The 72,089-nt window shown below is 44.7% G+C and overlaps 1 long non-coding RNA gene and 1 pseudogene across 1 annotated transcript; one reads left to right on the top strand and one right to left on the bottom strand.

Annotated features, from left to right (window-relative positions):
* Nucleotides 1-1,599: 1,599 nt before the first annotated feature.
* Nucleotides 1,600-10,029, bottom strand: LOC141106425 (uncharacterized). The gene is made up of 2 exons (XR_012235714.1): nt 9,388-10,029; nt 1,600-3,760 (listed from the first exon to the last, which is right to left on the bottom strand). It is a non-coding gene; the product is annotated as an uncharacterized lncRNA (long non-coding RNA).
* A 43,393-nt stretch (nt 10,030-53,422) lies between these two features.
* LOC141106736 (glycoprotein-N-acetylgalactosamine 3-beta-galactosyltransferase 1-like) lies at nt 53,423-54,202 on the top strand (annotated as a pseudogene).
* Nucleotides 54,203-72,089: the final 17,887 nt, after the last annotated feature.

The following is a 72,089-nucleotide window of genomic DNA, read 5'->3' as shown; positions in this document are numbered from 1 at the left end:
AGAGTGAACTTTGCAAATGACATCACAGGGTTCGGAGGCAGGGCCTTTAAGGTGCAGGGCATGGTGTGCTCTATCCATTTCAAAGTGTTTGTCTGGGGGTTCTCCCAGAAGATCATTGAATAGCGTTTGCAGGGTAATTTGCATGTCTTCTGGGCCCTCCGATTCAGGCAGGCTCCTGACTCGGATATTGTTCCTGCGCCCCTGGTTGTCCAAGTCCTCAACATTGCGCGGCATGTCTCTAAGCAGTATGCAATGGTCTGCACCTTGTAGTTGAGTGCGGTGTACTGCCAACTTAGTTTCTTGTATTTTCCTCCTCTGCCATCTCCACTCTGTCTGTTAAGTGTTTGATATAAGCATGTAGTGTTTGAATCTCTGCACTAAGAAGTGAGGAAGAGGGGATGGCAATTGAGGTTGCAGGGAATCGGTGGTCTGGGCCTGCGTTTTGGGCCTCATTTGGGGGTCCCATGGGTCACTCCATGCCGTGGTCTGGGACAGAGAGGAGGGCTGCTTCGCCCAGTCCCCTGTATGAGCGGGGACCGGAGAGCTGACTGCCAGGGCGTAGGTAGCAGTGAAGTCTGAACCCCTTCCAGAAGATCCAGGGTCCCTGAAGCGGGATTGTCTCTGTGATTTGGGGAGGCAGGAGCAGGGGAGTAGGCCTGGTGTGAGTCTCCCCTGGGGCTCTGCCTGTAAGAGCTCCCTGCATGTGCATGGGGCCTGTTAGGGGTGGGAAGTCCTCCGAGTCCTCTGAAGGAGAAGGAGAGCTGGGACTCCAAGCCACAGGAAGGTTTCTGTATACTGTACACGGCTGGGGTTAGGCCCAGTGGAGCGGGCTGTGTCCCGTGTGGTGCCACCGCCTGGGAAGCCAGGTGCTGGGGGTGACTCAAAGTGTCCATCGGTGATGGTTGCAGCCAGCCATGCAGACTCGGGTGTACTCTGTAGATGGGCTGGAGCTTGGAAAGCTTGCTGTGGTGGAGACGGCATGGAGGAGGTGGAGGCAGTCGGCGCCATCTTGTCCGTCCCACCGGGTGGCATGGGAGCTGGCGAAAAGTAGCCCGGGAAGGTCGTGGAAGAACTGGGAGGAGGTTGGGATGATCCCGTGCTTTGGAGGAGCGGGTTCTCCAGGATCCACCCATGTATGGGTACAGAAAGTCCCCTAAAAGTCCGTGGAGCTGTGGGTTATGAAAAAGTTAGGAGCCCAAGCGTTCATGCAGGTCATCATCCGGTCTGTATCCCCAGTGTTGATGCTTCTTCTGAATAAGTACCACTAGCAGAAATGTTTTGCATTTCCCAGCAAAGGGAAATAATAAATTGTTGTAGTAAGCCAAAACAACCAATCAGTAATAATATATTGATAATGCAAGCAAAGACTAATCAGTTACCGAATTTACTAAATAGGAATATACCTGATCTTAGCATTGAAGGGGGAAATGGGTTGGTGAATATCTGTTCAAAATTTGGTAATATTTCATTATATATGTTAAAGGAAGTGGTTCTTTAGGGTAGAGGTATCCAGTTTAGTCCCCCATAATTGGCCACCAAATATCACCTTAGTTAAGGTTGTAAAGTTGAACCTTGAAATAAAGGACATCAACGCACAGCTGCATGTCTCATGTATGTTTACTTGAGAATGGATCGCACATCTTTGTGACAAATGCGATGAAGTTTACAAGGCAAGACAGGCTTTATAGAGAATGGTTATACAGTAATCTTATGGCGGGCACAAGCCCAAAGTTACACATCACAGTACGCATTTCATTAAATATTTCAACACAGTTCTTGGCCAGTGTTCTGAGTTTTCTGGGTTACTTTGACCTGGCTAATTTTATCTGTCAAGTTATTTTGACAGAAAGAAAGAATAATTATTTGGAAGAAATTAATTTCTTCTTTTAAACAGGGACTTTCTACGTCAACATCTTTCCTATCTCATATTCCGAGAATTGTGTCAGGTCATTGGCAGAACATTTTAATGTCAACTGGTCAACCACATGTGTTGCAATACCAAAAGAATTCAGAAACAGAAGAGAAAAACAAGTTGAATGCAAAAATACAATTTCATATTGAAGAGGAACTCTGGATAAGTAAAAGATATGGTTCCTATATTTCCTATATCTTCACAGCCCCTCCTGTGTTTAGAATTCTTTCGGACACCTTCTGTGTCTTTAAGTTGATCTCCAGGTATACGGATCACCATCTCATGAGCAGTTCTGACTAGAGACCTTAAGGGCTCAGAAGAACCAATATTAGTACCAGCATGTGCGATTATTTTCAAACAACATTTGTATAACATTTATACCTAATTCCTACAATGTATAAAATACCATGTAAAATTCCAGAAAACCATCCTGCAATACCAGAAAACCAGTTGAGAGGATTGAGCCAGGAGAGCCAGCTTTCCCAGCTACCTTCAACCCAAGTAGTTTTGGTATGTTCTTTGTGAAATTTAACCTTCATTTGTTGTACCTTTTCTACATGCGAAATGATGGCATCTTCAGTCTTCGTATCATTTCCAATGTAGTTACAACAAGTAGTTCCCACTATGGTGCATATTCCTCCTTGAGTGGCCGTGAGATAATCCAGCACCAGCCGGTGCTGCAAAACCTCTTTTGATCATCTTCAATTCTATAGCAAGGGCTATAAAGTTTCTATCATACAAGGCAGTAATGTTATCCATCAGGTCTGCCAAATCAATGATGAAACTGAAAGCCTTTTTAATACAACATCTATTTACCCAAGGAATATAAAACAATGGTTTAATCTCTCTGTCATGTGATTCAATATTTGTGAAATTATCATCTGACTTAGGATAAAATGTAGGCCTATCATTAGAATCATCATTTTTCACATTAATTTCGGAGTCTTCTTCTTCTTGTCCTCTTGGGATTTCATCTTCTCCTGGAGCTGACTGATCAGTGAGGTTCCTTTTAACAAGGTGCACAAAGTCTTTTTTAAGAAAGTGTATAGGTATTTTGTGGAGCTGTGTTTCTTGAAAGTCATTATCCTCCATATACCAAGTAGTAGGTATGACTCTACCAAAGTAAAAGTTAATGCAGACAGCCGGTTTTCTCAATGGAGCATTTGTGAATAGTAGAAGTGAAATAGCTCTGTCAATCATTGTTCTACTGACGTCACCAAAGTGTACACTGTCCTCTATTTCAGCTAAAGTGCTAGGTATTCATAACAAAAGTATAGTCTTATGAGAAATAGGTGCATGTGTGCATATCCAGCAATTAGTGATATTCAGTTTCTTGGCAGCTTGCATCTGAAACCGGTTCAAGTTGTGACATTTCTTCCATTACAGTAGCATTAAAAAGAAAAGTGTCTTGTATCTTACCCTTTTCTTTCTTGTATGTCCATTCATATGCCATGACTGTAATCCATACCACCACTCCACCGCAGAAGATAATACTCCAGAGCTTCACATTCATCTTAGGCCCTAGGAGATTCATTCTGCAGTCTTCTTGCTTGCGCACGAGTCAGTGGAGGAGACCTGGAAGGTAAAGGTACAGAACAATTCTTGCCAGCGGCAGACCGGCTTATATTTTCTTTTGGAGTCACAGCCTTTTTACAGTGTGAACCATGCACCCAATACTTATAGTCTTTCAGCTTCACTGCGGTAGGAGACATGAGAATGACCTGAAATGATCCTTTCCACTTAGGAGACAAAGTAGTTCGGGGTGTGTGATTCTTGATATACACCCAATCTCCTGACTTTAGTCCATGAGTTCCTTCACTCGTGTCCACAGGTTGTCCTGCTTTCGCTCTGGAAAAAGTATCAGAAAACACATTTGCCAATTTGCAATGTCCATTCATTAAAGTCACTGTCTCTGGCTGCACAAGAGATGAATGTAGTCTCCTGGGCGGTCGCCCAAACAATATGTCAAAAGGTGACAGTCCATGTTTCTCTTTAGGGGTAGTCCTAAAGGCTATAGGTAACGCTTCTACCCATGTGCTTTGTCCATTAGCAGTTATTTTAGCTAAATACCTCTTCAGGGCTTGATTGCTGCATTCCACCAGGCCACTAGCCTGAGGTCTGTAAGGAGTATGCAATTGCTGTTTCATACCCAAAATACTCACTACTTCTGCCATGAGTTTATTATCAAAATGTGTACTTCTATCTGAGGAAATTATTGACCCTATACCGAACCTTGAGATCAATTCCCTCGACATTTTACCACAGTTCTGGCATCATTTTTGGACATGGGCCAAGCCTCTGGCCAGTTCAAAAATTGATCAATGCAAAAATACTTAAATCGACCACAAGGGGGCATATCCGAGAAGTCAATTTGCACAATTTGAAATGGCTCCTCAGTATGTGGAATATGCTTCATGGGAGTGGGCACTGACTTTCCAATGTTATGCATTTGACATATAGAACATTCAGTAACCTTTTCAGCAGCATATGCAGAAAAACCTGGAGCCCACCAATCTCTGACTACCACCCGACACATCCCTCCTGTTGAGACATGGCAAGGCCCATGGCTCAAAGCAAACAAAGAAGGAAATAATGTCGGAGGAGCAACCAGTCTATATTTTAATTTCCATATACCATCTGCTCCACAAACAGCTCCCTTTTTTTGGCCCAAAAAGATGTATGAGGCGAGCTTGCCTGTAGAGCTGATAAAATTTCCAGATCCACTTGAAGATCTGTGAGCAGGAATGTTGGAAGCGCTGTAATTGGCTCATAAGAATGTATTACATCTTTAGCATACCTATCAGCCAAAGCATTTCCAAGTGATATACTATCATCTGCTCTAGTATGTGGTTTACATTTAATTACTGCAACTTTAAGAAGCAGCTGGACCGCTGCCAATAATTTAGCAATTAATTCTTTATGTTGTATGGGGGTTCCTGCTGCTGTCAGATAACCCCTTTCTTGCCAGAGTTGTGCAAAGCTATGCCCTATGCTTATAGCAAGGCTGAGTCACTATAAATATTTACAATAGCCCCTTCTGCTTGGGGTTAATACATTTCTGGCATAAGGAGCAAATCTAAAGTTTCCCTGTACTTCAAGTATGTTTTACTCCCATTCCTTCAGTGGTTATAACTATAGTTACTCCTATATGTATTACTATACCTCTGTCTAGTAGATAGTCAGGGGAGTATGGCGATAAAATAAAAGAACATTTATGGCACTGACCTCTCATTCTTACTTATAGAGGTTCAATGACTTTGTCAGTAATTACATCATTACTTACCCCGACCAAAATTACCTGCTGATTCGAAGTGGTAACATTGGCATCATATATATTTAACAAACTCTTTGAATCGCCTTTATCTATTAAACACAGAATAGACAAACCATTAACTGACACATCAATCATTGGTTCTGTATTTTGTCCCAAATTCAAGACAGCAAGTTCAGGGAAGGAATTAAATTTTTCATTAATCAAATCACCATACTCCACTACCTGCTGAACTTGAGCCCCCACTCTTGGGGCATTTCTAACATACATCTTCGTTCTGCAAGACTTAGCTCATCTTTACCTTCTAATTTGAACAGCTAAGACCTATAATTGTAGAATATTGAGGTAAAAACTATCTACAATATCCCACTATTTCAAGGAATGCTTTCAACTGGGCATTCGTTGCTTTGCAATTACTTTTTTTTCCTTTTATCTGTCAAATGTTTGATACCTTGGGAGACACAGTGGCCCAGGTATTGTACTTTTAATTTAACCCATTGTACTTTTGCAGCATCTACTCTTTGTCCTATACTGGCTAAAAAATTAATTAAAGAGATAGAATCCTCAGTACAAGCCTGTTCATCAGAGGATGCTAGCCAGAGATCATCCACATATTGCACTAATACTGATCCCATGAGTGGCTGCCACTCATCTAATTTATCCTTGAGCGCCTGAGAAAAGCAACTGGGGGAATCATGATATCCCATTGGCAATCTGGTTCAGGTAAGTTGTTTTTTTCTCAAACGTGAAGGCTAGCAACCATTGATCATCTAGATGAACAGGAACACTAAAGAAGGCTGAGACAAGGTCAATTGCAGTAAAGTGAGTTGCTGAAGGAGGTATAGTTGTCAGTATAATAGAGGGGTTGGGTACCACAGGTACTGATTGTATAATTACCATGTTGATTGCACGCCAATTATGCACCAATCTCCATTGACGGCTATCCTCTCCTGCTTTTATAGGTTTGGGAACTAGATAAATTGGAGTATTAGCTGAACTCCTACAAGGGGTAAGAACACCCTCCCATAATAACTCCTCTATTACTGGTTTAATACCCTCAAATGATTCAGGAGATAAGGGGTATTGAGGTAGTCTAGGTACTGGCAATGTAGGGTCTCTATTTACCCGTACAGGAGCAACTTTTATAAGACCAGGAGTGTTTGCTCCTGTTACCCAAATGGAAGGGTTAATTTTTTATTTGGCCTTTTCTGGAATTCCTCCCTCCATATCAGCTACTAATAAAGGCATGAACAACAGATCAGTTGCTTCTTCTTTTAACCTATGCGGTATGTCAATAACAGTTTCATCCGGAGATAATGCAATTGTTACCCCCATTTTAGAAAGTAGATCTCTTCCTAATAAATTACAGGGGGAATGTGCAGACAATACAATTGAGTGTTCTGTTGAATGCTCTTCCAATGTCACCGGTACAGATCGTGTAAATCTTGCAGAAATTATATTATTACTTACTCCCACCAACGAAACTCTTTCATTGGAAAGTGGTCAGTTAGGATCAAAGACATGTAAAAGAGACCGTGAAGCCCCTGTGTCTATGAGTCCACACAAATCAATACCGTTTACATTTATTTCAACCATTGGTTCATCAACAGAATCAACTTCAATTACTGCTAAAGCTTGATAAAATGTGTTATCTATATTGTCACCACATCCCAGCTTATCCTAGCGCTCCCTACAGTCCTTGGCTATATGCCCACTCAATCCACACTTGTAGCAAGTGGGGAGGGCACGAGGCTGCAGGGTTGGGAGCCTTACTCTATTTAGGATGATTTGTTGGTATCGGGACTGAATTCTAGGGTTAATGCGTTGTCCCTCATTTTGTCTCCAATTGCCACACTTTTGCCGTGGCGCCCCATAATTAGAGATATATACCACTCCCGAAGGTGGGTAAGGGGGGGCCGCTACTGGTACACCCTGAGGTGTTACCTACACTGTAGATACTGGTACCCCCTTAGGTTCAGGGACTTTTTCCTTAACCTCTGGTAGTTGTATATTCATCATTTTTGTTTTCTCCTTCTTTTCTACCTTATATTTCCCTTTTTTTTCAACACTTTGTAAGCTATTTGAGAAATCTCAACTAATTCAGGGGCAGGTTTCTTTCTCCATGCCACTGTACGAAGCTCTATTTCTTCCCTAATTTCAGACAACATTTCATCCATCAATACATTCACCAACTCTGCTCGTTTCATATCACTTTCATCATCTGGAATCCAATCACTATGCTTCTGAATAGCATCTTTGAATCTATTCCAGTAATCTAACACATCCTCACCTTTCTTTTGCACAACATTCATCAATGCTCGCATATCTTGCAAATACATTCCATACATACACATACTTTTCTGACACTGCACAATCAATCAAGATCCACATATCATATATGTAGCTTGTTGCGTTTTCTCTATCCATATCAACTTTTTATACCACTTCTTTTGACATCTCTCTAAGTTGGGTAGATCAACAATAATTGCCCTAATCCCATTAGGTTTCCAGGGGACATAAACTTTTCCTAGTCTTGCGGTGTAATTACCCTGGTCATCTTCCTCCCCCGGTAAAACTACCTCTCTCAAGGGGATTTGTCCAAATGGTTCTAATTTGGATTTAAAATACTCTTTTGTCCTTAGTCTATATTCTGGGGTATGCTGGGATAGTAATCCCAGCCGCTTCACCTGTTGCCTAGTTAATACAGGTGAGGCATGATCTCTAGAACTCCCTACTGGAGGAGTATTAGTACCCAATTTACTTAATCTATTAAATCTTGCTAAGGCATCTGCTCCTGCTGGAGTGTACTGCCACAGTTCCCCATCTTTTTCAAATGTCATTGTACCATCTACATCATAGAATGGTTCCTCTCTACGGTAATGTGGGGAATACTGTTTATTAACAATTTTACCTATGTGTCTGCAGAAGGGGAGTTTCTGTCATAATACTTGGAGTGGTCGGGGAGTTTCTGTCATAATACTTGGAGTGGTCTGCTGATAACCAGACGCCTCTCCTATATCCCCATTAGCTGACTCCCCTCCTGTAGTCTCCACTTGCTATACCATAGGTGCAGACGCTCCTAATAATTCTTTTCTTATCGTATCATAAGGGGAAGCCCAAGCATTGGGCATTTCATCCTCATCTTCTACCTGTAAAGCAGCTTTCTCTGAACACATTTTATAGGGGGGGTGGTTTTATATTTTTCCTAGATAACTCTTCCCAGGCTGCTAAACATTTTTAAACAATGCATCAATTGTAGGCGTATCTAGAGAACCTTCTGGCGGCCACCATTTAGACGGGTCCTTTTTATACTCCTTTTTTGTTCGTTTACACCATTTTACATGATGTTTCAGGGCATCTGGGTCTCCACTCACCATCATTTTGATGATAGGAGCACTTGGTTGCAATTTAACAATACTTAGCCCTGTTGCTTTTGCTATTTTCAATACCTTTTTTTTCCTCTTTTGTTAACCCAAAAGTATTCATGACAAGCAAAACATTTTTTTTCCATGCAAATTTCCCATATTTATCACAATTTCTCATTAGTCTCTTTAGAAATGACAATAATTTGGAACTCCGGGATCGAGAGCTCCACCGTTTATCTTTATGGCTGTGTACCAGCAGCCCAGTACATAAGTTGAGATATCTCGCTCGTTCTACTCTCAGGACGTCTCCTTTCTGAGTGGTAATAGGCTAGTCCCTATCTAGACTCCCTATCCTAGAGAACACACAGCAGGTCATTCACCCATTTGTGGATATCCGCTGAAGGCAATATCTATCCGCCTTAGGACCACAAACGTTCAAAAAACACCATTCACCCATTTGTGGATATCCGCTGAAGGCAATACCAATCTGCCTTAGGACCACAAACGTTTATACAAAAAAAATTCAACACACCACCAACTTCTACTCACTATTCAGAAATTGTGGTACCTGCACTTTTACATCCCTTCATAAAATATATATATATTGTCATTTCTGGAGACAAGGAGAAAAAAGCAAGCGCTTAAAATGATCATTCTTTAGCATGCTTTAAATTATAATAGGTACCTTTAACATTCTTTAGTAACCATACAGAGACAAAAATGCAGGCAAAATCAAAATAGGAAACGTGTTACCTTCTGTGGCTGCATTCCCCCAACCGACCCCTCCACACCACACAGAAAAGACAGTATTTATCATGAGAAAATAAAAGTTTTCTCACCTGAGGCCTCATTGCTGCTGTCTGTCCTGGAGAGGGTGGAGAGCCGGTGGTGGAGATGCAAACAACAAGAAACGTTCGGGGTCCACCAAATGTAAAGTTGAACCTTGAAATAAAGGACATCAACGCACAGCTGCATGTCTCATGTATGTTTACTTGAGAATGGATCGCACATCTTTGTGACAAATGCGATGAAGTTTACAAGGCAAGACAGGCTTTATAGAGAATGGTTATACAGTAATCTTATGGCGGGCACAAGCCCAAAGTTACACATCACAAGTACGCATTTCATTAAATATTTCAACACAGTTCTTGGCCAGTGTTCTGAGTTTTCTGGGTTACTTTGACCTGGCTAATTTTATCTGTCAAGTTATTTTGACAGAAAGAAAGAATAATTATTTGGAAGAAATTAATTTGGCTTTTAAACAGGGACTTTCTACGTCAACATCTTTCCTATCTCATATTCCGAGAATTGTGTCAGGTCATTGGCAGAACATTTTAATGTCAACTGGTCAACCACATGTGTTGCAATACCAAAAGAATTCAGAAACAGAAGAGAAAAACAAGTTGAATGCAAAAATACAATTTCATATTGAAGAGGAACTCTGGATAAGTAAAAGATATGGTTCCTATATTTCCTATATCTTCACAAGGTTGAGAACCCTGTAATGTAAGAGCTGCTAGAGGTCCCCAATTCTTACTGACCATAAGAATCTCACATTCTTATCTGAGGCTAAATGCCTCTCTCCCAGAAGGGTGCGATGGGCTCTTTTCTTGTCAAGTTTCAATTACATTGTCTCATTCTTACACGGTACTAAGAATGTAAGGGCTGACACCTTGTCACAACAATTTTCCTCCACTTCCAAGTTGGAGTCAGTTCTGGTTCCTGTGATTCCTCCTGATCGTTTTCTGGCTACGGTTCGCACCAGTCTTACTGCTCCTTTGGGTGACAAAATTCTTGCTGCTCAGGTCCATACTTTTCCTGAAAAACCTTGTGACCACTGCTTTGTCCCAGAGAGTCTCCGTACTGCCGTGCTTAAGACTTGCCACTCTCCCAAGGCAGCTGGCCACCCTGGGAAGAATCAACTCGTTTGGGCCATTTACCAACAATTCTGGTGGCCTAGTCTATGTGCTGATGTAACTGCCTTCGTAGCTGCCTGTTCCGTGTGTGCTCAGAGTAAGACTCCACAATACCTTCCACTGGGCCTCCTACAACCCATACCCAACAGAGAGAGGCCCTGGACCCACCTGTCTATGGATTTCATTGTGGAGTTACCCAACTCCCAGGGCAACACACCTATCCTTATGGTGGTTGACCGGTTCTCAAAAATGTGTCATTGTATTCCACTTAAGAAATTGCCCACTTCTAAGGAGCTGGCTTTCATTTTGGCTCGAGGGATCTTTCATGGGCTACCCAAGGTGATTGTCTCGAACAGGGGTAGTCAGTTTGAGTGCCTGTTCTGGTGAGCCTTTTGTGCACAGTTGGGAATTCAGCTTGCCTTTTCCTCTGCGTATCACCCACAGTTTAATGGAGCCGCAGAACGAGCCAATCAGTCCTTGGAGCAATACCTATGTTGCTATATTTCTGACCATCATAACAACTGGTCAGACCTATTACCGTGGGCAGAGTTTGCTCACAACAGTGCCTTGAATTCTGCTTCCCGATTGTTCCCGTTTATGATGAATTATGGTTTCCAACCTTCCATGTTGCCTGACTTGTGCAGAGTATTCCTGCGTTAGAGGAGCATCTCCGTGGTCTTCGTTCCACTTGGACACAAGTCCAGGAGGCTTTGCATCATGCTCATGATAGGTACAGACTCCATGCTGACCGCAGACGCCTGCCTGCGCCTTCCTACCAGGTTGGGGACAGGGCCTGGCTGTCATCTCACTATCTCCGACTTCGTGTTCCCTCACTGAAGTTCGCACCTCGGTTTATTGGGCCTTTCCGTATTTATCGCAGGATTAACCCAGTGGCTTACACATTAGACCTTCCTTCTAATATGAGTATTTCAAATGTATTTCATGTCTCCTTATTAAAACCTTTGGTCTGCAACTGCTTTACCACCTCGGTGCCACGTCCTCACCCTGTACAGGTTGAGAACCATGAGGAGTATGAAGTACAGTCCATTGTTGACTCCCGTAGGTTCCGTGGGCACATACAGTACCAGGTGCATTGGAAAGGGTAAGGTCCGGAGGAACGATCTTGGGTCTCATTCTTGGACGTACACGCCCCTGTCCTCCTCCGTGATTTCCATAGATGTTTTCCACTCAAGCCTAGTGATTCCCCGAGGGGGAGGGGTCGTTGAGGAGGGGGTACTGTCAGGGCTGGGCTAAGCCCTTCCTTCTCTGAGCTGGCCACTCAGCTGTCGGCTAATTGCCAGCTCTCATCTCTCTCCACAGTTACTCAGCTGTTGTTGATATCCTGCTCATCAGTCCTGCCTACTTAAGCCGTCCAGTCCAGAGGAGCTCTGCCTTCTCCTTGGTCAACATCACAAGAAACATCTCCTGCATTCCTGTTTAAAGACTGGCTTTGCTGACATCCCTGCTGGCTCTGGATTCTGCTGTTGTTCCACTACTTTGATCCCTGACTTCTGGCTTGTCTGACTATCTGTTCCGGTTGCTGAACCTTGGCTATGTTTTTGACTACGTTTGTTCTTTTTACTTTTATTATTAAACAAGTGTGATTTAACTGTACTTCTGTCTCGGTCTGATTTCATGGTTCCTGACAAGACCAGCCGGTCCAGAAAGAAAATCAGGAAAGGTTTGTCATACCAAAGGACCCTTTTGGACTCCTCTTTGATAGAAAGAGGAGCAGATCCTGCAGTACTGAGACCAGTCAGCGAGTCAAGAACAAGAGGAAGATCCCATTTGGGGAATCTTGGTCTTCTTTGGGGCCTGAGTCTTGTCGCCACATGGAAGAACTGCCAGTTTAAAGGGTGAACCGCCCAAGATGTTCTGGAAAAGGCTGACAGAGCTGAGATCTGAAATCTGAGAGAGCTGATGGATAGAGACAGATCTAGGCCAGATTGGAAGAAGCCGAGGATATCCTAGACTCCTGGATCCCTGAACAACCTTCCCATAGAGGATGAGGATTCAACGAACTTGGCCCATATCCTTTCATTGACTTTTTTCATGCTCGCTTTTCTCAAGCTCATGAGGGTGGAAATCACTCTTGAAGTGCAGTTGAAAGATTCCAGCCTTTCCCTCTCAAGGACCAGACCATCAGTCTTAGTGGACATGGTGTCTTAGGGACCATCAGTCTTAGGGACATGGTGCAGGACTGCCCCCTGAGAAAGAAGGTCCGGCCTGGGAGGAAGAGGCACCGGGTCCCGGAAGTTGAGCTGGGTCGGGGGGGAAACCATGGCCTGTTCGGCCAGTAAAGTGCAATCACTACCACCTTGACTGCTTCCGCTTGGAGTCTCCGTAAGAACCTGAGGATGATCCGAAACGGGGGAAAAGGCATATGCCCTGTTGAAGCTCCACTGATCTGTTAATTTGTCTACTCCAAAGGCCTGGCTGCAACAGCCCCGAGTGTAATACGTCTTGATTTTGGAAGTTGCAGGGGGATGCAAATAGGTCCATTTTCAGTAAAAAACTGACTCCCCTTTAAGGAGATTAGTGAAAAATTGAAGGGCACACCAGGTTCCCTGTAGTTCCAGGACGTTTGAGCCTGGGTTGTGAAGACGTGCATCCCACTTGCCTTGAGCAAGTTCTCACCCGCAAAGGGCTCCCCAACCAGCACAGCTGGCATCGGTCATGACTGTGACCCATGAGAAGGGGAAATGGAGTGGCAGGTGAGCAGATTTCTGTGTTGAAGCCACCAGAAGAGTTTGTTCCTTATCATTGAGGTTATGTGAATGGACTGTCCCCTGAGCTCCACTGACGGAGAAACCCTGTCTGGAAAGAGCGTAACCTCCACAGGGACCATTTGACCATGGGGGTCATAGTGTGCCGATAATTATTATTTTTCTTTCTTTTTTTTAGGCACTATGAGGCCTTTAGGCATGAGGAGCTACGAGCCCATGAGATTCTCCCTCGGATGACTGGGATCTTCTCCACTGGGAGAGAGATGGTGCTTTCCACCGTGTCGAACTGGGCCCCTAGGTATACCAGACACTGAACTGGTTCCAGGTGGCTTTTCTCTAAGTTTATGAGCCAACCAAGCTTGAGCAGTTTCGTGATAACCTGCTTTCTGTGAATCAATATCTGGTTCTTGGGACATTAGCAGGAAGTCATCGAGATAGTGGTACAAGTGTATCCCTTTTGTTCCGATGAGGGCCACTACGGCCAGAAGAACTTTTGAAAAGACTCGGGGTGAGGTTGTCAATCCAAAAGGCAGGCAAGTGAACTGTAGATGCTCTTGCCCGACCCTGAACCGGAGGCATTTACAGAATTATTCTGCCACAGGCACATGAAAAAAGGCATCTTTTAAGTCGATTGAGATTAGCCAATCACCTGGCTGCATAGCTTGTTGGATGGTAAATAAAGTCTCCATTTTGAATCTTTCATATTTTATAAACTTGTTTAGGTAAGTTAGGTCTATCACGGGGTGCCATGAACCATTTTCCTTCTGCACCAAAAAGAGAGGGGAATATACCCCCTGAAACTCTTCACCTTTCGGGACAGGCACCGGGGCTCCTTGTACTATCAGTGAATCCACTTAGGACCGTAACACCTGCTTCTTTCCTTCTGACCATGGAAGCAGGATGGAGATAAATCTGAGGGGAGGAGTACTGGTGAAGGAGCATGTGAGGCCTATGAAGACCATCTTGAAGGTCCAGTAGTCTGAGACCGAGGCAACCCAGACGTGCCGGAAGAGAAGCAGATGCACTCCCACCCAGACCGCCTGGGTGGGCCCAATCTCAAAATGACTTAGCCGGTTCTCGTCCACTAGATCCCTAGCTTTTAGCAGACTTTTGGATGGATGTCTGACCTCTGGTCCAATTCCTTCTGAAATCTCGGCTCTCGAAAGAGCGTGCTCCCCTTGAATGCTCAGTACTGCGTCTTCTGCGCTGAGGCTTCTTTTGAAGAAACAGACGCCTGTTCTGGGGCAGGAAATCCGATTTCTCACCCGTGGCTCGGGCTACCAAACAATGAGGGCCCTTCAAAGGGGATCCTACACCAAGCCTGCTTAGATGCTGGATCAGCGAGCCAAGGGCGCAACCATAAGGCCCGCTTAGCCGCGTCCGAGGATAGCATAGTCCGGGACAACGGGCAGATCAGATCGATAAAAGCATCCCCAAGGAAGGCCACTGCCAGTTTCAATTCCTGGACTGCCGAGCCCCTAGCCAGACCTTCTGAAACGCCCTTGAGTTTACATTTTCTGTCCATGCTTCCATAGCCTTGGACGTAGCCGCAAAAGCCAAGGCAGGTTTGCAAGCCATACCAACTAGCCCGTAAATTCTCTTGAGGTCTTGGTCTATTCTCCTCTCAAACCCATCCTTGAAGCATACAGTGTACTCTAAAGGAAGAGTGACATGTTTGGCCAGTCGCATCAATGCTGCATCCACAAAAGGGGCATTTTCCAAATATTTCACTTCCTCTGCCTTGAGGGGTATAATCTGGAGGTTTTGCTTGACATAGAAGTCTTCTTGTCTATCTTACTCCATGCCTCGTCAATGATATCCTTCAATTCGGAACAGAGCAGGAAGATGGAACGTAACTTAAAGAACTTTCTTTGCTTAGCCAGAGGAGTGGAAGGATCTTCCCACTTAAGGGCCTCTTTGACTGCCTTAATTAGTGGGGAAACAAGGGTGAAGCTGAAGCCACTGCCAAAATCATCTCCCTCCAATTTGCTATCTGAGGCATTATAAGGCTGGAATGGGCCCGGATCCTCCTGGGCATTGTCAGCCAGGGAGCCAGATAGAGTGGTGGACTGGCTCTGTGTGCGGGTTGTATCCCACTCCTTTAGGGATTGCTTCACCACCCACTCAACAAGACACTCCATTTGTTGGTTTTCTGTCTTTTTCCTCAACCGCCTGGGCATAACATAAATCACAGAGTGACTTGCTGTTAGAATATTATTCCAAATTCATAATTCGGCACTTATAGGTGTTATATTATATTCATGGTAAGCTTGCAAAACATATTTGGTTTTATGATTAATCATGATAAATAGAGTATGTGTGAATGACCTTGATCAATAGATTTGACATGATTCTTCTTCTAAAGCTGAGCATTGCTGGATTTTTCTGGTGTAGCCAATTTGAGTATGACATTTAAGGTATCTTGGTGTAGAATGTCATGAGGAGACAAAAATAGACACGTGTGTGTCCACGTAGCTAAAGGAATATACATTGTGGATTATATACTGTTAAGTTAAGTTAGTTTGTAGTTCTAGTCATATTAATAAGTACTAGTATATAGTTACTTAATGTAAAGTTGATAATATGTGTTCATATTATATAGATGTTTGGTTATATGACATTACATGATCAGCATATTACTTCAAGTATGGAGTGTTACATCTGGGCTTGTCAATCGTATGCCATATATGACTATGAGTGCATACTGAAGCTAGCAGAAAAGAATATGTGCCATACAAGGTTCTAAGTTGGTGTGAGGTTATGACGTTCACACGTTCACATGTAACATATAAAGCCAATGCTTCCATATTGAAGGACACACAGACACACAGACAGACACACACACAGACACACAGTCATTAGGATAGATGATACTGACATGTACACAAGATACTTTGATAAGTTGGGACAGCTGTCAATTCTGCCAGAAGACTGAGAACGTCATTTCCTGTTTCTTCTTGGAGGAACACACAAGACAACATGGAGACAGGAGGGCAGCAGCCATGAAGCACACATGCTATCATAAGCATATTACAGTTTTATAACTTTTTATTCTATTTCATATATTTTTACCCACACGGAACTGAACTATTATACTTTTTACATTGTATTTATGATGCCAACTGTGTGACAATAAACTCACACTTTGTTTTAAGTCAGTTTGGCTATCAATGCTATTTCATCCGGAAGCGCCTCTGAGATACAAGAATATTAGATATTAATAATATTCTTCATTTTGGCGAGCCAGACAACTGCCGTCATTTCTCAATTTTTACGGAAATCTCGATCCTTGCTGAGGGGGGAGAGATTAGCGCAGTTTTGCGAATATTCAAGTCTCGAGAAAAAAGACGGTTCAGAACCTATCAACCAAGAGGCGTTTGTGTTGCGTCAGATGTGGACAACAGTCCAGTAACAGACGGTTGAAGACGAGAAATTCTTCTAAATACGGTGAGTAAAAGTTATGGAATTTATTGATGAAATAGCGAGAGAAAGCAAGCTAGAGTTTAAAGATGTATCTTTATATCCAAATGACAGTCACTTGTGGAGATATATGTACAATGAATGCTTAAATGCCAATACACAGATTGATAAATCCAGGTTCACTGTACATAAATTACGTAAGAAAATAAATAATGTATTAAGCTTAGTGAGAATATTTAACAAAATGATTATTAATGTTGATTTACCTGCTAAAAATGTGTGTACATTACAGCAGACAGAATGTAACACTGTACAGAACACAGGGAAACATGAAAATTTGTCTCCAGATTCTCTTAATTGTCCAAACTGAGATTTTTTGTAATTATATAGAGAATCTTGAGGAACAAATTGACTCCAAAACAAATCTTTTGGAAAAACTTCAGAATGACAGTAGATTGACACAGATTGCTGTAATAACTACAGATGACAAAAAGACTGAATCTAAATGTAAGCAACAATCCTCTTATATTCCGGAAAGTTCGGATATGGAGAATGTTGATGCTACTGATGAAAAAGAAATGAAACATAAAAACTTATTATGTAGAACTGCAAAACTAAAGTTGCAAATACATGACCAACTTATGAAAGTTTTAAAAGATTTTCCTATTTATGACACTGAGGCAACTGTATTTTCCAATTGGGATTTATTTGAAATGTTTGCGGATCGTTTTAATCTGTCAAATGATCAACGCAATTACATATTTCAGTTGTGGGTTCCTGTTAATTTTGCTAAACGAATTAACACACCTGTTATTAATGACGAAGGTCAGGAAAAACAAAATGACGCGACAGATAGACTGCGACAATTATTACTATGTATGACCGGTGAGCAAATACCGACCATAGAAATGTTAGATCTTTTACAGACTACTGCAGAAGAAAGTCCAATTGACTTTAGAATTAAATTTTGCAAAGTTTATCAAATGATATTTGGAGTAGATGATGACAATGACCCAGGTTTAAAAATAGCTTTCATAAAAAAATTTAAATACCTTGACCCAACTTCAGTAGCTATAGCACAGGAACGTCAAAATTTAAATGATATAGTAAGTTTTATTGATAAAATTAGGAGACAATTGAATCAAAGCAATCTCACACATGAGATAGCTATAATTCAATGTGACAAAAATAGTCAGGCTGCAGACATGTCAGAAACGACAGGTCTTGGCAGGAATGACAAGGACAGCTGCAGACAAGTGAGGCAAGGAGAGCCTATCACGTGTCTTTACTGTCATAGATCTGGCCATATGAGAAAACATTGCTGTAAATTTAAGAGACTCACAAATAAAAACTAAAGATATGGAGAATGAAAAATCAGCTTTTGTACAACCTGTTTTTTCATGTCAAGATAACATTTTGACTGAATTGCCTTATGCCACAGAAGTCAAACAGATCAGTAATTTGACTGTTATCAGCAGTTCAGACAACACTGTCACTGAAAAAGAGGGTTTATTGCCATTGCCAAAAATAGAATCACATCGGGATTCAATTTCTCTGCCATTACAATATGTAGCACCAATTATTTTGGACGAGAATGGTAGGCCATATATACAATGTTTGCTGAATGGTAAAAATATTAATTGTCTCATTGACAGTGGATCTGAGATTAGCCTTACCAAAGAAAACATACCTGTGAAACCAAATTCTCCTATGTGTAATATAGTGGGTTTTAATAATACAGGTAATTCCACTGCTAGACAGGTATCTAATGTAACATTTGAAGTACCTGGAATAGTGAAAACTAACATTAACATTTGGGTATGTCACAAAGCAGAGAATATACTCGGCATTGATGTAATCAATGAACAAAAATGGGTGATCGATTTGGCTAATAAAAGTATTTGGAAAGATCCATCTAGGCCCAAATCAGTGCTTATTGATCCCTCTGTATACAGTAAAGTTGGTTCCATTACCAATATGTCTACAGAACAAAAGTGGCCTGATGTTGATGGTAATTGTGCTCTAAAGGAAGTGGTACAACGTTTTCCAAGTTTGTGGTCAAAGTTCAAAAATGACATTGGAACTTTGAAAAATACTGAATTGAATATTGAGGGAAAAGATCCAGAACCCCTTAATCAGTATGAGTTACCACTAGAATCAATTGGTCCACTTTCTGCCATTATTCAAGAGTTTATACAACTTGGAATTGTAAAGAAAGCTAAATCAGTGGTAAATAACTGTAATTGGCCTATAAAAAATACTGATAATTCATATTCTTTATCAGTTGACTTAAGGACATTGAATAAACATATCACAAATAACCCAGTTCTTCCTGATAAATCTAACTTAAAGTTAAATTTGAATGCTGAGGACAAAGTGTTCTCTGTATTAAAAATTATGAATAGTCATTTTTCCCTTCCGTTAACTACTAGCAGCCAGTACAAACTCGCATTCACATTCAGAAAAGAGACTTATACGTTCACTCGATTAATACCTGGCCTAGGTATTGGTGATGGTATAGTTCATGAAACTATAGCAAAAATACTTTCAAAATTTTCTAGGCCAGACTGCATTTGTCAGCATGTGGATACGATTCTGCTGAGTACTCAGAATATCGATGAACATATTGATCTTTTGTCTGAGTTGTTTATGATGTTACAAGCTGAAGGTTTAAAATTAAACACGACAAAAGTCCAGCTGATGAAAAGTCAAGTGAAATACCTTCACATGCAAATTAGTCAAGGAAAGAGACAACTGTTGCAAGAAACAGTTAGAGATATCACTGCAATCCCAACTCCAACAACTCATAAGGCATTGCGTCAATTTTTGCATAAAATAAATCATTGCAAAGAGTTTGTACACTGTTTCGCAGAAAAAGTTAATCCACTATATAATCTTTTGAGAAATAAAGGTAATATAGTTGACCAATGGGGTCCAAATGAGAAAAATGCTTTTGAAATGTTGAAAAAAGATTTGCAGAATGCTCCAGCATTAAGTACTATAGAAGTTTGTTCTGAAGCATCTTTTATTTTGAAAACTCATGTATCTGAAAATGCCATCTCAGTAACGTTGTCTCAATTACAAGAAGGTAAGGAGAAAATAATTGCCTATTTCTCCAGAGTTTTATCATTTTTGGAAAAAACTTTTGAGTCAGGTGTAAAGCAACTGCTAAGTGTTTACTATGCAATTAAAGCTACAGAGAGCATAGTGAAATCAAACAAAATCATTGTACAGACACCTGACTGCTCACTAAAAGGTATTTTTGAGGAAGATAGTTTTAAAGAATGTCGTAAAACATATCCTCTATGGTTCAGAGCTTTATCATCCAAACACATTCAGATAGATGTAAAAGGAAGACATCTTCAGGAATGTACACCAGCACATGTTTATACAGCTGTATCTGAGGAGTCTTTATCTCAGGTTTCCAGCATAAGAACAGAGAAGGACATGGTGCCAGTATTTGTTACTGCAGAACAGTCTAACACTAGAGTAAGAGCTTCAACACAGAATACAGTTACGCACATTTCTAATTTTTTAGAGATGAGAACAACGGCATAGTCCATTGTCATCTCTGGGTGGTACAAAACTTTAATTTTGTTTGTGAAAACAGAGATTTGTATCATGACCAAAGGAGGTGTTGCGTCCTGTCATACCTAAACTTCACAGTACATATGATTTATAGTTTAGGCCATCTTAGACAGGATAAGGACAGTACATTGTCATACAGAAGTTCTCTTTGAAGGAAAAAATAAGATAGTGTTATTTTACATATAGTTTAACAAATTCACAAAGTTATTGTCTCATAATGTTTTAACATTTGTTGGAAAAAAGTTACAAGAATTTAATGAAAATATTTTATGCCTGATTAATGATACTGCATTTCTTTTACAGAAATGGCATCTAAAATCAAATAAATATAGAGGATATCAAGCTCATATGAAGAGCAAAGAGAATATCAGGAAAATTCAAAGTTAAAGAAGGAATCCTCTAGGGAAGAATATTGGACAAAAGATTTATACTTCAGATTTATGACTGTTTTATCTTATTCAACAAGATTTTTCTAATCTAACAGAACTTGAAGAAGAAACTTTAAAGACATTTCATGAAGAAAAAATTAATCAGAAGAAACTTTATCTACTATAGATAAACAATTTGGGACTCAAACATTTGTCCACATATACATTTTTGATAATCCAATTATTCTGATATTAATGTTCATATTAAGTTAGGATTATCGTTATTATTTTTATTTTTCCTTATTCATATATTGAATATTTTTAGGTAACAACTGCACACTCATTCTAGTTTATAGAACATCTTTTGTTCATAACTTAAGAAACATATCACTCTTAATAGAACTATGAAAAGTTATGACAAGTTTTAGAGTGTAAAGTATATTTCCAAAGAGCTAAAATATTATTTGAGCACAAATATGGAAATATATTATTGCATAATTTATTTATTTTAATAATAATAATAATAATTATTATTATTGTTATAATTATTAATAATAGTAATTATAGATATGAGTCATCATCATGTTATACATTTTTAAATTCTATATCATTATTTTAAGATTTTGAATAGATAGATATAAGAGAAGTTAAAGTAAAAAGAAAAGTGATTAGAAGGAGAGTTATTTCTAGCTGCTTCAGTTCTGAGGAATATTGTGTTCAATCATTTGATACAAGGATGTATAAAAGTGACACGAATGATGTTATGAATGTATTAGAATATTTTGATATGATTAATCATAATTCAGGGGGGATTGTTAGAATATTATTCCAAATTCATAATTCGGCACTTATAGGTGTTATATTATATTCATGGTAAGCTTGCAAAACATATTTGGTTTTATGATTAATCATGATAAATAGAGTATGTGTGAATGACCTTGATCAATAGATTTGACATGATTCTTCTTCTAAAGCTGAGCATTGCTGGATTTTTCTGGTGTAGCCAATTTGAGTATGACATTTAAGGTATCTTGGTGTAGAATGTCATGAGGAGACAAAAATAGACACGTGTGTGTCCACGTAGCTAAAGGAATATACATTGTGGATTATATACTGTTAAGTTAAGTTAGTTTGTAGTTCTAGTCATATTAATAAGTACTAGTATATAGTTACTTAATGTAAAGTTGATAATATGTGTTCATATTATATAGATGTTTGGTTATATGACATTACATGATCAGCATATTACTTCAAGTATGGAGTGTTACATCTGGGCTTGTCAATCGTATGCCATATATGACTATGAGTGCATACTGAAGCTAGCAGAAATGAATATGTGCCATACAAGGTTCTAAGTTGGTGTGAGGTTATGACGTTCACACGTTCACATGTAACATATAAAGCCAATGCTTCCATATTGAAGGACACACAGACACACAGACAGACACACACACAGACACACAGTCATTAGGATAGATGATACTGACATGTACACAAGATACTTTGATAAGTTGGGACAGCTGTCAATTCTGCCAGAAGACTGAGAACGTCATTTCCTGTTTCTTCTTGGAGGAACACACAAGACAACATGGAGACAGGAGGGCAGCAGCCATGAAGCACACATGCTATCATAAGCATATTACAGTTTTATAACTTTTTATTCTATTTCATATATTTTTACCCACACGGAACTGAACTATTATACTTTTTACATTGTATTTATGATGCCAACTGTGTGACAATAAACTCACACTTTGTTTTAAGTCAGTTTGGCTATCAATGCTATTTCATCCGGAAGCGCCTCTGAGATACAAGAATATTAGATATTAATAATATTCTTCACTTGCCCTCTGGGATTCGTGTATCACATCCCCAGCAGGCTCTGTGATCAGAGCGGCTATCATGGTGTTGGGTGTGGTGTCTAGAGGAGGAATGGTAACATCTCCTCTGCTGGTGGGTCCTAGACAGAGAATTATGTCTGTACCTGGATGAGGAAGGTTGACGTTGCGGCCTGGCAAGGTTCCTGTCAATTTGGACAGTAAACTGACGGTCTGACCTGGAAGGGCTAAAATAGTAGCAAATAAAACATGACTTTAGGGGATATGTTCATACCAGTGTGGACTTGGCCCCCCTTCTCACACCTCACATACCTAGAGCGTGAGGGCTGGCCGCACAGAGGTGGTGACCTGTCCATGGCAACCCGACAGACAAATAGGTGATGAACCTGCAGCTTTGTAGGAACGCTCACCTATCCTAGGAGGAAGCACTGCAAATGCAGAGTCTCAGACCCCCCCTCCTCACCCTGTACCATAGCCCCAGGCTGGAGCTTACCTTCACCTGGAAGCCTGGTGCATGGAGGAGCTGTAGCAAGTTGCCCACAGGAAACCCCAATATGACAAAGGATGACAGGGATTTAAATTCCCCGCTGTAATGACGTCACCGCCGTGCCCCGTCCATGCCTGTGCAATGGCGACATGCTGGGACCGTTGCGCAACCGCTGGGGTCCTATAGCATTGGAGAGGAGGCGGGGTTAACCCACACATCGTCTGCCATGGAGTCTGTCAGGAAATGGTCTTTAATTAAAATGGAACTTGCAGGAGTGGGCATGGTTCGGGAGGACTTGAACCTGGCTGCTGACTTTGGGAAAAAAGTAAACCACCCCCACTTGGGACTTTAAAGGCAACAACAACACAAGTATAGAATAAAAAGTATTTATTATCGCACATAAAATTTGATCATACAAACATGTAATGATCAGTTAAAAACATACCATAAACAAAAGACAGAAGAACAAACGAAAAACATAACAAAATTACATAGCAAGCATAGAATAGTGTAGTAAATACTCTCCGGTTATTGAAAAATCTCCGGCAGATTCAGTCACAGCCATGAAAGCTTTGTGGTTGTGCAACTGGAGGGTGCATGAAGCTTCCACACAAGCCCTTTGTAACATTCTCCATAACGAGAGGTTGTTTGGTAAAGTGCTGGACGAAGCGAGTGACAAAAGAAATGCCCAGAATGTGGTCACAGTCTAATAAGTGGAAGCAGTCGTCTTTTTGCTCAAATCAGTCGATCTTCAGAAGAGTTCAGGAGGCCAGATGGGCCAGGCTGAAATTTACCAGATCACAATGAGGGGGGCTCAAACTTCCTGTTTACATGGAATCCAATCCAGAGCAGGCTGCTAGACATTTGCAAAGTCTTTTGAAGGTGGGCCCATCCAGTGTCTTCCAGTGGGAGCCAGAATAGCCTCCTTTTTTTGGAGGGTTTGAGTGACAAACATCAAAGAGAGTTAGCTGGAAGTACAATCACCAAATCCTTTCATTCAAGAGAAGCCCGGAGTGGGACGCAGGATTAATGCAGGGCTGACATGACATGGGAGTCGAGGAAAACTGGCAAGGATAGGGGTTAATAGAATGGGAGGGGATAGACTATAGGAAAGGGGGGTGGTTAGGTTTAGTGTTCCCGGAGGGGGTAGGTGGAGCTAAGGGCCTTTGCTCAGTCTCTTGCCACCGGATGAGGAAGCAGCTGCAGCGTGTCTCTCTCCCTTCAGCATGGCAAGCATGGAGGAATTTCTTCTTCAACTGAGGGCCGCAGCTGCTTCTCACGGCCCTGAATGGCTCCACAGACAGATCGCGGTGATTACCGAGGAGGAATCACTGGTGGCAGGTACATCTGGGGCATGGCACGCTCGGAGGTCCAGGCCTCCGGAACACTTTTCACCCCCCTCCTCCCCCCGAGCTTTGTGCCAATTAGGGAGCCCACCCATGGTGGACTCTCCGGGAGCATCGGCTCCGCCGTCCACTCCGGCGGCCGGTGCGAGCACCAGGAGGAATCCCCGATGCCGGCGGAGCTCATCTGGCGGTGGCCGAGGTGCGGTATCTCCGCTGGTCCCGCCAGCCCACCACGGGAGACAGGAGCACATGGCCAGCTCACCTAATGTGGCCCCTGCTAGGGAGTCGGCCCAGCGTGGGAGAGGTCGCCATGCGGGGACTGGTCAGTCTGTGCGAGCGACCGGTGTCCCCCTGTCCAACATCCAAGATGGTCGGTCCCTTAGGTCGGGGGGCGGAGCTAGTCAGGTACCCTCATCATCTGCCTTGGCAGCAGGCCCCAGCGGGAGAAGCGATGGAAGCGAGGCGCAGCGCGGGGGACGAGACCAACACTTCCAGACCCATGCCAGACCCGTGCCTGTGGCCTCAGCGGTTACGATCCGGGATACAGCGGGCCAACCGGATGTGACTTTCTCCCGGTCAGAGGGGGAGTTGTCTAGCTCCGAGGATGAAAGGCCGGTTTGGGCAGCAGCGGTGGAGACCGGACGCGCGGCTGTGGGACCACTTCCTGTGCAACCTGATGAGTCCAATCTTAACACTATCTCCCTTGCAGGTGGTCTTGGGTGGTTTATTGGGTTTGGGGGCGGGGGGCAATGGGGGGCAGGGTGCATCCCCTCCCCCGTCAGTATTGGCAAGCGCACCCCCTCCTCAGGCAGCAAGCCAAGGGGCTGCAGCGTTAGGAGCGGGGTCCGATTTACAAACTCTGTCGGGTTTGCGTTCGCTGGTTCAACATTTTGATGGGGTTTCAGTTGCCACTTCTCCTGTGCAGGGGTGGGTGCCCGGTGGCAGGGGTTCCAGTTGCGGGGACAGGCGAGAGGTTGTCTACTGTGGAGGGAGAAAAGGGTGGTGTGCAGGAGGGGTCAGTGAGTGTTGACAAGACGAGTAAGGAATCAGGTAAAGCAGTTGACATGGTACGTTTGGCGGACGCAGCCAAGTGTGAAGTGTATGTTTGCTTCGAAGGTCCTTTGGGGGCCCATCTCGAGACGGAGGTGCGGGGAAAAAATCTGGAAAGGTGAGTACGTGGAGATTTTTTCCTTACTGCCACTTGAAAAATTTAAATTTAGACAGGGTTAAGCCGGAAGAGTCCAAGAAGGATGAGGAAGAAAATCGTAGGTATCGCCTTACTCCACGAACCTTTGCCAATTGGCTCCAAGCGTTTGCTATTTTAGCAAGTGTGATTGGAGAAAAACAACCAGAGTGCTGCTCTGCACTTTTTTGTGACTTGGACGCAATTGGCGAAGCTCAAAGGGTGTATGGGGGTCAGGCTTAGCTCCGATATGATGAGCAATTTCGTCAGAGGAAGGCGGTTCGCCCCTCAATACGCTGGGACCATAAAGACATCAGCTTGTGGATGAAGCTGATGTCTGTGGCTCAGCCTGCTTCTACGTTATTTCCAGGCAGGGTCAGAGGTGCGGATGTCCCGGGACAGCCAGCCCCAAAAGTTAAAGGGGTGTGCTGGCAATTTAATGAGGGGGCCTGTAGGTATGGAAGCAGTTGTCATTTCAAGCATGAATGCTCAGGCTGTGGGAGCAGGCACATGTTATCCCGATGTTTCAAAAGAGGGAAAGGCAAGCTTGGGGATTCTTCAGGAAAGAGGGAGGACTCCAGTGAGGGTGGACAAGATGCGTCCCTTCCTAAATAGATATCCAGACCGGGCGGCTGCTTGGTTGTTGGAGTCGAGTTCTTCCGAAGGTTTTTGTATTCCATGTGCGTTGAAAAATATTCCTCCTGAAGTCAGGAATTTGCGGTCGGCTTTTGAACATCCTGGGGTAGTATCCGAGAAGCTAGCAAAAGAGGTGGCGTTGGGTCGGATGAGCGGCCCCTTTTCCATCCCTCCCTAGGGCAGACCTGGTGGTTTCTCCCTTGGGGGTGGTACCCAAGAAGAAGCCGGGTAAATTCAGGTTGATTCATCACTTGTCTTTTCCAAAGGGGCGGGGTCTGTCAATGACGCCATTGATCCTGACGCATGCTCGGTGTCATATACATCGTTCGATGCGGCGGTTAATTGGGTTCGGCACTATGGCCGGGGGGCCCTCATGGCGAAGATTGACGTTGAGGCGGCTTTTCGGTTACTTCCGGTTCACCCTGACAGTTTTTACCTTTTGGGCTGCCAATGGTAGGAGGAATATTATGTCGATCGGTGCCTGCCAATGGGTTGTTCTATCTCATGCTCACTGTTTGAGACGTTCAGTTCATTTGTGGAATGGGTTGTACGCGATGTGTCGGGAATTAATTCCATCATTCACTATCTCGACGATTTTTTGTGTGTTGGCCCTCCTTCGTCTAAGGTGTGCGGGAATTTGCTGGCTACCCTTCAGCACATTTCGGCGCATTTTGGAATACCATTGTCTCCGGATAAAACGGTGGGTCCAGTCACTGAACTCAGTTTCCTAGGTATTGTGATCGATTCAGGGCCATGGAATGACAATTACCGGAGGACAAACTGCTGGTCCTCCAGGCGGAGATTCGATGTGTGGTGGGTAAGTGCAAGATTCAGCTGCGCCAGTTGCAATCGCTGTTGGGGAAGCTGAATTTTGCTTGCAGGATTTTGCCCATGGGGCGTGTGTTTTGTCGCCGCTTGTCTGCGGAGACGGCAGGTGTCTCATCCCCGATACATTACATCACGCTGAGGTGGGAGCACAGGGAGGACCTGCGCATTTGGCATGCCTTCCTGGATTCCTATAACGGCAGGGCGTTGTGGATGGAGGGCCCGGTTAGTAATTTCGACCTGAAATTCTATACCGACACGGCTGGGTCGTCTGGCTTCGGGGCTTTCCTGGGGGGGGTGGCGTGCTGAGCTGTGGCCGGAGGAGTGATGTAAGGCAGGTTTCCTCAGAAATTTGGTCTTGTTAGAGCTATTTCCAGTTATTGTGGCAGTGAAAATTTGGGGGGAGGTTTTCCGGAATCGGAAAATAAGATTCCACTGTAATAACATGGGGGTAGTTCAGGTCATTAATCAAGTGACGGTCTCTTCAATGCCAGTGGTGTGTTTGTTGCGGCACCTGGTGTTGCGTTGTTTGCAGTTTAATGTTTTTCTGTACGCCGTGCATATTCCTGGCACTTCTAACACTGTTGCTGATGCTTTGTCTCAGTTTCAGTGGGACAGATTCCAGGCGGTGGCACCTGCAGCGGAGCAGCATGGGAATCCATGTCCTCCGGAGTTGTGGCAAATACCGTTGGAATCATCACGGATTTGATCAGGAAGTCGGTTTGTGCGAGTACATGGGCAGCATACGCTAAAGTTTGGCGGGAATGGTGTGGGTTGCTGGGATGGGTGGACAGCGGAGGTTGGAATAGGAAGAGTGACAGCCTTATTGTACTTCATTGGGTTGAATTTTAAACAAGGGGTGTCAGCCTCAGCTATGGATTGCAAAATGGCGAGGTTGGCGTTCTGGTTTAAAATGACGGGGGAAGGGGATGCTACCAGAGAGTTTATGGTCAGGCAAGCCTTGAAGGGGTACAGGAGAGGGGCAAAAATTAAAGACAGCAGGCACCCGGTCACTTTGTCTATACTGGAGCAGCTGCTGGGGGAGGTAAGTAAAGTGTGTACTTCAGATTATGAAGCTGTGTTGTTCAAAGCTGCATTTGTTCTGGCTTTTTATGGGGCGTTTAGGTTAGGAGAGCTGGTTAGTCCTTCTAGTTATGCGCATGGGGGACTTCAGTTTGGGAATGTTCACTGTGGTTCTGCATCTGCAGCTCTCTTTCTTCGCAGGTCTAAAACAGATTGGGCGGGTAAGGGTAAGTATGTGCATGTGTATCCTATCCCTAGTGGGGCGTCCTGCCTGGTTGCGGCTATACGGCAGTTCTTGGGTTGCCGCCTGGCGAGCGAAGGTTCCTTTTTGGTTCATCGGAATGGATCTTCGTTATCCCGGTATCAGTTCATTTCTGTTTTTCGTCGTTGTTTATTATCGGCATGTCATGATCCTTCCGTTTACGCTTCTCACTCCTTCCGCATTGGGGCTGCCACGGAAGCAGCCAGGTGGGGTTTGGACAGTTCAGTCATTAAGCGTATAGGGTGGTGGGAATCGGAGCGGTTTAAACTTTATATACGCCCTCGCTTGGTTTAGATGAACTGGGTTATTCATTTTTCGTTGTGTATAAGTTTAGGGGTTTGTTGTTTATTTGTTTCTACATGCTACATCATTTTTTATTTTTTATTTCAGATGCCGGTGTTGGTCTCTGTATGGATTATAGAACATTCATTTGTTTTTTGGGGGGCTCGAAGGGCAGATGTACACCCAAAGGGTCGCCAGTTGGGTGTGCCGAGAGAGGTCGCTATGGTGCGGTGGATCGGAGTTCCTGGCATGCTGTGGAGCAGCGTGATACCGGAAATCCACAAGTACGCCCATTTGGATCGTGCCACGGATGTGTTAGTACTACATGTTGGGGGCAATGATTTGGGGGTTAGATCCATGCGTCACCCTATTAGGGATATAAAATTTGATGTCCTTAGGATCCGTACTGATTTTCCCCAGACTATGGTGGTGTGGTCAGACATTGTGGGCCGTACGTCCTGGCGGTTTGCTAGATCTATAGAAAAACTCAACAAAACACGGATCAAAGTGAATAGGGAGGTGGGTTGATTTATAGTACGCAATGGAGGTTTAGTGGAACTGGAGGTGGAGACTTACAGGTACCTAAGGGGAGATGGGGTCCACCTTAATGCGGTAGGCATTAATTTGTGGAGTCTGGGCTTGGAGGATGGGGTACAACGTCTCTGCATTGTGTCCTTGGAGGCATTGGAAATTAAGAATAAAGTGATGGAAGTGGGGAACCATTATCGGCATGGTATCCTTTGTTGATGCCAGTTAACTAAGGTTTAGCTGCCATTGGGAGATGGGTATCAGCGGGTAAGTTTGAGTAATGTCGTTTGAGTCGGAGCGGACGTGACTGACGGCCGTGTTCAGATACGCTGATACAGTGATATGTGGTCGGTGCCTCCAGGGATCCCTGACAATGGTTTAAAATGTTTCTGATAGTATATGGTGTTTTTTTACCTAAGAAAAGTTATGGTTAAAAAATGTTTAATAAAGTGGCCAAGTGTGGCGAATTTACTCCAAATGGGTGGTCTGGTTATTTTAGAGGTTAAGTACGGTATTAGGTATTTATAAGTATTAAGATAGGTTTGGTATAGGCCATACCATAGTCATGACCAACAGATCTCAAGAAGAAAGAATTACTGCAAGATTGCGTATAAGAATTATACTGCAACAGCAGTGGCGTCTCTAGCTTTCATATTTAGGGGGGGCACATGGGGGGACAGGGACAAAAGTAGGGGGGCAACCATAAAAGGCAAATATATATATATATATATATATATATACATACACACATACATACATACATACATACACACATACACACACACACACACACACACACACACATACATACATACATACATACATACATACATATACATATACACACACATACATACATTTTTTTTTTTCAAGAATAGAATGCACTCCAGAGGTCTTGTTACAAATTAACCTTTGTTTTATTTGTGCAATATACAATACACTTGGGCGTCAACGTTTCAGTCCAACTACAGACTTTTATAAAGATGCAATAAAGTCCCTAGGCAACTATTAAAGTCCCACAACAAAAGAAAATAAGATAATAGCCCCAGCTTTTGCGTGTTACTGCAGCTTATAGTACACTTCCTAAATGAACACTATAGTCTTAATAGTACAGTCTTGTGGCAAGCTGCACATGCTCAGTTTGGTGTGTATTGCTAGAGAGGTTTTTTTTTTTTTTTTTTGGGGGGGGGGGGGTACATGTGATCAGCATCAGCACAGAGCCAATCAGCAATGTCCAGACAGAGGATCAGGGGTCCTGCAGCCTTGTAGGACAGACAGAGGAGAATGAAATGAACCTGTTAGCATTCCTGACCCTATAGTGTCCCTTTAACTATAAATATCTAACTTTCAAATATTACCAGATAAACAGACATTATAGTATAAAGCATTAAATAAGGAAACAAGTGCACATAAAATAAAGTGCAATGTAACAACAAATATGCAGTGTTATCCTTTTACAGTGAACCGCAATAAAAAAAAAAAAAAAAAAAAGAAGAATGGAACTTAAATTTTGTCGTTCAGGCTAATATAGGCTTAAACGTGAATTATGGATTGATGCAAACCTGCTAACTACAAGTTCCATATTTATTTGGGATGCAAGTCTGGCCTCAATTGACAATGTGGCCAGATCTGAAAGCCTTTCCTCAGTCATTGTTGTGCGTAGGAATGATTTTATTAACTTTAGTGCAGAAAAGCTTCTTTCACATGAGGCACTACTGACTGGCAAAACACAAGCTATTTTACATAGCCGATAAAGCTCAAGGAATGGAATAGAGTAAGGCTCCAGAAAGTTAGTGAACTCAAGAATTGTGTCCACCTTAATGGCATCTGATGATTTTTTTCTGTGTAGGGTTAGCATTGCCTGCTTCAGCTCAATCTCCAAGTTTTCTATGTTGCAGGAGTAGAATTTGGCCATTGGTAGCAATTTTTCAAAATCAAGAAATGAATCAGATCGAGGATTCAGAGACTGTACACCTTCCATGATTTCCAGAGAATCTTTTGAAAAGCGAGATTTTAGCTCTGAAATTATTCTGTCAAGAACAACATACATGAACATTTGAATGAAATCATCTTTTTTGAGCAGTTGTTGTCGATGCCCTACAGTTTCCAAAATGATGCTATTTCTTAATTTGAGAGGAGGCCGGCGATCTCGCTTCTTAGAAGGCGGTTGGGTAAAATCATCATCATTTGGTGCTGTTATTCCACACTTGATGCTCAGTTGGATTGCTTCTGCCCAAACACTCTATTGTTCCACAATTAGTAGAAGCTTCAAGTCACCTCTCTGGATTGCGCACTTCTTCAAGCTCTTGAATAATTGTTTGCACAAGAAGGACAGCTGATGCCAAGTCAATATCTATGTAACATGTTAGAGAGTGTCTGGGTCCTTTTTAGTATGTTCTCAAAAAACACAAGTGCCAGAATGAAGCCAAAATCAATGAACTGGTGAATGGATTTTGCCTCAACTGCTCTCTCAGTATGGGTCCCTTCTGCCAAAATATTGAGAGTTTCCAGCAGAGGGCCAAGCGTTTTAAGAACAGCATTGCAGGCTGCATGTTGGCATGTCCACCTTGTGTCACTTAATTGTTTAAGCTGGATAGCTGGTTTGCTTGACATTTCTTGTTGCACATTAGCAAACACTGAATGAACAACAGAAGTACTGCAAAACACATACAGCTTTTCGAGTTTTACAAAAAATTCATTTGCTGCCTGTACATTCTTCACAGTGTCCACGATGACCAGGTTGAGGCGGTGACTCATGCAATGAATGTAAAGTGCGCAAGGCACCTCCTTTTTAATGCGTGCTTGCACGCCATTAAGCCGGCCACTCATTACAGAGGCTCCATCATAGCCTTGTCCAACACAATAATTTTTATCAATGCCTAGAAATGCTAGGACCTGGAATATGTATCCTGTTAGAGATTCAGCATCAAGGCTATCTGCTCGGTAGAATTGTAAGAACCGTTCATGGACCATCTGATCGTGAAAAAATCTGACTACGACAGACAGTTGTTCGGATTTACTTAGATCCTTTGTTTCATCTGCAATTATGGAAATGGCACTTCCTTTAATGCTCTATGCGATGCCTTCTCTAACAAGAGTAGCCATAATTGACAGAAGTTCATTTTGGATAGATGGATGTAGATATCTTGCATTCCTAGGTCCTGTAATTTTGTTTCTTACAATGCTGTCTTTTTCTGCAATTAAATGGAGAATTTCACGTACATTCCCATGGTTGACATGATCTGAGCTGTACTGATGCTCTCGCTGGGCAATTTTAGTCTTGGCTGTTAGCAACAAAACTTGGGCAATTGTTTTTATGTAATGTCTATTTTCATTGACCTCTCGTGTGTGAGCTTTAGTTAAATCTTTCATGATCGATGTATCCTGGCTTACACTCTTTTTGAAATCCTCCCATCTGACATGGGAATCCTTGTGTGAAGCAGACTTCTCATGCTGTAGTATTCCTTTACCAGTTTCGAGTGCATTTTTCCAGTTTTTGTACCCTATGTTGACAAACGGTACTTTTTTAACATGCCCATGGAGATATTTTGATGTTGAAAAAAATTGGCATGGGAAACAGTATGCTGCATCCTGGGACACAGAATATTCCAACCATTCAAACGATCCAAACCACTGTGGGCGGAATGACCTGAAGCATGCTCCCATTTGTTTCTGCGGGTATTTTTTTAATAAAGGCTGTCTTGGCCCTTCACTAGCACACTGGCTGATATCATCTGGTCTTTGTACCTCTGTTTTTTCAATGCTAGCAGATGTTTGTGCACTCTGTGGCTGTTCAGCTTCACTGAATTGCTCTTCATAAGCACTGTGTTGAATATTGCTTTGTGAGGAGGTGCATGCGTCTTCAACCTGCAATGAAGGTTCATCATTATCTGATATTAATTCAGCAGTGTCATATTCCACGTCATCCTTCTCAAGCTATTCACACTCCTCAATGGAAGAAGACGGACCAGGCTGACTTTTTTCTTGTTGCTGCTCTTTTGAAATATCAGCCTTCTGGGCCTTAACATTTACCACTGAATAAAATGAACGGATGTCCATTTTTGAGTTGGATAAGAAAATTTAATCTGGAAAAAAATATACATGTTGTTCTTATGGAACACTTAACACATTTAACAAAACAAATGGTATTCATTTATGTTATCGATAAATGTAGTTGCACTACCAACTAGCGATCAACTAAAATAACAAAAGCGGAGTTCCACCCAAAAGTGTAACTTCTGCTTATCTAATTCCTCCTCCCCTCCGGTGCCACTTTTGGCACCTTTCAAGGGGGAGTAGGTACCTGTTTTCGGCAGGTACCCTGTCCCCACTTCTGGTGGACTCAGTTGCGGCGATGTGCGTCACCAGGCCCCCCCCCCCCGCCATTGGGCCAATACAGAAAGTGCAGTAGGGAGCCGGCCGTGAAGCTGCAAGGCTACACTGTTGGGATCCCTTACCCGCAATGGCGGCGGCAGCCCCGGGATGCCGACATCACTGGATTCCAGGACAGGTGAGTGTCCCAATATTAAAAGTCAGCAGCTGCAGTATACTGCAGCTGCTGACTTTTAATTTTTTTCTGGGGGTCGGAACTCTGCTTAAATAAGAAACCGCATTATCACACACCTTAATAAATGTGCATTATTAAAATGTCACTTTAATAAAATAATCTTTGTATACACACAAGGTCCATGACCATTAAACCATTAACAAAAAGCACAATGGTAAAATACTATCAGTATAATAGGACTAATTGTGTATGTGTGTGTTACATGCACACACACACACACACACACATCACATACCAATGAACACACATGCTAATGAGCAGCAGTTGCATTAACTTGGTATAACATGCCAATGCGCAATATATGTATACACTTGGTATATCATGCCAAATAACAGTAAACACATAAACTTGATATATTGTGCCAAAGAGCAGTAAATACATAAAGTTTGTATATCATGCCAGTAAATGCATAAACCAAGTTGTATAAAATGCAAATGAGAAATAAATGCATACACTTTATATATCCAGGTAATGGGTATCAAATGCATACAAAAATACAATATTAAGCCCTGTGCTCAAGCTCTCACTATTCTTGGGCGGCTACAATGCCCGAATACATATAACAAAAATCAAAGGGAAAAGTTACCTGCGCCCTATCCCAAATCCCTCTGCCTATTTAAATAACTGAATGTTTTTTAGTCTCGCTCCAGTAGCCAATAAAGTGTAAGCTCACCTGCTATGTCAAAACCTCTTAGGTGAGTTAGTGTTAGTGTAGTGATACTAGAAAACCTCCAGCTATTTTAATGTGCATAGAGATTTGCGATAGTGTGCAATTAACCTTTTACTTTAGTTGTTTATCATGAAATATGCTCAGTGTCTGCTACCCCTCTCTGCCAATCCCTCCATTGGCTGCCACTCGCCCAACAAATTAAATTCAAAATACTAACAATAAGTTACAAAGCCATCCACAACTCTGCCCCCAGCTACATCACTAACCTAGTCTCAAAATACCAACCTAATCGCCATCTCCGTTCCTCCCAAGACCTCCTGCTCTCTAGCTCCCTCATCACCTCCTCCCATATGCGCCTCCGGGACTTCTCCCGAGCCTCGCCCATCCTCTGGAATTCCCTACCCCAATCTGTCAGACTGTCCCCAAATTTATCCGCTTTTAGGCGATCCCTGAAAACTTTCCTCTTCAGAGAAGCCTATCCTGCCTCCATCTAACAACTGCACTATTTTCTCCATTAGCTCATCCCCCACAGCTATTACCCTTTTGTATAACTTGACCCTCCCTCCTAGATTGTAAGCTCTAACAAGCAGGGCCCTCTGATTCCTCCTGTATTGAATTGTATTGTACTTGTATTGTCTGCCCTAATGTTGTAAAGCGCTGCGTAAACTGTCGGCGCTATATAAATCCTGTATAATAATAATAATAATAATAATAATAAATATTCCTAACAATGTACACAAAATGCACAAACATGAAATATTCCTGACAATGCACACAAAACGCATAAACATGAAATATTCCTAACAATGCACACAAATCACATAAACATGAAATATTCCTAACAATGCACACGAAACGCATAAACATGAAATATTCCTAACAATGCACACAAAACGCACAAACATGAAATATTCCTAACAATGCACACGAAACGCATAAACATGAAATATTCCTAACAATGCACACGAAACGCATAAACATGAAATATTCCTAACAATGCACACGAAACGCATAAACATGAAATATTCCTAACAATGCACACAAAATGCACAAACATGAAATATTCCTAACAATGCACACAAAATGCACAAACATGAAATATTCCTAACAATGCACACAAAACGCACAAACATGAAATATTCCTAACAATGCACACAAAATATTCCTGACGATGGGCATCAAACGCATAAACATGAAAACATGACATCACGCAGCTAACACGAAAGCCAGGTCTGAATCTGTCCCTGATTGAATATGTGCCGCGAGGGTGCGTTTTGCAATTTATTGAATTTAGTGCTCTGCTCTCTTCAGCTGACAGCTAGTAGTGGTGCCAACAAACTTTTAAAAAAAAAAGCGCTTTAATTGGGGGGCAAGTCCAGTCAGTCAAGTGGCCCATTGAAGCACCGAATCAGCTCGCCACCCATGCCCACCTGGTTTTATAATGGATATTGATGTTATGCAGCAAGAGAAATATAATTCAATGTTTTAACATAATTTAACCCCTTCAATACCGGGCACTTTCATCCCTTCCTTCCCAGACCAATTTTCAGTTTTCAGCACTCTCGCACTTTCAATGACAATTGCGCAGTCATGCAACGCTGTACCCAAATGAAATTTTTATCATTTTGTTCACACAAATAGAACTTTCTTTTGATGGTATTTTTTCAAAAATGTATTTTTTGCGATATAAGCGAAAAAAGAGCGGAAATTAAAAAAAAAAACCAATATTTTCTACTTTCTGTTTTAAAAGAAATCCAATAAAATCTAATTTTGTCATAAATTTAAGCCAAAATGTATTCTGCTACATGTCTTTGGTAAAAAAAATCCTGTTAAGTGTATAATAATAGGTTTGTGTGATCACGGACAGATGTGTGCAGATGATCATTGGGACATATGATTTTACTGATACATATGTGGGACAGGTGTTTTTACTGTGTGGGACAGGGGAACGTGTGTGGGGACAGTGTTTTGGGGACATTGTGATTCTACACTGTGGGGACACTGGGCCGGTGATCAGTGTGTAAAAAGCTGTAAAAAACAGCTCATACTCACTGATCACCGGCTGGCTGCAGCGATCTGATCTCCTCTCCTCACTGACAACTTCCGTGAGAGGAGAGCCGTTCGTCTAGCAACCAGCTCTCTGTTTACATCACATGACGGATGTGATCGGACACAGTCGTCATGTGATGAGGAGGGCCATCATAGAGCCTTCCTGCCGATAAGGGATGTGCCGTGTCCAGGTGACACGAGTGCACGGTCCCCCTCCTTCTGAGGGACGTTCCTGAACGTCCTCTCAGAAGAAGGAAGCTCCCACCCAGCCATATATGTGCAGTGGCCGGGTGGGAGGTGGTTAATGTTAATAGCAACAAAGGAGGTTTAACATAAATAATGCATCAGTGCCCATCTATGCAGCCTCACAAGTGCCCATTTATGCAGCCTCACCAGTGCCCTTCAATGCAGCCTCACCAGTGCCCTTCAATGCAGCCTCACCAGTGCCCTTCAATGCAGCCTCACCAGTGCCCTTCAATGCAGCCTCACCAGTGCCCTTCAATGCAGCCTCACCAGTGCCCATCAATTCAGCCTCACCAGTGCCCATCAATTCAGCCTCACTAGTGCCCATCAATACAGCCTCACCAGTGCCCTTCAATGCAGCCTCACCAGTGCCCTTCAATGCAGCCTCACCAGTGCCCTTCAATGCAGCCTCACCAGTGCCCATCATTGCAGCCTCACCAGTGCCCAGCCCATCAATGCGGCCTCACCAGTGCCCTTCAATGCAGCCTCACCAGTGCCCATCAATGCAGCCTCACCAGTGCCCATCATTGCAGTTGGATCAGTGCCTATCATCAATGCAGCCTCACCAGTGCCCATCAATGCAGCCTGATCAGTGCTCTTAAATGCAGCCTCACTGGTGCCCATCTATGCAGCCTCACCAGTGCCCATCATTGCAGCCTCAGCAGTGCCCATCAGGGAAGCCTCACCAGTGCCCATCATTGCAGTTGGATCAGTGTCCATCAATGCAGCCTCACCAGTGCATGGTGGAAAGGGGGGGGGGGCGAGCACCGCCAGATTACACAGAGCAGGGATCTCCCACTTACCTGGCGGCCGCTGTCATACAAAGTACCGCCTCCTGGATGGGCTCCTGTGAAATGCTGCACACATTGGCCATGCCGTGTAAGCAGGGGATTTTTGTAATCCGGTGGTGCTGGGGACTTCTAGTCACCCTAGGCTAGTGGTCAGCAGGACCCACATGCCGTGGTTGCATTGGCTCCCAGCAGGACCCACAGGTCCATGGACAGCTCCCAGCAGGACCCACAGGTCCATGGACAGCTCCCAGAAGGACCCACAGGTCTGTGGCCAGCTCCCAGCAGGACCCACAGGGGCCACGGACCTGTGGGTCCTGCTGGGAGTTGTCCACGGACCTGTGGGTGCTGCTGGGTGCTGTCCACGGACCTGTGAGTCCTGGTGGGAGCTGTCCACGGACCTGTGAGTCCTGGTGGGAGCTGTCCACGGACCTGTGAGTCCTGGTGGGAGCTGTCCACGGACCTGTGAGTCCTGGTGGGAGCTGTCCACGGACCTGTGGGTGCTGCTGGGAGCTGTCCACGGACCTGTGAGTCCTGCTGGGAGCTGTCCACGGACCTGTGAGTCCTGCTGGGAGCTGACACGACCATGGCATGTGGGTCCTGCTGGCCTGTAGGCCATGGGCAGCTCCCAGCAGGATACACAGGCCATGTGGGCAAGGTAAATGAGGTGTATGGGGGGAATGATCGATGGGATGATTGTTCATGACCATGTCACGTGTGTGTGTCAGCCTGTCAGGGTCTCTCACTTACCTCAGCTTGCAGCAGTTGCCAGCTCAGAGCTCTTAGCGAGTCAGGACTCAGCAGGGGACAGGTCCTCTCTTCCTTCCTCCTTCTCCTCCTTGCACGGCTTCCTCCAGTGAATGTCCTGGCTGGGGGTGGTGCCGGCGGTGGGTGATGTTGCTCAGTTCAGTTTCTGTACTACTGCAGTGCTGCGAGTGCTGCGAGTCTGCAGCCAGAGCCAGTCGACAGCGGCGCGCCAAAAGGTCAGACCGCCGTGGCGGTGAAGGGAGTTGTAGGCTGGCTGCGCTGCTCTCAACTGACTCCACCTACCGGGAGCAGGGAGCCTGAGCAGTGCACTTCACTACAACTCCCACAAGCAGCGGCGGCCGTCACGTGATGTGACCGTCACCTCCTGGGCTACCCCCGTATGTACTCGAGGCTCACTGTCAGCTCATTGTCAGTAAAGTAAGTGAGTCATTTGGCGGACACACACACAACAAGGCGCCGATTTTAAATTCGTGTTGCACAAGTTGGGGGGGCACATGGGGGGGCACACAGAGAAATTGGGGGGACGTGGCCCCCTCAGGCCCCATATTAGTGACGCCTCTATGCAACAGGTCCATAGTGCTGGTGCCACTAAAATAACAAAACTGGGGGTTTCTCCCCATTCTTTCTAGTACCCAAGGCATCAGGAGCTTTCCTTACTGCCTGGGTTTGAAGAAATCAAATGGGTACATACACAAGGTTCAAGATAAAGTCTGTGCAAACAGTCATAGCGATAGACAAGAAAAGAAATCCTACGAGCCACAATGAACCTGGTGCTAAAAATAAGCACTACACAGCCGCATGCATGAATCACGCCTTGCACTATGTGTAAATATCAAATAAATAAAAAATATAATGATGCGCTAGAGTGTGCTAAACGTGCCCCTATCCCGGCACAAAGAGATATAGTACAATTGCAAATAAGTGCAGAGGTGTCTGCCACACTATATACTATATCGCATAAAATCAATGAACATATTGTGCACAAGTAAACGGTACAATTGGCATAAAAAGTAATAATAATAATGAAAAATAATAATAATATAATCAATAAATACTATTGCTTCAAATATAATTCATAAGTGCAAATAGATGCTAAAAAGTGACATGTGCCAACCAAAAAGTGCTAAGTGTCCCGGTACAATTAGCATAAAAAGTAATAATAATAATGATAATAATATTAATATAATCAATAAATACTATTGCTTCAAATATAATTCATAAGTGCAAACAGATGCTAAAAAGTGACATGTGCCAGTGCTAAGTGTCCCGCAATGCATATACTTAATAGTCCATCATGAACTAGATATATATTGAGCAAAAAGTCCTTCAAAAAAATACTGACAAGTGATCTTCAATGGTGATGTATTCAAACGTGCTTAAAAATCCACGTGCCACAGATCATGCGATAGTGAAACAAAGGTGGCCCCCCCCAAGGTGATACGCTCACCTTAGAGAACGCTACTAAGTCGCTAGACAAAGTCAGGAAATGCTTTTGAGCCACCCAGGGCTCTATGTGGATCTCAGGATTACAGGCTCCAGCACAGGCTCAAACAATAAACAGGTAATAGAAAGGGGACCATATAGTGTGATATCGTTTAAAATATTTATTCCAAGGTCAGATAAAAAACTCTCCCCCAAAGGGGGGTACTCACATTTTAAGGGTCCTTCAGTGCACCACTCTGAACAAACATATAATATGGATGTAACAGTGAGGATATGGAGTCCTTCCTAGCACCGACAGCTGCTGCTGCCTAACGCTCCGTCTTGGCCCCTCCCCTACGCGTCTTTGACACAGGGCATACCTGTCATCATCAGGGGGAATGTAATTGGACGGTTGTTGTGTCAATCAAATATATAGTGTGCCGGTGGCCATCTTGCCGTAGATCGCGGACACTCTAGTGCAGGATGTGAGTGAACATTTTAATAATGCTTGAAAGCAGCTGGTCAAAATAAGTCAGTCTGTAAATGTAATGAATCTCACTATCCCTCTTAAGAACGAGGAAAGGGTATGGTAAATCTAAAAGGCATAAATTCAGTATCTATTTACACAGATCAGAGGTTAGTGGATGCTGAACCATATCCCTCACTGAAACATATTACATGATAATCGTCATAGCGATAGTTCAGCATGAGGACCAGTTAGAGTCAATCGACCTTTCGAACATATACTTCCATATACCAATCGGTGTCTAACACCAGAGACATCTGAGATTTGCAGTGACTGGCTGTCACTTCCAGTTTAGGTGTTTGTCATTTTTAGAATCGGCACGGCACCAAGAAACATTTAAGGCAGTAGTGGCAGTAAATCGTGTTTTGAAGATAAGGCCTTGCCATTACTTGGACAATGTTTTGATTGTCGCAGGTGTAAGCCAGGAGCTGGCAAAGCATCACAACCTTGTCCTAGAAATCTTTTTCCAAGTTCAGTCGACTATTGAACAAACAGGTAAAGCAGTTAACCCTTTCTTAAGCTATAAAGGATCTTAGTGACCCCACCCCCCTCTGATACACGGGGAAAGCCACAGGGAAGTTCCCGTGAAGTCCCCGTGCGTCAGAGGAGGGGGGGGCACCGCGTGGCCCTGCCCTCCATTATATAAGAAGTGTCAGAAGAACCGAAGCACCACACAGCGGAAGACTTCCACTGAGGCGGATCGTGCGGACAGAGCGTAGAAGAAGCCGGAGGAAGATGCGGGACGAGAAGAGCGGAGGAAGAAGAAGATGGAGAAGAAGAAGAAGAACACCGAAGGAAGACCAGAAGAAAGAAGATGGAAGAAGAAATTAATAAAGGACTTGTCAAAAACCGTCTCTTGTGTTTTTTAACCTTTTTGACACTTTTTTTGTGAAATGGTAGGGGTACATTTGTACCCCATTACCAATTCACACAGTGGGGGGGTGGGATATGGGGGTCCCCTTGTTAAAGGGGACTTTCAGATTCCAATAAGCCCCTGCCCGCAGACCCCCACAACCACTGATGAGGCCCTTCTCCCCATCAACATGGGGACAAGGTGCTTTGGGGAGCTACCCCAAAGCACCCTCCCAATGTTGAAGGCATGTGGCCTGGTACGGTTCAGGAGGGGCACTCTCTCGTCCCCCCTCTTTTCCTGTGGCCTGCCAGGTTGCGTGCTCAGATAAGGGTCTGGTATGGATTTTGGGGGGGACCCTACGCCATTTTTTTTTTAATTTTGGTGCGGGGTTCCCCTTAAAATCCATACCAGACCTGAAGGGTCTGGTATGGATTTTGAGGGGGACCCCCACGCTATTTTCTTTTTAAATTTTGGTGCGGGGTTCCCCTTAATATCCATACCAGACCTAAAGGGCCTGGTATGGAATTTAAGGAGACCCCCACGCATTTTTTTTTTAAAATGTGGTTCGGGGTTCCCCTGTGGGGAAATTCCATGCCGTTTTTATCAATGAACCTTTATGTGTATTGCCGAAACGACAATTCATTATAGCCGGCGCTAGTTTTACATGACTTTTTTTTTCCTTTAGAAATGTCATTTTGCTGTCAGACTGTTCTAAACACAGGAAACATGCGCCCCTTTACAGGCATACTATAAACACCCCCCAGGTACAAAATTTAAAGGAATATTACACTTTTATTGTTTCACTTTAAGCATTATTAAAATCACTGCTCCCGAAAAAACGGCCATTTTTAAAACTTCTTTTTGCAATGATCCATGTCCCCTGGGGCAGGACCCAGGTCCCCAAACCCTTTTTAGGACAATAACTTGCATATAAGCCTTTAAAATGAGCACTTTTGATTATGCATGTTCGTGTCCCATAGACTTTAACGGTGTTTGCGTGTTCGAACAAATTTTTTGCCTGTTCGCATGTTCTGCATGCAAACCGAACCGGGTTAGGCCCATCCCTATCTGGTGGATTCAAGTAACTAAATTATTTACAAATATAATGCAATGGAGCTATTGTTCAAAGAACACAAACAGACAATAAAGTAACAACTGAAGGTCCTGCTTTCATGGAAAGTAACTGACCAAACTGTGTTCTGTCACTAGGTATTAAATCAGTGCTGTGGACATGGCAGATGTACTGGAGCTGTTTTGGAGCAACATCTGACCGTGTGTACGCTCCATCGGACAAACTTTTTCTGTTTCCATCGGACTTTTGTTGGCTGTGCGAACGGACAAACTTTCCGCCAACAAAAGTCAGATGGAGCAAAGTCCGATCGTGTGTACACAAAGGCATCAGACTTTTGTACAAACTACAGTACGCGGCCGCGAGATTGTTTCCAGCGCGAACCCATCGCGCTGGTTCTCGGCGACAGGGTACTGTACATCTCCCGCTGGCTGCAATAGGAAAAACACAAGGGGAATTCCCCTCTGGGAAATACCGGGCCCTTAGGTCTGGTATGGATTTCAAGGGGAACCCCCTACACCGAAAAAATGGTGTGAGGGCCCCCCCAAATCCATACCAGACCCTTATCCGAGCACGCAACCCGGCTGGTCAGGAAAGGAGGTGGGGACGAGCGAGCTGTCCCCCCCTCCTGAGCCATACCAGGCCGCATGCCCTCAACATGAGGGGTGGGTGCTTTGGGGGAGGGGGTGCCCTGTGGCCCCCTCACCCCAAAGCACCTTGTCCCCATGTTGATGACGTTGGTTGTTGGGGTCTGCGGGTGGGGGGCTTATCGGAATCCGGGAGCCCCCTTTAATAGGGGGCCCCCAGATCCCGGCCCCCCACCCTTTGTAAATTAATATGGTGTACATGGTACCCCTACCCATTCACCTAGGGAAAAAAGTGTCAAGAAAAAACACAGTACTCAGGTTTTTAAAGTAATTTATTAGGCCGCTCCAGGGGTCTTCTTCCGACTTCGGGGGGGTCTTCTTCCGACTCCGGGGGTCTCTCCGGCGTCTTCTCCCTCTCTCCAGTGTAGTCTCCACGCTCTCTGGTTCTTCTCCGGTGCCTTCTTCCTTCTGCCAGGCTCCTCTGCTATCTTCTGCTCTTTTGCTAGAGGAGGAGCCCGGACATCTGGATCGTCTTCTTCCCTCTTCTCTTCCAGAGATGTTGACACGATGCTCTCTCCGGCTGTAATGCTGTCTGTGCGCTCTGCTATGTCTTATATAGGCGGTGACCCCTCCCCCTATGACATCACAGTCCCGGGGCATGCTGGGACTGTGAGGTCATAAGGGGGCGTGGTCATAGGATGACATGACCATGCCCCCTTATGACCTCACAGTCCCAGCATGCCCCGGGACTGTGATGTCATAGGGGGGGCGGGGTCACCACCTATATAAGTTATAGCAGACACCGGAGAGAGGGAGAAGACGCCGGAGAGACCCCCGGAGTCGGAAGAAGACCCCCCCGAAGTCGGAAGAAGACCCCCGGAGCGGCCTAATAAATTACTTTAAAAACCTGAGTACTGTGTTTTTTCTTGACACTTTTTTCCCTAGGTGAATGGGTAGGGGTACCCCTACTCATTCACAAAGGGTAGGGGGCCGGGATCTGGGGGCCCCCTTATTAAAAGGGGGCTCCCGGATTCCGATAAGCCCCCCGCCCGCAGACCCCGACAACCAACGGCCAGGGTTGTCGGGAAGAGGCCCTTCTCCTCATCAACTTTGGGATAAGGTGCTTTGGGGTGGGGCACCCCCTCCCCCAAAGCACCCACCCTCCATGTTGAGGGAATGTGGCCTGGTACGGCTCAGGAGGGGGGGCGCTCGCTCGTCCCCACCCCCTTTCCTGACCAGCCGGGTTGCGTGCTCGGATCAGAATCTGGTATGGATTTGGGGGGGGCCCACGCTGCTTTTTTGGCATAGGGGGTTCCCCTTAAAATCCACACCAGATCTAAGGGCCTGGTATGCCCCTGGAGGGGAACCCATGCCAGTTTTTTATTTAAATTTTGGCGTGGAGTTCCCCCTCAAGATTTATACCAAACACAGTGCCTGGCATTGGCGGGGATCCAACTCGGATCCCCGCACCAGTGTGAACCAGGCTCACAAGGTGTCAATCTTGCCAATAAAAGTGGCGAGATTGACACAATATCAGACAACAATACAGGAGTAAAGGATGGTGGTAAAGAGCTGAAAAACCACGTGATTTGGTGAAAGTTGGCTGGAAATGTCCTGTCGTCTGTATGCAAGACAAACTTCTGGCCAACTCCCTTTGTACAAAAATCCAAAGGAAAGTTTGTACAAGTCCTATCGTGTGGGGGGCTTAAGAGTAACATTTTTTGTTTAGACAAAGTCTGGTGTCTCGTTCACAGAGTTCAATTACTTGAAGATAAAAACAACACCCACAAAGTTAGGCAGCCCAGACAGTCTTGCAGAGATTTGTGATCCCAATAACACTCAATCAGTGACTTTAGCACCAGGGGCTTAATACCTGCTGCTAATCTAGGACTGATTCATTTTTACAAATGTCAGCCAGGCACGCTCTTTTATCTGTAACAAAACCACCAAGTCTGTTTTTGCCCCCAGATAATCTTCTATTATTGATACAGATGCTGCCAATGGGATGTTAAAGCTGACAGTCCTGAGTGCCGAGGACTACATTTTTTTTTTTAAAAGAATCACTGAGGTGGCCTCTTTCTCCACTGCTCCTCCTTTGACCAACAGAAGCCTCAAAAGTAACTTTTCCATGAGACTATAAAAGTGACCACAAGTCTGGAAAAGTCTGGAAAAGTGTTACATAAACTCCTTTTTAAGGTGTCCTCAAGATATTTCATCCTCTGCTCCCTCTGTGAGGATGGGATGAGTTCCGAGACTTTCCCTTTATTACGGTGGTCAAGGAGGGTTGCCAACCAATAATGATCCTTCTCCTTGATGCCACAAATTCTCGGGTCCTTATGCCAAGGTGACCAGATTTTGAAAATGAAATCCTGGGACATACTTTTTTTTTTTATTGGCAAATGGTAAAGTATTTTATAAGCATATTTTCCTCAAATAATATATGCAGTGCATGTGGTATGTGTTTATGGAATGATTCTATGATATATACATTATTTCTCCCATTTTTAACATGAGATAAAAAAAATTAAAATAAAATACTTCTTAGAATTTTTTGGGATATGACTACCAAATGTTAAGAAGATAAAATAGAGAAAATACTTTTGAATACATTTATTGATACTATATATAATTATATAATTATATATTTCTCTATATACTGTATCTCCCTCTCTCTCTGTATATACTGTATTTCCCCCGCTCTCTGTACAGTATATACTGTACCCCCTCTCTCGCTCTGTATACTGTATCTTCCTTTCTCTCTGTATATACTGTATCCCCCTCTCTCTCTTTCTCTCTGTATATACTGTATCCCCTCTCTCTTTGTATATATTGTGCCCCCCTCTCTCTCTGTATATACTGTACCCCCCTCTCTATCCCTGTATATACTGTACCCCCTCTCTGTCTCTGTATATACTGTACCCCCCTCTCTCACTGTATATACTGTCACCCCTCTCTCTCTCTCTGTATACACTGTATCCCCCTCTATCTCTCTGTATCTACTGTACCCCCCTCTCTGTATATACTGTACCCTCTTTCTCTCTGTATATACTGTATCCCCTCTCTCTCTGGATATACTGTAACCCTCTCTCTCTTTATATACTGTACCCCCTCTCTCTCTCTGTATATGCTGTACCCCCACTCTCTCTGTGTATATGCTGTACCCCCTCTCTCTGTGTATATACGGTATCCCCCTCTCTGTATATACTGTACCCCCCTTTCTCTCTGTATACACTGTACCCCACTCTCTGTATATAATGTATTCCCCTCTCTCTCTCTCTCTCTCTCTCTCTCTCTCTGTATATACTGTATCCCCCTCTCTCTATGTATATACTGAGTTCTTGCTGGATGGAAAAAAATATTTTTGGCAACAGCATGAAAGACAGAAGTTGTCAAACAAATCTGATTTCTTTTTGTGAGGAGGTAAGTAAAACCTTGGACAGAGGGATGGCTGTGGACGCGGTATACTTGGATTTTGCAAAAGTGTTCAATAAGGTTCCCCACACACAGCTAGTAAAGTCTACAGGCTTGGAAAGATCAGTTTGTAAATGGATAGATAACTGTCTAAAAGACAGAATTCAGAGAGTAGTGGTTAATGATTCTTACTCTAAAGGTTATCAGTGGTGTACCCCAAGGTTCAGTGCTAAGACCCTTACTTTTTAATAACTCTATAAATGATATTGGGACTGGGATTAACCACTTAAGGACCGCCTCACGCCGATTTACGTCGGCAAGGCGGCACGGGCAGGCAAAATCACGTACATGTACGTGATTTGCCTCCCGCGTGTGGGGGGTCCGATCGGACCCCCCCCCGGTGCCCGAGGCGGTCCCATTTTGTCCCCCGGCGATCGGAGGTGAGGGGGAGGCCATCCGTTTGTGGCCCCCCCCTCGCGATCGCCGCCGGCCAATCAGATTACTTCCTTTGCTGCTGTATGCTAAACAGCAGCAAAGGAAATGATGTCATCTCTCCTCGGCTCGGTATTCCGTTGCAGCGCCGAGGAGAGAAGACAGGTATGTGAGTGCACCAACACTACACAACACAGTAGAACATGCCAGGCACACAAAACACCCCGATCCCCCCCCCCCCCGATCGCCCCCCGATCACCCCCCAATCACCCCCCCCCTCCCTGTCACAAACTGACACCAGCAGTTTTTTTTTCTGATTACTGCATTGGTGTCAGTTTGTGACAGTTACAGTGTTGGGACAGTTAGTATTACCCCCCTTTAGGTCTAGGATACCCCCCTAACCCCCCCTAATAAAGTTTTAACCCCTTGATCACCCCCTGTCACCAGTGTCACTAAGCGATCATTTTTCTGATCGCTGTATTAGTGTCGCTGGTGACGCTAGTTAGTGAGGTAAATATTTAGGTTCGCCGTCAGCGTTTTATAGCGACAGGGACCCCCATATACTATCTAATAAATGTTTTAACCCCTTGATTGCCCCCTAGTTAACCCTTTCACCACTGATCACCGTATAACTGTTACGGGTGACGCTGGTTAGTTTGTTTATTTTTTATAGTGTCAGGGCACCCGCCGTTTATTACCGAATAAAGGTTTAGCCCCCCGGTCACCCGGCGGTGATATGCGTCGCCCCAGGCAGCGTCAGATTAGCGCCAGTACCGCTAACACCCACGCACGCAGCATACGCCTCCCTTAGTGGTATAGTATCTGTACAGATCAATATCTGATCCGATCAGATCTATACTAGTGTCCCCAGCAGTTTAGGGTTCCCAAAAACGCAGTGTTAGCGGGATCAGCCCAGATACCTGCTAGCACCTGCGTTTTGTCCCTCCGCCCGGCCCACCCAAGTGCAGTATCGATTGATCACTGTCACTTACAAAACACTAAACGCATAACTGCAGCGTTCGCAGAGTCAGGCCTGATCCCTGCGATCGCTAACATTTTTTTTGGTAGCATTTTGGTGAGCTGGCAAGCACCAGCCCCAGGCAGCGTCAGGTTAGCGCCAGTACCACTGACACCCACGCACGTACCATACACCTCCCTTAGTGGTATAGTATCTGATCGGATCAATATCTGGTCCGATCAGATCTATACTAGCGTCCCCAGCAGTTTAGGGTTCCCAAAAACGCAGTGTTAGCGGGATCAGCCCAGATACCTGCTAGCACCTGCGTTTTGCCCCTCTGCCCGGCCCAGCCCAGCCCACCCAAGTGAAGTATCGATCGATCACTGATACTTACAAAACACTAAATGCATAACTGCAGCGTTTGCAGAGTCAGGCCTGATCCCTGCGATCGCTAACAGTTTTTTTGGAAGCTTTTTATTGAACTGGCAAGCACCAGCGGCCTAGTATACCCCGGTCGTAGTCAAACCAGCGCTGCAGTAACACTTGGTGACGTGGCGAGTCCCATAAGTGCAGTTCAAGCTGGTGAGGTGGCAAGCACAAGTAGTGTCCTGCTGCCACCAAAAAGACAAACACAGGCCGTCATGCCCATAGTGCCCTTCCTGCTGCATTCGCCAATCCTAATTGGGAACACACCGCTTCTGCAGCGCCCGTACTTCCCCCATTCACATCCCCAACCAAATGCAGTCGGCTGCATGAGAGGCATTTTTATGTCCTCCCGAGTGCCCCTACCCAACAAACCCCCCCAAAAAGATGTCGTGTCTGCAGCAAGCGCAGATATAGGCGTGACACCCGCTATTATTGTCCCTCCTGTCCTGACAATCCTGGTCTTTGCATTGGTGAATGTTTTGAACGCTACCATGCACTAGTTGAGTATTAGCGTAGGGTACAGCATTCCACAGACTAGGCACACTTTCACAGGGTCTCCCAAGATGCCATCGCATTTTGAGAGACCCGAGCCTGGAACCGGTTACCGTTATGAAAGTTAGTTACAAAAAAAGTGTAATAAAAAAAAATATATATATAAAATAAAAAAAAATAGTTGTCGTTTTATTGTTCTCTCTCTATTCTCTCTCTCTATTGTTCTGCTCTTTTTTTACTGTATTCTATTCTGCAATGTTTTATTGTTATTATGTTTTATCATGTTTGTTTTTCAGGTATGTAATTATTTATACTTTACTGTTTACTGTGCTTTATTGTTAACCATTTTTTTGTCTTCAGGTACGCCATTCACAACTTTGAGTGGTTATACCAGAATGATGCCTGCAGGTTTAGGTATCATCTTGGTATCATTCTTTTCAGCCAGCGGTTGGCTTTCATGTAAAAGCAATCCTAGCGGCTAATTAGCCTCTAGACTGCCTTTACAAGCCGTGGGAGGGAATGCCCCCCCCCCACCGTCTTCCGTGTTTTTCTCTGGCTCTCCTGTCTCAACAGGGAACCTGAGAATGCAGCCGGTGATTCAGCCAGCTGACCATAGAGCTGATCAGAGACAAGAGTGGCTCCAAACATCTCTATGGCCTAAGAAACCGGAAGCTACGAGCATTTTATGACTTAGATTTCGCCGGATGTAAATAGCGCCATTGGGAAATTGGGGAAGCATTTTATCACACCGATCTTGGTGTGGTCAGATGCTTTGAGGGCAGAGGAGAGATCTAGGGTCTAATAGACCCCAATTTTTTCAAAAAAAGAGTACCTGTCACTACCTATTGCTATCATAGGGGATATTTACATTCCCCGAGATAACAATAAAAATGATTTTAAAAAAAAAAAAAAAATGAAAGGAACAGTTTAAAAATAAGATAAAATAGCAAAAAAATAATAAAAAAAAAAAAAAGCACCCCTGTCGCCCCCTGCTCTTGCGCTAAGGCGAACGCAAGCGGCGGTCTGTCGTCAAATGTAAACAGCAATTGCACCATGCATGTGAGGTATCGCCGCGAAGGTCAGATCGAGGGCAGTAATTTTTGCAGTAGACCTCCTCTGCAAATCTAAAGTGGTAACCTGTAAAGGCTTTTAAAAATGTATTTATTTTGTTGCCACTGCACGTTTGTGCGCAATTGTAAAGCATGTCATGTTTGGTAGCCATGTACTCGGCCTAAGATCATCTTTTTTATTTCATCAAACATTTGGGCAATATAGTGTGTTTTAGTGCATTAAAATTTAAAAAAGTGTGTTTTTTCCCAAAAAAATGCGTTTGAAAAATCGCTGCGCAAATACTGTGTGAAAAAAAAAATGAAACACCCACCATTTTAATCTGTAGGGCATTTGCTTTAAAAAAATATATAATGTTTGGGGGTTCAAAGTAATTTTCTTGCAAAAAAAAAAAACTTTTTCATGTAAACAATAAGTGTCAGAAAGGGCTTTGTCTTCAAGTGGTTAGAAGAGTGGGTAATGTGTGACATAAGCTTCTAAATGTTGTGCATAAAATGCCAGGACAGTTCAAAACCCCCCCAAATGACCCCATTTTGGAAAGTAGACACCCCAAGCTATTTGCTGAGAGGCATGTCGAGTCCATGGAATATTTTATATTGCGACACAAGTTGTGGGAAAGAGACAAATTTTTTTTTTTTTTTTGCACAAAGTTGTCACTAAATGATATATTGCTCAAACATGCCATGGGAATATGTGAAATTACACCCCAAAATACATTCTGCTGCTTCTCCTGAGTACGGGGATACCACATGTGTGAGACTTTTTGGGAGCCTAGCCGCGTACGGGACCCCGAAAACCAAGCACTTGTTAAATAGATGTGTGGGACTTTGAGTGAAGCACGGGGTAGTGCCTCCATCCCGGATTCAGAGGAACAAAAAAGGGGGGAAAATGGGACTTTAAATGAAACAGTTGACAGATTGGGGTTAGAAGTAAAAGTACAGTTTATTACAATGTGCTGGTATATGCTTTCAACATGTAGAAGGTTACCTGTGCATATGCACCGAACATATCCTATATATATACACATGCATAAAAACAAACAGTACTAAATTCCAGTAATAAATGACTACCACGTATGTCATATAAAAGTTGTACATGTAGAAATCACACAACATAATGATGTAAAAAATAAATTCAAAATTTGATACATGAGTATTTCATAAAAATGGAATCCTAAAGAGCGCACAGTGGCTGCATCCATCATGCCCGACGCGTTTCTGTGAAATACACTTCTTCAGGGGCGGATGCTCTAGGATTTCTGAAATAACAAAGTAGGTAACATCAGGAAGTGGACTAGTCGGTAACCAGAAAGGAGAGTACATCAGTTTCTGGATATTTACATACGTGGCCAAGCTATGGTGAAATGCAGGTGCCGGGTCGTTGGCGGCAATCACCGTCGCAGATGGGCTGCATATCAGGTGTCTCCTCTCGTCCAGTCCTCCTTTCCACTCACTTGCAGATGCTGCATTGATGCAAACGCCGCATTCTTTTTGGACAATTCTCTTGGACAATCTCTGTTTCCAGCACACCAAGGTACTATATTCTTGATCACTTTTTCTTAAGTTTTTCACTCCCTCTCAATATCCCTCCCCCCCCCCCCTTTTTAGTTCACACACCTTTGGCATATTTTAGTGGATTTATTTATCCATTTCAGACATTTTTTACCGATTGAAGATTATGGTCACCAGATTGTGGAATTAACATGCACTGACTGGAGGACACCTGTGTGCGCTTGTCATGTGTCGGTTTCTTTGTCGCCTCAGCTCCGGAGAGGGGCAGTGTTTGTTGACCCGGCACCTGCATTTCACCATAGCTTGGCCACGTATGTAAATATCCAGAAACTGATGTACTCTCCTTTCTGGTTACCGACTAGTCCACTTCCTGATGTTACCTACTTTGTTATTTCAGAAATCCTAGAGCATCCGCCCCTGAAGAAGTGTATTTCACAGAAACGCGTCAGGCATGATGGATGCAGCCACTGTGCGCTCTTTAGGATTCCATTTTTATGAAATACTCATGTATCAAATTTTGAATTTATTTTTTACATCATTATGTTGTGTGATTTCTACATGTACAACTTTTATATGACATACGTGGTAGTCATTTATTACTGGAATTTAGTACTGTTTGTTTTTATGCATGTATATATATAGGATATGTTCGGTGCATATGCACAGGTAACCTTCTACATGTTGAAAGCATATACCAGCACATTGTAATAAACTGTACTTTTACTTCTAACCCCAATCTGTCAACTATTTCATTTAAAGTCCCATTTTCCCCCCTTTTTTGTTTCTCGAAAACCAAGCACCGCCTTCAGGCTTTCTAAGGGCGTGAATTTTTGATTTCACTCTTCACTGCCTATCACAGTTTCGGAGGCCATGGAATGCCCAGGTGGCACAAAACCCCCCCAAATGACCCCATTTTGGAAAGTAGACACCCCAAGCTATTTGCTGAGAGGTATAGTGAGTATTTTGCAGACCTCACTTTTTGTCACAAAGTTTTGAAATTTGAAAAAAGAAAAAAAAAAGTTTTTTCCAGTCTTTCTTCATTTTCAAAAACAAATGAGAGCTGCAAAATACTCACCATGCCTCTCAGCAAATAGCTTGGGGTGTCTACTTTCCAAAATGGGGTCATTTGGGGGGGTTTTGTGCCACCTGGGCATTCCATGGCCTCCGAAACGGTGATAGGCAGTGAAGAGTAAAATCAAAAATTCTCGCCCTTAAAAACGCTGAAGGCGGTGATTGGTTTTCGGGGCCCCGTACGCGGCTAGGCTCCCAAAAAGTCCCACACATGTGGTATCCCCATACTCAGGAGAAGCAGCTAAATGTATTTTGGGGTGCAATTCCACATAGGCCCATGGCCCGTGTGAGCAATATATCATTTAGTGACAACTTTGTGCAAAAAAAAAAAAAAAAGTGTCACTTTCCCGCAACTTGTGTCAAAATATAAATTATTCCATGGACTCAATATGCCTCTCAGCAAATAGCTTGGGGTGTCTACTTTCCAAAATGGGGTCATTTGGGGGGGGGGGGTTGTGCCACCTGGGCATTCCATGGCCTCCGAAACTGTGATAGGCAGTGAAGAGTGAAATCAAAAAGTTACACCCTTAGAAATCCTGAAGGCGGTGATTGGTTTTCGGGGTCCCATACGCGGCTAGGCTCCCAAAAAGTCCCACACATGTGGTATCCCCGTACTCAGGAGAAGTAGCTGAATGTATTTTGGGGTGCAATTCCACATAGGCCCATGGCCTGTGTGAGCAATATATCATTTAGTGACAACTTTTTGTAAATATTTTTTTTTTTTGTCATTATTCAATCACTTGGGACAAAAAAAATAAATATTCAATGGGTTCAACATGCCTATCAGCAATTTCCTTGGGGTGTCTACTTTCCAAAATGGGGTCATTTGGGGGGGGTTTTGTACTGCCCTGCCATTTTAGCACCTCAAGAAATGACATAGGCAGTCCTAAACTAAAAGCTGTGTAAATTCCAGAAAATGTACCCTAGTTTGTAGACGCTATAACTTTTGCGCAAACCAATAAATATACGCTTATTGACATTTTTTTTACCAAAGACATGTGGCCGAATACATTTTGGCCTAAATGTATGACTAAAATTGAGTTTATTGGATTTTTTTAATAACAAAAAGTAGAAAATATCATTTTTTTTCAAAATTTTCGGTCTTTTTCCGTTTATAGCGCAAAAAATAAAAACTGCAGAGGTGATCAAATACCATCAAAAGAAAGCTCTATTTGTGGGAAGAAAAGGACGCAAATTTTGTTTGGGTACAGCATTGCATAACCGCGCAATTAGCAGTTAAAGCGACGCAGTGCCAAATTGGAAAAAGACCTCTGGTCCTTAGGCAGCATAATGGTCCGGGGCTCAAGTGGTTAAAAGTACTATTTCCACACTTGCTCCTCATCCCAGCGCCTGCTGAACCGCTACACCATGCTGGTTAAGATACATTTCATAACTATGTGCCATGCTCTTCGGTTTCTTCATTGGATTCCTAACAACATTCTACATTGTCAGCATTTTCCTGAAGATTTACTGCACACTGGAGTCATCTAAAAAAATCGTGGAACCCGAAGCCAATGCTTAAACCAGATAACAGCAGTGTAAGTTAAGAACTTGGACACAAAGTTCGAGTGCTTTGCTGGATTATGTCTTCACCTAAAAACTTAAAGACCAGAACCATCCATGTCAAGCATTCTTGGATTCATCACTGTAATATTTCTTTGTTCACTACCTCCACTGATAGCTTTCCAACTATTGGCCTGGGCACCAAGGAAGGGCAAAGTGAACTCTACTTGAAGACCATCAGAGCTTTTCAATACATACATAAACATTACGTTAATCAGGCTGACTGGTTTTTGAAAGCTGATGATGACCTATATAGCAATGGAGAACCTCAATCTAATGCTCTCCAATTACATGCCTGACCAGCCTATCTACTTTGGGAAACTGTTCAAACCTTTTGTCAAGCAAGGCTACATGAGTGGTGGAGCTGGTTATATACTGGGTAAGGAGGCACTAAAGCGTTTTGTGGAAGGGTTTCACTCGTAACTGTAGTCATAGATCAGGAGGACTTGGAACTTGGACATTGAATGGCGATCATGGGAGTTGCACCTGTTGACACTAGGGACTCTAAAAGCAGAGAAACCTTCCATCCATTTACGCCAGAATTTCACTTAAAGGTCATCTTTTTTCAAAATGGCTAGTTATCTTGATTATTCTGATTATCCTGTTGTTGAGGGTCCCAAATGCTGCTCAGACCTGGCCATATCATTCCACTATGTGGATGCAGAACTCATGAACTCATGCACACCTTAGAATACTTCACCTACAACTTGAGACCAGTACCATTATCAGTCCTAATGGCCATTTCTCACTGACAGACTGCAAATTAACACCAAGAATCCGATAAATATAAAAAAAAATTAAGTGAGTCTTCTGATGTGAAGAGTATTGGAACAGGTACTTAAAGCACAGAACAAGCTGCTGCTAATTTATTTAGGGTTCCAAAATTTCCTCTTTACTGTATACTCTGCTTGATGTTTCACACCGGTGCTCTATATAATAGATATGTACCCTGTTAACCTGCAGGCGGGATTTAATCTACCCAGATGTAATCCATGTGGATTATATGTGTATTTTTGTATACAATACACTTTGTTCAAAGTAAAAAAAAAAAAGTACCATTTCAGTCTTTGTAGATGACACCAAGCTATGCAGTGGAATAACGTCCTTACAGGATGTCTCCAATTTTACAAGCCGACCTCAATGTACTGTCTCATTGGGCGTCTATGTGGAAGATGAGGTCTAATGTTGATAAATGTAAAGTTATGAACTTGGGGACTAAGAATATGCATGCATCATACATTCTAGGGGGAGTTTAACTGGGGGATCGGTAGATGAGAGAGAGAGAGAGAGAGAGAGAGAGAGAGAGAGAGAGAGAGAGAGAGAGAGAGAGAGAGAGGAGAGAGAGAGAGAGAGGAGAGAGAGAGAGAGAGAGAGAGAGAGAGAGAGAGAGAGAGAGGAGAGAGAGAGAGAGAGAGAGAGAGAGAGAGAGAGAGAGAGAGAGAGAGAGAGAGAGAGAGAGAGAGAGAGAGAGAGAGAGAGAGAGAGAGAATTTTGCCCCTGTTCAAATCATTAGTAAGACCTCATCTGGAATATGAAGTTCAATTTTGGGCACCAGTCCTCAAAAAGGATATCGGGGAATAGGAGAAAGCGCAGAGAAGGGCAACCAAACTGATAAGAGGTAGGGATGAGCTTCGAGTTCGAGTCGAACTCATGTTCGACTCGAACATTGGCTGTTCGCAATTTCACCGAACAGCGAACAATTTGGGGTGTTCGCGGCAAATTCGAATGCCGCGGAACACCCTTTAAAAGTCTATGGGAGAAATCAAAAGTGCTAATTTTAAAGGCTAATATGCAAGTTATTGTCATAAAAAGTGTTTGGGGACCTGGGTCCTGCCCCAGGGGACATGGATCAATGCAAAAAAAAGTTTTAAAAACGGCCGTTTTTTCAGGAGCAGTGATTTTAATAATACTTAAAGTCAATCAATAAAAGTGTAATATCCCTTTAAATTTCGTACCTGGGGGGTGTCTATAGTGTGCCTGTAAAGGGGCGCATGTTTCCTGTGTTTAGAACAGTCTGACAGCAAAATGACATTTTGAAGGAAAAAACTCATTTAAAACTACCCGCGGCTATTGCATTGCCGACAATACACATAGAAGTTCATTGATAAAAACGGCATGGGAATTCCCAAAGGGGAACCCCGAACCAAAATTTAAAAAAAAAAAATGACGTGGGGGTCCCCCTAAATTCCATACCAGGCCCTTCAGGTCTGGTATGGATTTTAAGGGGAACCCCGCGCCAAAAAAAAAAAAAAACGGCGTGGGGTCCCCCCAAAAATCCATACCAGACCCTTATCCGAGCACGCAACCTGGCAGGCCGCAGGGAAAAGAGGGGGGACAAGAGTGCGGCCCCCCCTCCCTCCTGAACCGTACCAGGCCACATGCCTCAACATTGGGAGGGTGCTTTGGGGTAGCCCCCAAAACACCTTGTCCCCATGTTGATGAGGACAAGGGCCTCATCCCCACAACCCTGGCCGGGGGTTGTGGGGGTCTGCGGGCGGGGGGCTTATCGGAATCTGGAAGCCCCCTTTAACAAGGTGACCCCCAGATCCCGGGCCCCCCCCCCTGTGTGAAATGGTAAGGGGGTACATAAGTACCCCTACCATTTCACGAAAAAAGTGTCAAAAATGTTAAAAATGACAAGAGAGTTTTTGACAATTCCTTTATTTAAATTCTTCTTCTTTCTTCTATCTTCCTTCATCTTCTGGTTCTTCTGGCTCTTCTGGTTCTTCCTCCGGCGTTCTCGTCCAGCATCTCCTCCGCGGCGTCTTCTGTCTTCTTCTCCTCGGGCCGCTCCGCACCCATGGCATGGGGGGGAGGCTCCCGCTCTTCTCTTCTCTTCTTCTTTTCTTCTTTTCTTCTCTTCTTCTCCTTCTTCTCTTCTTCTTCATTTCTTCTCCGGGCCGCTCCGCAATCCATGCTGGCATGGAGGAGGCTCCCGCTGTGTGACGGCGCTCCTCGTCTGACAGTTCTTAAATAACGGGGGGCGGGGCCACCCGGTGACCCCGCCCCCCTCTGACGCACGGTGACTTGACGGGACTTCCCTGTGGCATTCCCCGTGACGTCACAGGGAAGTCCCGTCAAGTCACCGTGCGTCAGAGGGGGGCGGGGTCACCGGGTGGCCCCGCCCCCCCCGTTATTTAAGAACTGTCAGACGAGGAGCGCCGTCACACAGCGGGAGCCTCCCTCCATGCCAGCATGGATTGCGGAGCGGCCCGGAGAAGAAAATGAAGAGAAGAGAAGAAGAGAAGAAAGAAGAAAAGAAGGAGAAGAGCGGGAGCCTCCCCCCCATGCCATGGGTGCGGAGCGGCCGAGGAGAAGAAGACAGAAGACGCCGCGGAGGAGATGCTGGACGAGAACGCCGGAGGAAGAACCAGAAGAACCAGAAGAGCCAGAGAACCAGAAGATGAAGGAAGATAGAAGAAAGAAGAAGCATTTAAATAAAGGAATTGTCAAAAACTGTCTCTTGTCATTTTTAACATTTTTGACACTTTTTTCGTGAAATGGTAGGGGTACTTATGTACCCCCTTACCATTTCACACAGGGGGGGGGCCGGGATCTGGGGGTCACCTTGTTAACACCTTGTTAAAGGGGGCTTCCAGATTCCGATAAGCCCCCCGCCCGCAGACCCCCACAACCACCGGCCAGGGTTGTGGGGATGAGGCCCTTGTCCTCATCAACATGGGGACAAGGTGTTTTGGGGGGCTACCCCAAAGCACCCTCCCAATGTTGAGGGCATGTGGCCTGGTACGGTTCAGGAGGGAGGGGGGGCCGCACTCTCGTCCCCCCCTCTTTTCCTGCGGCCTGCCAGGTTGCGTGCTCGGATAAGGGTCTGGTATGGATTTTTGGGGGGACCCCACGCCGTTTTTTTTTTTTTTTTTGGCGCGGGGTTCCCCTTAAAATCCATACCAGACCTGAAGGGCCTGGTATGGAATTTAGGGGGACCCCCACGTCATTTTTTTTTTTTTATTTTGGTTCGGGGTTCCCCTTTGGGGAATTCCCATGCCGTTTTTATCAATGAACTTCTATGTGTATTGTCGGCAATGCAATAGCCGCGGGTAGTTTTAAATGAGTTTTTTCCTTCAAAATGTCATTTTGCTGTCAGACTGTTCTAAACACAGGAAACATGCGCCCTTTACAGGCACACTATAGACACCCCCCAGGTACGAAATTTAAAGGGATATTACACTTTTATTGTTTGACTTTAAGCATTATTAAAATCACTGCTCCTGAAAAAATGGCCGTTTTTAAAACTTTTTTTTTTGCATTGATCCATGTCCCCTGGGGCAGGACCCAGGTCCCCAAACACTTTTTATGACAATAACTTGCATATAAGCCTTGAAAATTAGCACTTTTGATTATTCATGTTCGTGTCCCATAGACTTTAACGGTGTTCGCATGTTCGAACGAACTTTTTTCCTGTTCGCATGTTCTGGTGCGAACCGAACAGGGGGGTGTTCGGCTCATCCCTAATAAGAGGCATGGAGGAGCTCACCTATGAGGAAAGATTAGAGGAAATGAATTTATTCACTCTTGAGAAGAGGAGATTAAGGGGGGATATGATCAACATGTACAAATATATAAGGGGTCCATATAGTGAACTTGGTGTTGAGTTATTCACTTTATGGTCAACACAGAGGACAAGGCGGCACTCTTTACGCCTAGAGGAAAAGAGATGTCATCTCCAAATACGGAAAGCTTTCTTCACAGTAAGAGCTGTGAAAATGTGGGCTAGACTCCCTCCAGGGGTGGTTCTGGCCAGCTCAGTAGATTGCTTAAGAAAGGCCCGGATTCTTTCCTAAATGTACAAAATATAACTGGGTACTAACATTTATAGGTAAAGTTGATCCAGGTAAAAACTGATTGCCTCTCAGGGATAAGGAAGGAATTTTTTCCCCTGCTGTAGCAAATTGGATCATGCTTTGCTCAGGTTTTTCACCTTCCTCTGGATCAAATGTGGGTATAGGATTGTTTATATGAAATTGTATGATATTATTTTTTATTTATTTTTATGGTTGAACTATATGGACTTGTGGCTTTTTTCAACCTGATTAACTATGTAACTATTCATCAGCCAGGAAGCTGCGCTTGGGACGTGCTTGGACATTCCAGCATGACAATGATCCAAAGCATAAGACCAAGATGACCTGTCATTGGCTACAGCAGAATAAAGTGAAGGTTCTGGAGTGGCCATCTCGGTCTCCTGACCTCAATATCATTGAGCCACTCTGGGGAGAGCTCAAACGTGCAGTTCACGCAGGACAGCCAAAGAATTTACAGGAACTGGAGGCTTTTTGCCAAGAGGAATGGGCAGCTTTACCATCTGAGAAGATAAAGAGCCTCATCCACAAATACTACAAAAGAGTTGAAGCTGTCATTGATATTAAAAGGGAGCAATACACTGTATTAAGAACGGGGGAATGCAGCTGGACAGCCACATTCCTCCATCCAAGATCATCCCATGCAGAAACAGGATCATCAAGGTCAGTCAGCACTTGCTGCATCCACCATAAGACCTCCGCGTCCATAGCTGCGGGGGCAGGTTGGCAAAGCACACTATTGCTCTGCCACATTGCTGACTCTTCAGTAGGGATGAGCCGAACACCCCCCTGTTCGGTTCGCACCAGAACATGCGAACAGGAAAAAAGTTCGTTCGAACATGCGAACACCGTTAAAGTCTATGGGACACGAACATGAATAATCAAAAGTGCTAATTTTCAAGGCTTATATGCAAGTTATTGTCATAAAAAGTGTTTGGGGACCTGGGTCCTGCCCCAGGGGACATGGATCAATGCAAAAAAAAGTTTTAAAAACGGCCGTTTTTTCAGGAGCAGTGATTTTAATAATGCTTAAAGTCAAACAATAAAAGTGTAATATCCCTTTAAATTTCGTACCTGGGGGGTGTCTATAGTGTGCCTGTGAAGGGGCGCATGTTTCCTGTGTTTAGAACAGTCTGACAGCAAAATGACATTTTGAAGGAAAAAACTCATTTAAAACTACCCGCGGCTATTGCATTGCCGACAATACACATAGAAGTTCATTGATAAAAACGGCATGGGAATTCCCCAAAGGGGAACCCCGAACCAAAATTAAAAAAAAAAATGACGTCGGGGTCCCCCTAAATTCCATACCAGGCCCTTCAGGTCTGGTATGGATATTAAGGGGAACCCCGGCCAAAATTTAAAAAAAAAATGACGTGGGGTTCCCCCTAAATTCCATACCAGACCCTTCAGGTCTGGTATGGATTTTAAGGGGAACCCCGCGCCAAAAAAAAAAAAAAAAAACGGCGTGGGGTCCCCCCAAAAATCCATACCAGACCCTTATCCGAGCACGCAACCTGGCAGGCCGCAGGAAAAGAGGGGGGGACGAGAGTGCGGCCCCCCCTCCCTCCTGAACCGTACCAGGCCACATGCCCTCAACATTGGGAGGGTGCTTTGGGGTAGCCCCCCAAAACACCTTGTCCCCATGTTGATGAGGACAAGGGCCTCATCCCCACAACCCTGGCCGGTGGTTGTGGGGGTCTGCGGGCGGGGGGCTTATCGGAATCTGGAAGCCCCCTTTAACAAGGTGACCCCCAGATCCCGGCCCCCCCCCTGTGTGAAATGGTAAGGGGGTACATAAGTACCCCTACCATTTCACGAAAAAAGTGTCAAAAATGTTAAAAATGACAAGAGACAGTTTTTGACAATTCCTTTATTTAAATGCTTCTTCTTTCTTCTATCTTGCTTCATCTTCTGGTTCTTCTGGTTCTTCCTCCGGCGTTCTCGTCCAGCATCTCCTCCGCGGCGTCTTCTGTCTTCTTCTCCTCGGGCCGCTCCGCACCCATGGCATGGGGGGGAGGCTCCCGCTCTTCTCTTCTTCTCTTCTTCTCTTCTTCTTTTCTTCTCTTCTTCTCTTCTTCTTCATTTTCTTCTCCGGGCCGCTCCGCAATCCATGCTGGCATGGAGGGAGGCTCCCGCTGTGTGACGGCGCTCCTCGTCTGACAGTTCTTAAATAACGGAGGGGGGCGGGGCCACCCGGTGACCCCGCCCCCCTCTGACGCACGGTGACTTGACGGGACTTCCCTGTGACGTCACGGGGAATGCCACAGGGAAGTCCCGTCAAGTCACCGTGCGTCAGAGGGGGCGGGGTCACCGGGTGGCCCCGCCCCCCTCCGTTATTTAAGAACTGTCAGACGAGGAGCGCCGTCACACAGCGGGAGCCTCCCTCCATGCCAGCATGGATTGCGGAGCGGCCCGGAGAAGAAAATGAAGAAGAAGAGAAGAAGAGAAGAAAAGAAGAAAAGAAGAAGAGAAGAGCGGGAGCCTCCCCCCCATGCCATGGGTGCGGAGCGGCCCGAGGAGAAGAAGACAGAAGACGCCGCGGAGGAGATGCTGGACGAGAACGCCGGAGGAAGAACCAGAAGAACCAGAAGAGCCAGAAGAACCAGAAGATGAAGCAAGATAGAAGAAAGAAGAAGCATTTAAATAAAGGAATTGTCAAAAACTGTCTCTTGTCATTTTTAACATTTTTGACACTTTTTTCGTGAAATGGTAGGGGTACTTATGTACCCCCTTACCATTTCACACAGGGGGGGGGCCGGGATCTGGGGGTCACCTTGTTAAAGGGGGCTTCCAGATTCCGATAAGCCCCCCGCCCGCAGACCCCCACAACCACCGGCCAGGGTTGTGGGGATGAGGCCCTTGTCCTCATCAACATGGGGACAAGGTGTTTTGGGGGGCTACCCCAAAGCACCCTCCCAATGTTGAGGGCATGTGGCCTGGTACGGTTCAGGAGGGAGGGGGGGCCGCACTCTTGTCCCCCCCTCTTTTCCTGCGGCCTGCCAGGTTGCGTGCTCGGATAAGGGTCTGGTATGGATTTTTGGGGGGACCCCACGCCGTTTTTTTTTTTTTTTTGGCGCGGGGTTCCCCTTAAAATCCATACCAGACCTGAAGGGCCTGGTATGGAATTTAGGGGGACCCCCACGTCATTTTTTTTTTTTAATTTTGGTTCGGGGTTCCCCTTTGGGGAATTCCCATGCCGTTTTTATCAATGAACTTCTATGTGTATTGTCGGCAATGCAATAGCCGCGGGTAGTTTTAAATGAGTTTTTTCCTTCAAAATGTCATTTTGCTGTCAGACTGTTCTAAACACAGGAAACATGCGCCCCTTTACAGGCACACTATAGACACCCCCCAGGTACGAAATTTAAAGGGATATTACACTTTTATTGATTGACTTTAAGTATTATTAAAATCACTGCTCCTGAAAAAACGGCCGTTTTTAAAACTTTTTTTTGCATTGATCCATGTCCCCTGGGGCAGGACCCAGGTCCCCAAACACTTTTTATGACAATAACTTGCATATTAGCCTTTAAAATTAGCACTTTTGATTTCTCCCATAGACTTTTAAAGGGTGTTCCGCGGCATTCGAATTTGCCGCGAACACCCCAAATTGTTCGCTGTTCGGTGAACTTGCGAACAGCCAATGTTCGAGTCGAACATGAGTTCGACTCGAACTCGAAGCTCATCCCTACTCTTCAGCCAGGATTTCAGAGTTGTCAACTGGTATTTCCTGATAGTCCCAGGCAAAGGGAGCCCAGCCCTGGCACTGAGCAGAGTCTAATAGCCGTCCGTAGGCAATCTCCAGCTCCCATTCCTGAACGACCAGAAACTCTATATCTTCCAGTGCCCAGTGCACTTCCGAGACGTTCAGTAGCCCTTCTCTGAAATCCATGATTTCGTCCAACCGCCACTCCAAATCACTCCCAAAATTAGAATCCCCTGTCAGCTTCACATACAACAGTCCTAGGCCGCCGTAGCTTAAGCCTTCCGTTTAGCTATCATCTGCTATCCAGGGACATGCTTGGGATACATGACACCGGAGCGCTCTGTAGCTCTCATCCAGCTTCATCTCTGCCCAGACCAGCCTGCTTAATTCAGCTGTCTGCTCCTTGTGCGGTTTTTCTCCCAAAACCAGCACCCACAATCCATACTACGACCAGTACCTTTCTTGGTAGGAGGGGAGAACTTTTCCCTGGTGACGCTGCTCACGGGCTGGCGCTTCCTTCTAGAGTTTGCAGTGAATAGAATCAAACCATCTCAGCAGGACCTGCTCTGATACCGGTCCTCTGTGCTGTATCTGCATCTCTCGCAACCTCCTTCTGAATTCCTTTTCCATGGCGGCTGGTATCTGTACCTCTCCTCTCCTCTCCTCTCCTGCTATCCGGACCTTGGATCCAGGTGGAGGTTTGGATATCCCAGACTGCAGGAAGCATCCCGCTGCTTGCCACCAATGTAACGGAACGTCCCACACTCCGCTTGAGTGCTACCATCAGTATACCACTTCCTCCTAGTCTGAATATAGATATCAGATATTCCAACCGCTCCCAAGCACAAAACAAGACAAGATTTGCTTAGCTGCTAACATGGACTCATTTATTAGAACCAGAATACAAGTCTTTTTATACAGTAGAAGAGGAGGTTCCCCCCCCTCCTGCTCATATTACTCTAACAATACAACTGTAACCTAATTAACCTAATTAACATGAGCTAGTTTACTAAATCATTTACCCAGACTAGATGACTCAGGGACATGACCTTTAGGGCACAGACTTGTGGTCACCGAGCTTCACACAGTAGATTATACATTATCATAAGTACAACCACAGGACATTTTCTCACAATAGCAGAAGCTAATTACAACAATACAAACAACAATGAGTGGAATACTCTTAGACGCTGTGGTAAGCCAGACTAGACTTATTTACAATAAACACATTATAGCAGACAACAAGACAGGTAGCTGGAGTTGATGATATTGGCATCTCCTCACAGTATGTGTCCCAACAGTATGAATCAGTCACTATTTCTAATATGGCAAATACAGGGTCCCCTGAGTCTTTGTGTCCTGGGGGACAAGGACCCGAATCCAAAGTAACAACACCTCAAGGGTCCCCCAAATGCCAGGGCCCATAATCTGTAGGCAAGAGGCTGGCATTCAGTCCCCTCCAAAAGCCTCTGTCCTGGGTGAGTCTGACAGTTTTCAAATACACTTTCAGGCAGGTGATTCAGTGATCTGCAGTGCAATATATATATATATCTCCACTGCATTCTAGTCTAGCCAAGCCTATATCTGACTGCAGGCCATTCCTGGTGTACGTTTTCTATTACACTTTCAGGTAGGCAGGCGATTCAGTGATCTGCAGTGCATAAAATATATATAGTCTCCTACATATATATATATATATTGTCACGGAACGTCCCACACTCCGCTTGAGTGCTTCCGTCATATACCACTTCCTCCCAGTCTGTATACAGATATCCCAACCTCTCTGAGCACAAAACAAGGCGACACTTGCTTGTTGCTACCAAGAACTCACTTTATTTAGAATCAAAATTACAAGACTTTATATGCCGTTGGAACCTCCTCTAACAATAGAACTGTAACCTAATTAACATAATTGACATGAGCTAATTAACTAATCCTTCATACAGCCTAGGTGACTGAGACATGACCTATTGCCCAGACTGAGTTAATTATCGCAGGACATTTCTCACAATAGCAGCTCCAATAGGAGTCGTCCCGTCTCCTACATTGTATAAAGGACAATGTCATCAGCTCATTCAATTAACATAAACACAGGTAGTTGGAATTGATGACACCAGCATCTCCTCACAGGATGTGTCCCAACAGAATGAATCAGTCTTATCAGCAGGGGGCTGCCGGAGGAATCCCCCCTCCCTCTTCAGGGACACAAATCTACAGTAAGGAGTCCCCATACAATATATACATATATACACGACTGAGTCCGATTAGTACAGTTCAGCCTGGATTTCTCATTCACCTCACAAAGAGTATTGTTCCATTGAAAATCCAGGGCCCATAATCAAAAGGCAACAGGCTTGCATACAGTCCTCTCCAACAGCCTCTGTTCTGGCTAGGTCTGTCACATTTCTCCCCTTTCAGCAGGAGACTAACACAGGAGGAGACCCCAGACGGGTTGACTCCGAAGTTAGTCAGTAGTTCCAGTCCTCTACTGCCTGTACCCACACAGTACCCCAAATAAATTGTTCCAAACAGAGTATTACTCACCCAGCCAACCTCTGCCTCTCTCAGAGAACATATCTGCTGCTGGGGAGAGGCCTGGACTGGCCCTTCTCCCTGGAGTCCTTTCCGCCGCTGGAGAGAAGACAGGGGGACTGGGCTCACTCTGTCATGCTGTTGGGGATCTGGGCCCACTGCCCAGCATCCCTGGGGTATACAGGTGGAGACTGAAGTCCCATCCACCTTCACAGGAAATCCATCCTCTGTTAGTTGAGGGCAGAGTCCAGCAGTCCTCGGCCCTGTTGCCAGCCCTTCTGCTGGAAACCCCACACCATCTGTTCCAGCTAACTGTTGGGGAGGGAGGCCGACTGCCCCGCCTCTCTGGAACTCTGTAGTTGTTGCCAGTGCTGGGCAGAGGTTGGTAGCACTCTGCCCTGTTGCCAGCACTTCTGCTGGGGACTCCGCATCCTCCGCTCCGGCTAACCGTTGGGGCAGGAGGCTGGCTTCCTCCACTCCCAAACTGTGTAGCTGCCATTGGGGAGGTGAGCCAGCTGCTTCCTTTTCCATTCCCTCATCTGGCTGCTGGGACGACATGTCGATGGTACTGTCTCCCGGGTGCAGTGATCTTTGCTGGGGAGGGAAGGCCGCTTCCTCCACCCTGGCCAACTGTTGGGGAGGGACAACACACACCTCCTCTCCCTTCTCCCCCTGTATCTGCTGCTGGGAAGTGATTGCCACCTTCTCACCCTGAGCCTCCGAAACTGCCACAGGTGTGGGGCAGAGGTCTTGGACCCTCTGTCCGGTTGCCAGCACTTCTGATGGGGGTTTGCTAGGTGGTTCCTCCTCTACAGAAATGTCTATTAAATCCCCAGTCTCTGGAAGTGGTAAAAGTGTGGGACAGAGGTCTTGGACCCTCTGTTCAGTTACCAGATCTTCAGCTGGAGAAGTTTGTTTTAACTCCATAGATGCTGCTGGCAGAAAATCACATGTCCCTGTCAGTGTTGTGGGAGAAAGGCCGACTACCTCTTCTCTCAAGAAGGCCGAAGCCACTGTTGGTGCTGGGCAGAACACAGTGAACTTTGGCCCTGATAGCAGCTCTTCTGCTGGAGGCTCATCAGGTTGTTTTTCCTCAGCAGAAAAGTCTATCAAATCCCATGTCTCTGCAACTGATGTCTGGGGATAGAGGTTCACCATCTCCTGTCCATGGAACCCAGAAGATGCTATCATTTCTGGGCAGAGGTTAGCAGAGCTCTGCCCTGTTGTGAGCACTTCAGGTTTGGGTACGGCAATCTCCGGATTTTCCACTGCCGATTCTCTGGCATGCTGCTGAACTTGTTCTAGCAGTTTCCTGTATGCCCTTTCCAGATGCAGTTCCTTCCTTAGCAAATGGTCCAGATCAGGTTTGAGCTCTGAGACCCCTGCAAGACCGAGCATAGACTCTCTATATTCTCTCAGGTCCTCAAGGTCAGGTTTCCCTTCATCGCCAAACATAAAAAGATCTGTAAGGTTCTCCCACAGCAATCCAGGGCCGCCAAAGTCATATCCCTCTGGAGAGCATTCTGTCGTCTCCCCTAAATATCCCTCCTCTGCGTGCCATTGCAGAGCCCGATAACGATTGTCCAGCTCTATCTCCTGCTGGACCAACCTGTCCAACTCAGTTACCCATTGCTCCTGGGGCTGCTCTCCCAGGAATGCCATCCACAATGCCCGTTGGTCACTGGCCCGTTGCTCTTGGGTTGGAAAGCACTTGCCCTGTTTTATACCAGCGAGACGGAGGGCTGCAATCCAGAGCTCCACCCAAATCTGCTGCCTGAGCTCCAGGTATTCATCCTTAGACACAGTCCTGGTGTATGTTGAAAGGATGATCCGCAGCAGCCCCGGGAATTCTGATGCCAGGTCCATATCTCCGCTGGGGTGACTGAAGTCTGCTATCCTGATCTTGGATCCAGGTGGAGGTTCAAATTTCCCAGACTGCAGGAAGCTTTCCCGCTGCTTGTCACCAATGTCACGGAACGTCCCACACTCCGCTTGAGTGCTTCCGTCATATACCACTTCCTCCCAGTCTGTATACAGATATCCCAACCTCTCTGAGCACAAAACAAGGCGACACTTGCTTGTTGCTACCAAGAACTCACTTTATTTAGAATCAAAATTACAAGACTTTATATGCCATTGGAACCTCCTCTAACAATAGAACTGTAACCTAATTAACATAATTGACATGAGCTAATTAACTAATCCTTCATACAGCCTAGGTGACTGAGACATGACCTATTGCCCAGACTGAGTTAATTATCGCAGGACATTTCTCACAATAGCAGCTCCAATAGGAGTCGTCCCGTCTCCTACATTGTATAGAGGACAATGTCATCAGCTCATTCAGTTAACATAAACACAGGTAGTTGGAATTGATGACACCAGCATCTCCTCACAGGATGTGTCCCAACAGAATGAATCAGTCTTATCAGCAGGGGGCTGCTGGAGGAATCCCCCCCTCCCTCTTCAGGAACACAAATCTACAGTAAGGAGTCCCCATACAATATATACATATATACACGACTGAGTCCGATTAGTACAGTTCAGCCTGGATTTCTCATTCACCTCACAAAGAGTATTGCTCCATTGAAAATCCAGGGCCCATAATCAAAAGGCAACAGGCTTGCATACAGTCCTCTCCAACAGCCTCTGTTCTGGCTAGGTCTGTCACATATATCCACTGCATTCTAGTCTAGCCAAGCCTATATCTGACTGCAGGCCATTCCTGGTTTCAGGCAGGCAGGTAGGTGATTCAGTGATCTGCAGTGCATAAAATATATATACGGTCTCCTATATATATATATATATATATATATATATATATATATATATATATATATATATATATATATATAAAAATATATATCCACTGCATTCTAGTCTAGCCAAGCCTATATCTGACTGCAGGTAGTTCCTGGTGTACGTTTTCAAATACACTTTCAGGGCAGGCAGGCGATTCATTGATCTGCAGTGCATAAAATATATATATATATATATACAGTCTCCTACATATATATATATATATCCACTGCATTCTAGTCTAGCCAAGCCTATATCTGACTGCAGGCCGTTCCTGGTGTACTTTTTCTAGTAAACTTCAGGCGGTGTTTTGCTGATAAAATTTTACAGCATGTCTGGAAGGCCACCAAGGAGAGGCAGATGCTCACAGGCCACTAAAAGAGGGCAAGCAGGCTATGTGTCTATGGCCAACAGTGCATCCTCAGCAAGTGGCAGTGGGGCACTCTTGTCCTTTTTTTCGGCAGCTGGCCGTGTTGATCCACAACATGCAGAAGAGTTGGTAGAGTGGATAACTAAGCCGTCCTCATCCTCCTCATCCTCTCTCACCCAGACTCTGAGCAGTTTGCCTTCCAATGCAGCTGCCAAAGCAGCCTATTCCATCGGCTCAATGTCATCAGTCACTCCTTCCCTAGCCCCACCATCATGCACGGAGGAGTCCCCTGAACTGTTCGACCACAGTGTCAGGTACATGCTGCAGGAGGATGTGCAGCGTTTTGAAGGCTCCGATGATGGTACCCAGGTTGAGGAAGGCAGTAACGTGAGCCCAGAGAGAGGGGGTGCCCAAGAAGGACAAGAAACTGTCAGTCGTGTTCCCCCAGCTGCAGCATACTGCCAGGTTTGCTCCAGTGATGAGGAGGGAGGGAATGATGAGGTCACTGACTCTACGTGGGTGCCTGATAGAAGAGAGGAGGAGGAGGCACATCTCCAACAATGTCTGAAGCGTATCAAGCATGGCCAAAACAGCAGCCGCTTGGGCACCACATGCTTGACCAGACATATGACAACCTCCCATGCAGTCCGTTGGCAACAGTACTTAAGACCCACACCAAAGAACAAGGCGGACCTCTCCTTGCTCCTCATCAGCTGCGATCTCCAACCCCACTATACCCTCAGTCCTCTCAGAAACCTGCACTGAGAGGAATGAAGGTGTAGAATTAGGTGTGCCAAGTGCTTGCGGGCAATCTGCTATCGGTACACCAACATCTGATTGTAGCAGGCAAATTTCCCTATCTCAGTTGCTAAACCATCAAAAGAAATTCAGTCCCAGCCATCCACATGCTCAGTGGCTGAATGCTAGCTTGGCTAAATTGCTAGCACTCCAACTGCTGCCTTTTACGCTGGTAGACTCTGCCCCCTTTCGTGAATTTGTGGAATGTGCAGTACCTCAGTGGCAGGTTCCCAAACACCATTTCTTTTCACGGAAGGCCATTCCGGCTCTCTACCGGCATGTGGAAGGCAATGTCTTGGCCTCGTTGGACAGGGCGGTCAGCGGTAAGGTGCATATTACCGCTGACTCATGGTCCAGCAGGCATGGACAGGGATGTTATCTTTCTTTCACGGCGCACTGGGTAAGTCTGCTGGCAGCTGGGAAGGATGCAGGACAGGGTGCAGTATTATTGGAGCTTGTTCCGCCACCACACCTCCAAAATGCTAGTAGTGGTGATTCTGCCACACCTCTCTCCTCCACCCCTCCTCTTCTTCTTCCTCTATGACCTCTTCCTCTGCAAATTTCTCCTCTGAACCAGCAGTGCTCCGTAGGCGTTCAAGGGGCTACGCAAGCACTCAGGCAAAAAGATGCCATGCGGTGCTTGAGTTGGTCTGCTTAGGGGACAGAAGCCACGCTGGGGCAGAGATTCTGTCAGCTCTGCAGGGGCAGAGTCAGAGGTGGTTGACGCTAGGCTAGACATGTGCATTCGTTTTCGTCCGAATGCATTTTCGTCCGAATTTCAGGTATTTTCGTTATCATTTTAACAAACGATAACGAAAGTGCAGAATATGAAAACTGAAAGAATCCGACATAAACAGATGCTTTATTTTCGTTTTCGTTGCGACAACAGTTTGATATATAGATAGGAGATTAGATATGACACTGACAATAACAATCTGTGTCTATTGAACCTGTGGTCGAATGTGCCTAACCTTAACTCTATTAGTCTAAGATTATTCTACATAGAGAGAAAAGATTCGACATAGAGAAAAGATTTGACGTAGAGAGAAAAGATCGCTGCTGGAATTGGGTGGGGGAAGTAAAATAAAAATAATGATGATGATGATGAATGTTATTGGCCGATTGTAACCAAAGAGGAGGCGCAGTAAAATAGCTAGAACTAAGTACACACGTACAGCCAACTTACTTTCACTTACGATTTGCTAGCAGAGAGAGACACACACACTGAATCATTTCAGAAGACAGTCAATCTTAGCTGGTCCGTTTGTCAGAGAACCTGAATTATTTAGCAATTAAGCATAAGCACAGCAGCAGAACAACAGTGAAGCAAGCTAGAGTTCAACTTAACTTTTTCATAATAATCTTCTGCTATTGTGTTACTGTTGTGAACTTGATAGTGATACTAGTGTTGCTAGTGTTGTGATAGCCTCAGAGGGGGGGATTTACTATTATAGATTCTATATTATAATGCAATATCAATATCTGACACAACGTCGGATGCCGCGCCCGCCATTGCACTTTTAGATTGAGAAACAAATGTGAAAGTTGGCTGACTGTTGGGGTAGAGTAGACCATTCAACAGCTAGCTTATAGGTGGAAAATTAGACCGGAAATGTACACGTACAGTTTAGCTGCTCCGTCCAATCTTCTTTGAACATTCGACAGACACCATAAGCCTTCAATGACACATTCAATCCTTAATTAATTTGGATTTTCGGATGAATGCAATGCAACGAGAAACGAAATACATAAAAACGAATTTCGGGAGTAACTAAATAAATTTACTTTTCGGACAAAAACGAAATTCCGAAACAAAATATTTCAGATTGCACATGTCTAGTTGACGCCACGCCAGCTTCAGGCAGGAATTTGCGACAATGGCACCAACCTCCTCTCCGCCCTCTGCCAGGGACACTTGACCCATGTTCCCTGTTTGGCTCACATCCTTAATTTGGTGGTGCAGCAGTTCTTGTGCAGGTACCCAGGCTTACAGGATCTCCTGAGGCAGTCCAGGAAAGTCTGTGGGCATTTCTGCCGGTCTTATAATGCCAGTGCTATGCTGGCTGACCTTCAAAAGGAATGCAACCTGCCTAAGAACCGCTTCATTTGTGACATGCCCACCAGGTGGAACTCAACATTGGCAATGCTGCAGCGGCTGCACATGCAGCAGAGGGCCATCAATGAGTACCTGTGTGAGTATGGCACCAGGACAGGGTCAGTGGAGCTTGGCTTTTTTTTGCCATGCCAGTGGCTCATGATCAAGGATGCATGCACTGTCCTGTCACCATTTGAGGAGGCCACGAGGATGGTGAGCAATGACAGTGCATGCATCAGTGATACTGTCCCTCTTGTCTTCCTGTTGGAGCACACGCTTCGTGGAATAATAGACAGGGCACTTGAGGCAGAACAGAGGGAGGAAGAGAAGGACTTCCTTACCTCTCAAGGCCCCCTTTATCCTGACAGTATTCCTGCGGGCCCGCCAATCACACAGGAAGAGGAGGAGGAGGAAGAGGAGGAGGATGAGGATTGTGTCAGCATGGAGGTGGAGCCTAGCACTCAGCATCAGCAGCAGTCTTCAAGGGATCGTTTTCAGTCCCCAGAAACCCATGAACTTGTACGTGGCTGGGAGGAGGTGGCTGTGGATCATGTCATCCTTAGTGGCCCAGAGAACTCCGGATTGAATGCCTCAGCAAACCTTCGCTGCATGGCCTCCCTGATCCTGCAAAGCCTGCGAAAGGACCTTCGGATTCGTGGTATCAAGGAGAGGGATCATTACTGGCTGGCAACCCTTCTTGATCCACGTTACAAGGGTAAGGTTGTGGAACTTATCCAGCCTTTGCAGAGGGAGCAGAGGATTAAACATCTTTGGGAGGCCTTGCAGAAAGGTTTGTGCAATGTGTTTCCAGAGACTGGGATGTTACAATGTCCTGGTCCTCCTGGACAACGTGTTGCTGGGGCTTTGGTCAGTCACAGAAGGAGCGGTGGAGAAGGTAGCTATCTGACCGATGCGTTCAGACAATTCTTTAGTCCGCAGCCCCAAGGTCTGATCGGTTCCAGCAACCATCGCCAGGGTCTGACTTACATGGTGCAGGAATACCTAGGGGCAAGATCAGACTTGGTGACCTTTCCAACCGAAAATCCACTGGGTTACTGGGTGTTGAGGATGGATCACTGGCCAGAGCTTGAACAATATGCAAATGAGCTACTGGCCTGTCCTGCATCCAGCGTTCTTTCTGAATGCACATTCAGTGCTGCTGGAGGCTTTGTAACCATTCACAGAGTGCGCCTGTCCACAGACTCAGTTGATCGGCTCACCTTCATAGAAATGAATCAATCTTGGATCACAGCTACCAAGCACCTGATGCTGATGTAGCCGATTAATTTTTCTATGAATGTGAGATCCCTTAAAGACTGCCTATGCTGAGTGACTATCCTGTTATGCTGAGTGACTATCCTATTCCTCCTCAATGTTCATGTTGATAGCTTCTAAGAACATTTTTGTTTCAGGGCACCACCACCAGTGCCTAAGGCCCAATTTTTCTGCCCCTGTTTAACAGGGGTGTATAATTATAATTTTTGCTGTAATATTTTGCAGCAGGGCTCGTTCTTGCGCT

This window comes from Aquarana catesbeiana, linkage group LG08 (genome assembly GCF_042186555.1).
Source record: "Aquarana catesbeiana isolate 2022-GZ linkage group LG08, ASM4218655v1, whole genome shotgun sequence".
NCBI classification, from domain to species: domain Eukaryota; kingdom Metazoa; phylum Chordata; class Amphibia; order Anura; family Ranidae; genus Aquarana; species Aquarana catesbeiana.
Note: the sequence above shows the minus strand (reverse complement) of the source record. Positions and strands in the feature narration are given on the sequence as shown.